At 41.4% G+C, this 68,168-nt stretch overlaps 7 protein-coding genes and 1 long non-coding RNA gene across 17 annotated transcripts in view; 2 read left to right on the top strand and 6 right to left on the bottom strand.

Moving 5' to 3' along the window:
- Nucleotides 1-750, bottom strand: part of dip2ba (disco-interacting protein 2 homolog Ba) — a 36,428-nt gene extending 35,678 nt beyond the window's left edge. For 2 of the 3 annotated variants that reach the window (XM_017430956.3, XM_017430955.3), the window contains exon 1: nt 452-749. In XM_017430956.3, the coding sequence (XP_017286445.1) occupies nt 452-536 (85 nt within the window). In that variant the 5' untranslated portion in view covers nt 537-749. Of the gene's footprint in view, nt 1-451 lie in introns of all 3 variants that reach the window. The other variant, XM_017430954.3, reaches the window with a different exon arrangement.
- A 2,265-nt stretch (nt 751-3,015) lies between these two features.
- On the bottom strand, nt 3,016-20,460 carry atf7a (activating transcription factor 7a). 2 transcript variants are annotated; one of them, XM_037977024.1, is made up of 12 exons: nt 20,429-20,460; nt 15,279-15,350; nt 12,346-12,440; nt 11,228-11,340; nt 10,650-10,814; nt 10,307-10,455; nt 8,794-8,887; nt 8,580-8,699; nt 7,427-7,576; nt 7,004-7,192; nt 6,519-6,624; nt 3,016-5,986 (listed from the first exon to the last, which is right to left on the bottom strand). In XM_037977024.1, exons 3-12 carry the CDS (start codon nt 12,392-12,394, stop codon nt 5,754-5,756), a joined length of 1,368 nt encoding a protein of 455 aa, XP_037832952.1. In that variant the 5' UTR covers nt 12,395-12,440; nt 15,279-15,350; nt 20,429-20,460; the 3' UTR covers nt 3,016-5,753. The 2 variants fall into 2 exon arrangements, with proteins under 2 accessions (XP_037832952.1, XP_017286465.2); XM_017430976.3 differs by lacking the exon at nt 20,429-20,460 and having other exon boundaries at nt 12,346-12,442; nt 15,279-15,368.
- A 2,333-nt stretch (nt 20,461-22,793) lies between these two features.
- On the bottom strand, nt 22,794-27,807 carry asb8 (ankyrin repeat and SOCS box containing 8). Its single transcript, XM_017430867.3, has 4 exons — nt 27,505-27,807; nt 26,207-26,383; nt 26,023-26,127; nt 22,794-25,188 (listed from the first exon to the last, which is right to left on the bottom strand). Exons 2-4 carry the CDS (start codon nt 26,333-26,335, stop codon nt 24,553-24,555), a joined length of 870 nt encoding a protein of 289 aa, XP_017286356.1. The 5' UTR covers nt 26,336-26,383; nt 27,505-27,807; the 3' UTR covers nt 22,794-24,552.
- A 1,037-nt stretch (nt 27,808-28,844) lies between these two features.
- Nucleotides 28,845-41,312, bottom strand: LOC108244608 (la-related protein 4). 2 transcript variants are annotated; one of them, XM_017430960.3, is made up of 17 exons: nt 40,758-41,312; nt 38,766-38,877; nt 38,408-38,566; nt 36,630-36,711; nt 36,407-36,543; nt 36,227-36,330; nt 36,027-36,137; nt 35,865-35,918; nt 35,549-35,752; nt 35,197-35,300; nt 34,939-34,980; nt 33,373-33,597; nt 32,584-32,638; nt 32,338-32,490; nt 32,112-32,251; nt 31,829-32,024; nt 28,845-31,519 (listed from the first exon to the last, which is right to left on the bottom strand). In XM_017430960.3, exons 1-17 carry the CDS (start codon nt 40,872-40,874, stop codon nt 31,124-31,126), a joined length of 2,391 nt encoding a protein of 796 aa, XP_017286449.1. In that variant the 5' UTR covers nt 40,875-41,312; the 3' UTR covers nt 28,845-31,123. The 2 variants fall into 2 exon arrangements, with proteins under 2 accessions (XP_017286449.1, XP_017286450.1); XM_017430961.3 differs by lacking the exon at nt 34,939-34,980 and having other exon boundaries at nt 40,758-41,311.
- Nucleotides 41,313-42,452: 1,140 nt separating this feature from the next.
- Nucleotides 42,453-52,568, bottom strand: LOC108244612 (ATP-dependent 6-phosphofructokinase, muscle type). Its single transcript, XM_017430969.3, has 22 exons — nt 52,378-52,568; nt 51,470-51,543; nt 51,275-51,352; nt 49,700-49,889; nt 49,409-49,574; nt 49,179-49,223; nt 48,577-48,685; nt 48,364-48,459; nt 48,195-48,287; nt 47,989-48,114; nt 47,823-47,887; nt 46,794-46,857; nt 46,532-46,678; nt 45,507-45,577; nt 45,343-45,430; nt 45,049-45,201; nt 44,804-44,968; nt 44,483-44,544; nt 43,855-43,966; nt 43,653-43,752; nt 42,919-43,024; nt 42,453-42,844 (listed from the first exon to the last, which is right to left on the bottom strand). The coding sequence occupies exons 1-22, from the start codon at nt 52,565-52,567 to the stop codon at nt 42,703-42,705; spliced, it is 2,442 nt and encodes an 813-aa protein (XP_017286458.2). The 5' UTR covers nt 52,568; the 3' UTR covers nt 42,453-42,702.
- LOC119617273 lies at nt 51,678-52,512 on the top strand. Its single transcript, XR_005233493.1, has 2 exons — nt 51,678-51,979; nt 52,356-52,512. It is a non-coding gene; the product is annotated as an uncharacterized LOC119617273 (long non-coding RNA).
- Nucleotides 52,569-53,508: 940 nt separating the features above from the next.
- Nucleotides 53,509-59,990, bottom strand: LOC108244564 (trophinin associated protein). 6 transcript variants are annotated; one of them, XM_037977194.1, is made up of 14 exons: nt 59,942-59,990; nt 59,463-59,532; nt 58,875-59,064; nt 58,301-58,790; nt 57,949-58,043; nt 57,726-57,777; nt 57,028-57,173; nt 56,883-56,937; nt 56,705-56,784; nt 56,549-56,620; nt 55,394-55,501; nt 54,982-55,279; nt 54,702-54,904; nt 53,509-53,763 (listed from the first exon to the last, which is right to left on the bottom strand). In XM_037977194.1, the coding sequence occupies exons 2-14, from the start codon at nt 59,522-59,524 to the stop codon at nt 53,698-53,700; spliced, it is 1,917 nt and encodes a 638-aa protein (XP_037833122.1). In that variant the 5' UTR covers nt 59,525-59,532; nt 59,942-59,990; the 3' UTR covers nt 53,509-53,697. The 6 variants fall into 6 exon arrangements, with proteins under 6 accessions (XP_037833122.1, XP_037833121.1, XP_037833119.1 ...); XM_037977193.1 differs by having other exon boundaries at nt 55,394-55,504; XM_037977191.1 differs by having other exon boundaries at nt 56,549-56,784.
- Nucleotides 59,991-62,230: 2,240 nt separating this feature from the next.
- LOC108244597 (DEF6 guanine nucleotide exchange factor) overlaps nt 62,231-68,168 on the top strand; it is a 15,272-nt gene continuing 9,334 nt past the window's right edge. Inside the window, exons 1-3 of the mRNA XM_017430937.3 lie at nt 62,231-62,413; nt 66,573-66,713; nt 66,797-66,982. Of these exons, the coding sequence (XP_017286426.1) occupies nt 62,318-62,413; nt 66,573-66,713; nt 66,797-66,982 (423 nt within the window). The 5' untranslated portion in view covers nt 62,231-62,317. The remainder of the gene's footprint in view (nt 62,414-66,572; nt 66,714-66,796; nt 66,983-68,168) is intronic.

A 68,168-nucleotide genomic window follows, 5' to 3' on the forward strand; every position in this document is an offset into this window, starting at 1 on the left:
CCGGGGGGTCAGAGGGAGAGAGGGGGAAGGAGGAATAAAGGTGAAACCTCACAGATGACAGAGACGGACCTCGCCGGTAGCCGAACCCCGGCGTTCAGATAACACACAATGAAAACGTGGCTTTCGGCGTGAAGATCGCAAAGGAAACGGGGAGATGTGTTGCCCGAATTAAACAAACAGATCAAGGGGAGAGGAGGAAATGGATGAAAATAGCCGCTCGGTAGCTCCAAGACCCACATCCTGCTTTAGCACCAAACACGCCTGAACCGACAGACGAATTCATTACAGGCGGAAAGTGGAGCAGGTGAATGAGGGAAAAGTGGTGCTCTAATGGAAGCCGGTAGGCCTGGAGAGCGAACAGACAATAGCTATCAAAAACAAACAAAACGTGCTAAAGCATCCCCCCCATCGTCAGCCCCATGATTAGCCCCACTCCCCTCCTTTTTTTTACCTTCAGACAGCTCCAGGTCCAACTCCGCCAACTGGTCTCTAACCTCCTTCGGCAGGGCGGACAAATCAACGCCGCGGTCCGCCATGGTTTCTCCGAGAAACACCAAAGCAGTCTAGCTGTTAAAAAAAGAGCTGCTTCGAAGTGATAAAAAAATGGTTAAAAAAAAAGAAAAATGAATAAAACTAAAAAAAAACACCCTCCTTCAGGAAACAAAACAAGCGCCGGAGTGGGAGACACGGCCCATCCGCACGGCTTGCCCTTCCGCCATAATGGGGAAAACTCGCCACCAACGGCAACGCGCGGTCACGTGACCGCCCTCACCTCGCCTGCCTCTCCGTGTTGCTTCACTTCACGCAGCATCCGAGCCGACGGTCGCTCCGGGAGAGGAAAGAAAAAACAACAAAAAACCCTGCTCCCTCTGCTGTTACAGCCGGAGAAACGCACTCCTTTCACAGGGGGAGGCGAGGGGGAGTCCGCAGGAAGCAGCGGCACAAAATACTCACTCCTGGACTGGGAGAAATTAACCCAAAATAATATGGGGTTCCATAAAATACAGCTTAACATTGCTCCAAAAGTAAGGAGTTTTGTGTTTGATTGGTTATTTCTTTGCTGTAGCAATACTTCTTGGCTATGAACTGTATACATTTGGAAAGCCTGTTTATTCACTCTTTATTTGTGCCACATTTGATAGGAAAATGCATTTCTGGGTGGAGCAGCAGAGTTAAATGTGTGCTGCACCCATTAAAATCTTCTCTGCCAGTTCCAAACAGCTTATTCTACTCTTTCTGTTGGTTTGTGTTGTTGTTTTTTTGTTTGTTTTTTTTGTTTTTGGACTGAATGAAAACAAGTCAATTTAACAACATATTTGTTTAACAATCAGGGCCTCAGTAGCATGTGGAAGAACCATATGCAGCCACAGGATGGGAGACGATCCCATCCTTCAACCAGCATTTGTAGCAAGTCGGACGACGCGGTTGTGTTAATTTTTCCAATAAGGAAAGTTGCCTCAGGGCTTAGTGCTAGGACTCATTCTGTTTGTTTGGTTTTTTTTTGACATCTTGGGCTTAGTACACACCACACACTCAGACACAACCTTCTGTGTCATGGCTAAATAATACTCCTATGTCTATTATTCTCACCAAATGCTGATTTGTCTCATTCTTTTGTCTTTGTCTTGACAAAGGTCAAACAAACTCATGAAACTCCACAGCTGACAGAAATAAGTTCAGCTCACACCCCTACAGAGTCACCGCGCCATGAAGACTAAGAGTAATACAGACTCATGTTTCTTCTTAACCACTGCATTCCTCTCAGGAACATCACCCATTACTGTCGGCTCTAAGTATACTGTAGTCTCAACCCACACCAGTTTCATATTCAGTTCCACAGTGATGGAATGAGCAGCTAAATTCTGTCTGAGAACACCTAACCATCACTAACGTCCCCCTCTGTGCCTGCTGTATTCTGCTGTTTAAATAAATGTAAATAAATACATTGAAATTTAAATAACGACTTGTCTATTGTTTCCTAATGTAATGGATCTTAAATTTCGTTCCTGGTTTGGAAAGTCTTTTGGATAAAACAAGTGATAATTGAGTCAATATAACATATGGTTAAAAAAATAACATACTGTCATTTTGCTGCCACTCCCACAGCATTTAAAACCCACTCACAAAAAAAATCTTATGCGCTTGTTGTTTCTGTAAGAAACAGCAACCGTGTTTTTAGAGGAAACCAACCTCAAAGCAGACTGAATAAAATATCCCAGATGTTGGCTGTTGTCACTTTCTGCATTCTGAGTTTTTGACGTTCAGACGAAAAAGAAAACCAGAAACAACGGTTCCTAAACATCCAGACTGAGTCCAAGCCCCTTAGAGGCTACGTTTAAATTATAACGTGAATATGAGTCTGAGATTACTCAGTCACTATGTCACGTTTCAAAATGAATCTTAAATTATTCAGCAATAAATTTAGCTGCCTCTGGATTTCTATTGCTTGAAAGCCAGGTGATAGCGTAATTTCAATTTCAACTCATTAATGTTTGGAGGCAACATGGCCGCCACAGCCAAGCAACCTTAGCAAGCACAACAGTGGCTATAACTCTGTTAATTTTACAGGAACTGAGCTAAAATCTGGTGTAGTGGCTGAGCATTGTCCCCAAACACGTACTTGAGAACTACACATTGTGTAATATTTTTTTCTTAAAACTTTGACAATAACTATTGGAGTTAACTGTCCGTCCGTTAGCAAAATATCTCATGAGCCAGGGGATGGATTTTAATCAAACTGTCAGAAAATAAGCACTTAATATTCATCTAAAACTAATTACTTAAAGAGTTAAATCAATTCAAGATGGTTGCCACAGATAATCAACCTAAGCAAACCCTTAAATGTCTGCAACTCGTCAACCTATTTTCCTCTAATTTGTAAACTCAATAAAGGAAACTGAGTGAAGTGTGTGAGTCCAAACAAAGGGCAAACACAAAATTAACATGTCCTCTGCATTTTAAAACCTAAAAACTGATACAGACGCTTCAGTCAGTCACAGACCAAACAGGGTGATGTTCATTAGGATGTAGTTTCTTTAATTTGACTTCAGCACTGTAAGTGTTCATGGTATTCCACTTGGACATGCATGGAAAAGTAAATATATTCATATAGTACAGGTATGTACAGTACAATGTATTCTCTGATACCATCAGTCTGACAATGGGAGTGTAAAAGACTATTAATATACTATCTGCAACTTACACGCTGTTGCATTTTTCCTTTAAAATGTTCCTTTTACAGGAACTCTAACAGGCCACAGACTGAAAAGGAGATTATAAATTGACCAATTTAAAAAAATAAGTTAGTTAAGAACAGTCAAAAGATGAACCAAATCCATCTTAAAAGGTTTAACAATGGGGATATTTTCTTTTAAAAGAGGTCCACATTTTTTTTGTAGAGAAGACCAAAGGATGTTTTTGTTAAAGAAATTAGTCTCTATATTCATCAGTACAAACAAAAGGGTTATTAGGAAGGGGGGGTGAAAAGAGGAAATGACAGAAAAAAGGTGCCCATCACACAAATTAAACAAAAAAAGAAAACATGAACGCTAAATATAGTTTTAATTTTCATTTTATATAAACAATCCATATGGGACTGTTGGCTAAATATAGTGCCAACAAGTAAAATAAAATGCCAGGGTCACCATTGGGACTGTAGGACGAGAGGTTCAGTCAGAGGTTAAAATCTTTAAAGTAAATGGCAAATTCCCAACCACGAATACAGTACAAACACTAAAACCTGTTGTAAATAAAGTTCGGATGTTTTTCCATATATCTCAGAAAAAAAAAAAAACCAAAAAAAAAACCAAGAAGACAGGAGAGTGGCAAACGTTTGAACAGAAAAATAAACTATAAACCCTCGTTAGTTTAGTGCATACAGACAAGTAGTTATAATAACAGACAACATTTTGCTTTTGAAATATTGTATCCTGCGAATACACAATCATATTAGACAAAACGAGAACAGAAATGCTCAAACAAGAAAAAAAAACAAAACAAAAAACAGACAATTTGCTTCGGTGTTTATGCAAAAATATATATTGATATCTGGTAAAAACCTCTTTGTCTAAAGAACTGGAGCCTTTCAGAAACGATCGGAGGTCCGCTCGTAAAGCTTTCGCTGCCGAACGTGTGTTTGCCACGACTCTCCACCAGATGACAGACAAGTTCTGCAACAAGTCTGCTCCCAGTGAAGCAACAGGATCGATTAAAACAGGATATATAAAAAGTGCTGAGCGAGGAATAGGCCGTTGGTAATCTGATGAAATAAACAAATAAGGAAAAATAAATAGGTTTCCTCAATAGGTTGTAGTTTTTGTTGTTTTTTTTTCAAATCAGCTCATCCTTTTCTTTGTTTTTAAAACATCAGTGGGAAAATCTGAGGCACAAATGTGATCTTAAGGCAAAAATGATCAGACGTGGTGCGAGAGAGAGAGAGAGAAAGAGAGAGAGAGAGAGAGAGACAAAGTGCAAGAAAAGAAGCACTGATATACTGTGGATTCAGTCACTGTAACCCCTGCTTCACAAAACAACAGTCGGGCTGTTTATTTCTTGTCCCAGAAAAAGTACCAGGAGGTCTTTGGAGATTCACAGATCTTTTTTCTTTTTTTATCATTATGGCTTACTTTAAGGGTTTGGTAAAGAGCAAAAAGGACCAAAAGGGTTCATCACACTTCCACCGAGCAGCAAGGACGTTCAGCCATCCTGAGAGGTGTGAAAATAGCAGTTACATGAAGTCCTGGACCCACACACAGAAACAGCCATGAGAGGATTTATATATATTTAAAAAAAAACAAAAAACTTACAAACCAGTTTGATAGCTTGCCTGTTTTTTTTTTTTTGTTTGTTTTTTTAGAAACACGTGAAGGACGCCAAAGGCTCTATATCCTTCATGTTAGACAGCAATTTAACCAATTTAAAGCTACTATCAAATGATTTTTATAATCTGTAGACTAATTTGAGATGATTTGTCAATTAATAAATAAAAGAAAGCTGCAAATGCTTTTTTAGAATGTGTCCCCAATCAGAAAAAAAAAGTCAAATTCAGCAAATCTGAAGCGGGCAAACAACTATGTTTTGTTTTACATAATTAATCAATTTGCACAAATTAATACGTTTGACCGTAAAGAGGTGTATATGAAGCATGGTTAGTGGGTTCGTGTTGAGATCACGTCAAAGTGGAACCGTTTGCCAAACGTTTCGTGAATTACGGAGATCTGAAGATCACCTGTTCCATCTGAAGAGGACCAGGGATGTGCGATGATTGGTGTGCGAGTGTCGGCGTGGCTCGAGAGTTTAGGAACGCAAGGCACTACTCCCCGCTGAAAACAGTGTAAAGCCCTGTGTGTTGTATCCGGTTTGATCAAGGATGTTTCTGTAAGAACTGTGTGTCTGAAACTGTGCTGAAAAGTCCATCACGGCAGATTACTCGATGCAGTCCGTTACAGTCTGGTGAGGAGTTGTATTGACTGAGGGAGATGAGGGATGAGCAGGAAGACCGAAGGTAGGAGGGAGATTGGAGTCCAGCCCCTGTAGTTTATGGCAAAGTGAACAGGAAGCTCTCTCAAAAGTCTCAGTCCGTTACCAGAAGGCTGCTGCTGAGCTCCAGGCCACAGCGTCATGGCTCCGCAGGAGGATTAAAAACGGGTAAGGATGGAGAAGATGTGAAACGTGGACTTGTAGGTTGTGGATGGTGGGAGTCTTTCTTTCCCCTGTGGGATGAGCCAAGTCTGGGCCAGCGGTGGTGCTGCTCATCATCTGGCAGCAGACTGAGACTGTGCAGCCATGATAATGTGAGAGGGTCCGCTCTCAGCTCGCTGCTGCTGGCCCATCCCCGCCAGAACAGACATGGCCATGGCCTCAGCCGCGGCCCGGGAGCTCAGGCCGTTGTGCCCTGTGGAGGGGCTCGGCGCCAAAGAACTGTGCTGGATCACGGGGGCTGGGGAACCTGTGGGCTCTGACGTGTCTTTCAAACTCTCGTCTGCAGCTACAGGAAAAAAGAAAAGTACAGATTTAAAAGCTGGCAAATAAATGCAACTTTGATTGCTGCAAAATGAAATAATGAATTTATAGCTGATAGGGTGTTTGCTGTGCATATTTACAAACTGCTTGTATTTTTCACCTGACTGACGTGTTATATTGTACGTGGCTCGATGATAATTTGTCTTAAATAATATCTACTACCAGTGCAGCTTGTGTCAAACTGGCCAGCAAATAAAACTGAGAACAGAGATTATGCCGTTTTTTTCTTTCAGCTGCTCCCTTCTGTAGGGGTGAGGGAGCCTTTAGGAAAGATTTGACATTTACATTCAGAGCAGATGCCCTTCGTGACGCAACCTGAGCTCGAACCTGCAGCCTCAGGATTACAAGACCGTGGCACTGACCACCGAGCTACCGCGGCCCCACTGAAAACAACGACGTGACCTTCTGATTTACGACTTCGCTTTTAATTCAAATCAAGCTCCAATTAGCACCATGTGAGTAACAGGACCGACTGAACCTGTGGCTTGAGGTCTTACCTAAGTAGGCGGTTTTCTTTTGTAGGGTCGTTACAGGACAGTCCTTGTGGGCCAGCAGCAGCTGCTTTAAATGAGCCACCTCATTTCGCAGCAGAGACACCTCGTTCTAAAGAGAGGGAAAAGGAAACTATAGTGTAGTTCACACTTCATTTATTGGTCATACTGTACAAACATGATTAGATTTTAATATCATTTTTTTCTTTTCCCTTGATGGGTTTTGAATGAATTTCAACTATGAAATGATCTTTATACTGTTTTGATCCCAAAACATTTAAAGTTCAAAACCTAACACAATAAAGGGTTGAAATAAGTCATGCTGACTTCAAAGTTTCAAGTCTTGCAACACAACACATTAATAAATCCACCCAGTATTTCCTTTCACCAACATCGTTCATCTGGAATAAATCTCGCAAAGTTCCAAAACTAGTTGGAGACTTGTACGCTGCGCGTTTCGTCCCCGTCCACCCACTCTAAAACCCACTCACCGACAGCGAGACGTTCAGAGAGCTGAGCTCCTCGGCCTTCTTCTCCAGAGAGTTGACCCACAGTTTGCGTTTCTGTCTGCAGCGCGACGCCGCCGCCCTGTTCCTCTCCAGGAAGCGCTGCCTTCTCTCATCTGGGTCATCGTCTACCGTCCGCCGCCGACGCCCACCTGTAGGCTGCGCTGGAGATACCTTGAGGGAGAGAATGGCAAGAAGTCAAAAGGAAACAGACAGACAGGCGAGGGAAACGGAAGAGAGACAAGAAAGAAAAGGGAAGTTTGAGTCACAGTTTCATTCTTTAAAGCCAACAAAACATCTTAGCACATGAAGCACAACCTAAATTTTCGGCAACTTGAAAAGGTTATCCGTTCACTCCAGTTTTTTAAAATTTTTTACTCAATGAGAGAGTCAGGTAAAAAGAAGCACCTGAGGTTGTGCAGGTGACGGAGCGTCTGGATGCTGGACGAGCAGCTGACTCTGCTCTGCCCTCTGAGGTACCATGGGGCTGTTGCCCATGGCCACAACCCCCAAACTCTGTCCCGACGGGCTCTGCTGGGACAGGGCGGCCTTCAGACGCTGCAGGAGTACAATTACACGGGCCGCATCAATAACAAGTTCAGGAAGTGGTATTCACAAGTCAAAGTGCCAACAGAAACAAAGCGTAAAGGAGGCTGCTTCATTACTGTGGAGCAGATCAAAGCCAAGAAGCCGAGCCGAAGGTTGTTCATTCCTGTTCTCCCCTCCAGCTGAAGCAAGAATAGCTTGAAGTAAACGCTGATTTAAGCTCATTTTTTTTTTCTTAAACCAAGTTGCTCATCACTGGTGAATTGTGTGATAAAAACGTATTTATAGTTGAAAAGCCTGAATTATGTAAGGAGTGAATTTAAAAAAAGCCCCCCCCCCCCCGCCTGCAGCATATTCATGTGACATCCTGATCTACCTCAACCTCTTTGTACTGAGTTTGGTTCTCGAGGCGTTGCATCATCTGGGGCAAGTTTTCAGATCAGGCTGCTTTGGGATTCTTCTTTTTTTTCCAGATGAAGATAATGATTTCAAAGTGATATGCATTCATTCAAGGAAAGCTAGGTCTTTCATTTTGCACGTTTCCATGACAAAAAAAAAAAAAAAAAAAAAAAAGAGTATCTGAACTGAAACCTCGCTGAAACTTGGCTGAATGGAAGGATATTTTAGTTGTGGACAAGGCTTCTTGCTTAAAATAAAAAAGTTAAAAAAAGCAAAGGCACTCTGTGGAGCTTGTGAAAATATTTTTAAAATTCTAACTTTTTAATCACTGATGAACAAAGGTGTCAAGCACATGGTAGCACCGACTTTAATGACTTGGATCTTTATCAGGGACAAAAGTGACAAAAATATATGTAAATTGGGACATCTTTGAGCCTGTGTGCGCCTCTCGGTGTCCAGATTTCAGTAAAACTTGAGTTGCTGAGCACAAGGGTTAAACAAACAAGTTACTGCAGCAGAAAGTCATATGATGAACAAGCTCAGCCTGGAGGGTGAAGATGGAGAGAAGAACAGATAAAAAAAAGGGATAAAAATAGAGAGCTAATCTAACACTGACCATTTTGGCCTCTGAGTGGATGCTGTAGCCGGAGGGGGAGTTGGAGCCGCTGCTGCTGCCTCCCAAAGGGGGACCAGGGATGCCAGGAATGTTGGGTACCATACACATGGGTCGGGCCAGCTGGAGACCATATAGACATGACGCATAAATACATAAGAATTAAAACCCAACCAACTTCTCGACTGTAAAGTTACCAGACAGCAGACTGCCTTACATTAATAACAGACGGTATATGTACGGGCCCAGGGAGCACCGGCACCGGCTGACCAGAGGGAAGCATCATCATCGGGTAATGGCTGGTTGGTGAACTAAACCGAGGCCGAACAGGAGATTAGTTATGTTTCTATAAAACAACATTCACACATACAGGAAAATATTTTTTGCTGAAGGCTTTGAGCCACCCTTCGTTTCTTCCTGGTATGCAGTGAGTTCTTAAAATGTTTTGCAAAACTGGAGAAGTGGAGGAGAAAAGAAGAACTAGCAGATATAAATAACCATCTATAGTAGAAAAACAGTATCTTAAAAGGATGTCCTGAAGAAATAAGAGAAAACAAGAAAAAGACCTAACAGATAGATCATGTTTTTAGTTGATCGATCTATCATATGCCAAGCATTCTGGGGTATCTTTGACTTCTTTTTTTTTTTTGTTGTAAAATTAACTAAGAAAAGGGAACAAAGTGTGTGTTTGCGAAAGGCTGCTTGTAACAAAAATACCAAAAGTTATGGTTTAAAAAGATCGTCTCAGGTCTTTGGTTATATATAGTTAGAAAACTATACAAGGCTTTTTTATGCATGAAGTCAGCGTTATGTCGCTGAAAACTATTTATCTGAAAATACTCGCGAAGAAGAGCTGAACAGAAAATGAATGTTAAAACAATAACAAGAAAAAGTTCCCAAACTACTAAAACGACTTTAATTAATTACAAGAAAGCCTGGCTTGTTGGAAACAAAACAGAAAGGGAATTAGGGGACTTTTACAGTGATTATGAATATATTTATACTTCACACCTAAAAATTCTCAATATTTATAACTGATGTCAATTTATGGAAAAGAAATACATCAATATGTCTTATTTCCAAATATCTAAATACATGTTTCAAATAAAAATAGCACTGTACAATCTTATTTTTTATAGTTCGTAAATGAAAATTTCTTTTATAAGTTCTAGTAAAGTGCATTTTTATGGTTAATTTTTATTGCTACTGTAAACATATGTTGGATATGACTTGCAGATTTTTATTCTTCACTGTGTTGTCTATAGCTTTGATGCTAAACTAATGCAATTTTCCCCATTAGGAGACAAATAAAGGATTCTTTTAATCTAATATTTTCTACAAATGAGCAAAACAATTAATGCATTTAAAGTTTTGCAGCTCCAAAGATACATGATGGCATCCTTGTGCCATATTGTATCAGTGTCTAGAAAGCAGGAATAAAAAAAAAAAACACTAAAATGACAAAACAAGAATGATGTAACTGTATGGTGTTTGTTCTGGTTGACGTATGTTTATTAACAGCTTTACATGTCTTTACAAAAACATACAAATACAATTTCTAAGCCAAAATAATGTGATTTTTAACTTTTCAACCAGCTGCCGAACAGCAACTGTTTTGTTTTGCTTCAGTTTTTTTTTTTGTTTGTTTCTAACGGTACAGGAAAGAAATAATAAATTAAAGGAGGCATGTTGAGGTCAGCAGAGGTCAAAAGCCGGATGATATTACTCACCCCAAAGTGCGATTTGAAGGCGGTGCCTGCGTGATGACAGAGGTGGGCGATGGCATGGTGGGATGAAGAGCGTCGAAGCCCAAGTGTAGTGGGAGAGAACCGGGACGCACGATTGTTGGGGTGGGGGCTGAGTTCCTTGGTGGTGTGTCCTGGGAGAGAAGCAACAAAAGGAATGAAAAACGCACGTCACATTTCTGAGTCATTTTGAATAAAAAAAACAAAAAAGAAAAACAAGTTTTCCATTTCTGACGCTGAAGTCACAAGTGACAATTTAGAGCAATTCAATGCTGCACCCACCCACTCTGTACACCCGTGTAACCCGTCCTCTTTTCATGTGTACTACCTTTCCTTTCATCACAGGCTCATTGTTGCTGTCTGATTTCCCAGATATGGATTCAGGACTGCCTGGTGGCGAGGAGTCCACCTCCACAGGTTCCTCCTTCTTCACCTTCACGTCTGACGGCGTCTGCAGGCTCATGTCCAAAGCCACAGAGTTGGCTGCAGGAAGCTGAGAAGTCACAAAGATAAATAGAATTAGGTTCTCATGGCCAAAAGACAAAAAAAAAAAAAGGAAGTTAGAAATCATTACACAGACCTACCAGTCACAGCTGGTAGCACCAGAAACATATTTTTAGCGCAATAAAACACAGAAGCATCTGAATAAAAGCCTCTTGACAAACTGCAACAACTGAAATTCTAATGATGCATAACAAAGTGTGCAAGGCAGGAATTTCAAGCTGTAATTTTTTGACTAAATCAGCATTTCAGGTAAAAAAAAAAAAAAAAAAGGGAACTAAAAAAAAACGTGTTTTTTTTTACTAAAGGAAATTCTGCAGAAAACTTCCCTGGCTTCTGAGCACAATAAACCACGCAGACATGGACATGCACACAGCGGATAAAGTCGTCATCTGGTTTTCTTACAGCGCTCTTGGCTCTCTTATCGTCGTCATCTTGTTCGAAAGAGCTGGCCAACTCGTTGAACAGACCAACTTCCTCGCAGTTCTTAAGGAAACGGGTGGGGGTAGGTGTTTGATCTGGGAAAAAGGTCACAATAAAGAAAGAAGTGACTATTAAAAGCCACACTGCCGCACTTAATTCACACTTAGCATTTAGTTTAAAAGCACACTGCACATCCAGGCGTAGAGCAAACTGTTAAAAGTTCATGACTGTGCAAAACTTTTTCTGTTAACTCACATAATACACTGATAGAATATATCATGCAGTAAGTTATATTGATTTTTAACCAAACTATACTTTTTCTTCATATGGACAGTATTATTATTGCTGCTGTTTTAACAATGTTAACACTCCACGGCATTCCTTGTTTTTGTATTTTCTAATCATCTTGCTGCTATTTTTGAGACGCTTTTAAGTACAAGGACGCTGCTATGACAACCAATTTCCCTCTGGAATTGATAGAGTCATCATTTATAAATCTAAAAGTCTCGAGCCATGCCTCATTTCTTTATATTCCGCTTCCACAGAGCCAGGGATTTTATTAATGGGATTTTCAAAGTAATCTTAAGCAAACGTTCTCAGGAGAGCTGTTAAAATTTTGGATGAAAAAAACCTCAATGGGAGCTGTGTATACATGGTCATTTTTAGGTGAATTGTTTGTTTGTTAGGCCACTTCACAATGACCTGATAATCATTCAAGCATAAAACAAGCAGCCAGCTGAAAGACTCAGTATTTTGTCAACACATAACAATCAACTTAGCAAAAACAATCCATTTAAAAATTGTAAAAATTGGATCTTTGTTACCAGTACCAGTGGTCAGGTACAAGGACTAGACTAAAAAATTAGAGGGGAAAAAAAGCAGCTATAGTCAAAAATAAAAATAAAAGGCTCTTGAAAAATCTTCAGAAAGCAAAAAAAAAAAACCCTTTTGCTTAAAACCACTTTAAAGTATTCCAAATCTGAAGTTTTAGAAGCAAAATATAAAGAATAAAGTGGTGGCTTGAATGCGTTTGCTCAGCAGAAGCAGTGTAGAGTACACAAAGCTGAATGTGAATGCTGGGAGCGGCCGTTCAACGTTACCTGCGATGATAACAGAGTCGGTCCTGGGAGGGCCAAACTTCAGCGTCATCTCATGCTTGTGTTTGTGTACCGCCAAGTGGTCCTCGTTGGTAAACCTCTGGAGCAAAGCGAACAAGGCGAAACGAGACAAGAAGTTGATAAGCATTAGCTGAAAGACAACTGTGTCCTGGTGACTTGAGCAGACAGACCACTTTACTGTAACCCAGATATCCTATTGCAATAATCACAGGCAGATGTAGCTCACCACTTTACAGCCCATACAGTAAAAACTATGTGACAACCCACAAAAAAAACTGTGGTATACAATTTCGGCCTTGTGTAGGGCTCATTATAGCCAGAGGATGTGGGCTCAAATAACCTCATACCAACCAAAACTTTCCTGAAAAAATAAAAGGATGATTGTGGATGAGATTACTGAAACGATTTTAATGGCACGGAGAATGTAGAGGAACGAGGAGTGGAGCTGATCTCAAATGTACGACAAATCATCAGCAGTCGTATAGGTTTGAGTTCAACCCGTCTCCTTGTTTTGTTACTTCCTATCAGGTATCGCATCGGAGGCTTACAGGTGGTCTGGCACCGACGCAAATCAGACAGAACAGCCGTCCTCTGAGACACGGAACGTCTTCTCCTGAGAAGTGGCGATGTGATTCACTCAGAGACGTAGGAGGAATAATCTCGGCTCTGGGCAACAACCGATTCACTATTCGCCGCAGCCTATTTTGGGGCGCCGCGTTACAGTTGCGAGTTCAGTCAGGGGAGTGAAGTGGAACCACAGTCGAGTGTCAGAAGCCGTATTTTTAGCCTGACCAGAACGCATCACCGATACATCTACATATCCCGTCTATCTCTTCCCTGTGAACAAGACGACTAGATCTTGTGGAGGAAACTATTCCCTGACTAATCTCCCTGAGATAATACCAGCTAGGACTGCCGTCAACATGCAAGAAATAGTGAGCATCATATTTACAGAAGGGGGGTGGGGTGGGGTTTGCTGCTGTTGTTGTTGACGTTAACTTGGTCAAAGGAAAACCCTGAGCAAAGCCAGAAGTCAATCATCCTTGTTCTATTATGGGCACGATTCAGATTTTCCCGGTAGACAACTGTTGCTCGTAAAGGGCAGCAGTAAAACTGCATCTGGACGCTAAGACCTTGTAATGTTAGGGATGTCCTGTATCTAACACAAATAAGTAAATAAATAAATGTGATCATAGTGATATTATTTAGGGCCTGACAGCAAAACGGCTACTCACTAAACCTCGACGCTTTTGGGACCAACCTGAGCATTTTATAAATTTTAAACTAAATGTTATTTTTATGCCAAACAAGATGAAAACTTTCTCTTTTTTTAAAAAAAACTTTTAAATACAATAACATAATGAGTATTAAAACAAAACAAAAAAAACAAATAAAAGGCCTAGCAATGCTTGAAGGAACAAATATCGCCTGCCACCTTTCATGCTAGAGTTTTAAATGAAGATCTTATTGATGAAAAATGATCGAGTTTCTGCGAACTTTATAAATGGTTTGCAATACTGTGAGATCTGTTAGCGCTCCAAGTACGTGTTGTGAATGACACCCAGCTCCTACAGCACCAAATTTAACTCGCTATCTGAGAAATTGATTGACAGCCTTTTTGTATTTGCTATGACTGCTTAGCTGCGACGACCATCTTGAATTGCTCCAAAAGTTAATTAGTTGCAGATGTACATTCGTTGATTACTTTGATGGTTTAATTAATATATGTTCACTGGTTCGTGAGATACTTTGCTAAAACTACAAGAAAACAAACACACATAGATGCAGCTAAAAACATTAAGGCCTTCACCTTCGACATGTGCTTTACTTTACTTTACTTTATTTAAAGTAGTGGATTACAAGCTACAATGTAAGAAGTCTCACACCGAAGTTGAGCAATACGAAGCTAAGAAAGATTTGAATTTCTCAGCTAAGTCAAAGTACTACAAACTAAGATGATGTTGCGATACTACAAAACACCCCCAGATGTTTAACACCATAACACAACCTCAGACGTGTTTAGTTTGACACTCAAACAGGACCGCAGCTGCGGACCTCCACCGTCATCAGTGTCACTTTGCCTCGAAAAGCTGTTGTTTAAACTGTGTACTGAATAAATAATCCTGTGAATTACACATGCAATCCATTTACATCAAAGAAATGTGCCCAACAAGACATAAAAAAGTCTCTCGGTAGCCGCAATGATGGGAAAAAGAAAGAACAAAGGCCTCGTTTATCCCTCAAAAAAGCATGTAGGATCGCTTTTAATGACTCTTGTTCACGCCACAATTATGCACAGCAGATCACTCCTAGCTAAGTATTTTAAAAAGTATATATTAGTTGAATGTTCTATAACCACATGAACACTTTCATTAAACTTTAGATATTCCACAACAGACTATTATATCCCCAAACAAGACTATCAGACAACTAAATGAGATCTGATATGATATTTGCAGCTGGATAATCGAGTCCGAGAGCTTGTGTTTCACAATTTCTTCTTCCTTTATTTGTATGATATCGAGCCGAGCCCCGGCAGTACACCAACTAAGAAGCATGTGAGTGTACTACCGGCGCTCCGCTGAGTCACCGCCGCGGCTCAAACCTGTGCCTGCAGGCGCTCGGCGGTGACAGGTTGAAACAATAACTGCACTCTGATTACTCACTGGAGCTTTCAGTGTGAGTCACAGCTAAAGGAGACAGCCTCGTCTCACAGGAGCCTGCAAGGTAGAGCATGACTCGTGTGATGCTCGTTAGAAATTGCATAAATCACAGATGGTCTGCTTACGTCAGCAGTGAGAAGGTATAACGGGGGAAAAGGACAAAATTTCCAAACCATCAGCTGCCGTGCACCTTTCCTTAAGTTGTCAGCTTGTATAAAAAAAAAACCCAGGTGAAGGTGGGAAAAGACTTACCTGTCCACAGCCGGGAGCGTTGCACACAAATGGTTTGTCGTCCCCCATTTTTGCAAAGAGTCTGCAGTGTAACTGTGGAAGAGGAGAAGAGGAGAACATTGTTGCCTGTGGCTTTTCTGGATCTCTAAACAGACAAATCCCGATGAAAAAAAAAAAAGAAAGAAAGAAAGAAAACAGGGATGCTGCGGCTTGTAGTCTGAGCAGGAAGCCAAACGCTGTTTAAAAATAACCCTGGCACCGGAGGAAAACATGCACAGAGGCAGCGAGAAGAAGTTTCCCTGGTGATACTTCCTTCACGCAGAGGGGCTTCTGGTTGGCCAATGAGAAGGACAGCTAACATTTACACTAACACATCTCCCTCTCCTGCCACATTTAACCCATTTATGCTCACTCCTCGCCACTCGTTCTCTTTTTACCACTCCCTCTCTTTACCTCTGCAACACCTTCCCCCCTCCCTTCCTACATTCAGAGTTTCCTGCCATTTCTCGCTCTTCATCTCCTCCATGCTAACTTTTGCGTTTATGGTGACAGTCAAGAGAGGAATTACAGAAAAAAATAATATAAATACATTGTCAAACAACAGGTTTACTCAATAATGGCAGAAACAGTCTTTTCATAATTCAGTGTGAGAACTGGTGCTTTCAGGAAATGGTGGCATTGCTTCTGAGTGAAAAAAGAAGAAATAGGTCAAAGTGTTAAATGCTCATTTGACTCAACTGTAACAGTAAATATGTTTACTGCAGATTACGCTGGAAACTTTATAAACACCTCAACAACACACTTTTTTTTTTTTTTTTTAAATTCTTACAAAGTAATAACCGGACGTACATCTGCAACTAATTACATTTTTGAGTCAGTCTAATTCAAGATAACCACCACAGCCAGCTGACCTTGGGAAACACAAAAATGGCTATACGCAGCCAATTTTTCAGATAAAAAGCTAAAAAATTGGTGTGGCGGTGGCTGAGCAATGTCTCCAGTCCATTCTCTGAGCACTACACATTGTGCAACATCACTGGCTGCCTGTTAGCAAAATATCTCATGAACTACTAATCAACCTTAGCTTTCTCGAGGTTTGACCAAAACAGCTACAACTTCATTATTTCTCAACATAAGAGGACCATCTTAGTCTAAAACTTTGGCACAAAAGGCAGCGGGTGATAAGCATTCCTTCAAAGAGTCCTACGCCTTGAAATATCACTAGTTTGAGATCAATGTAAAACAGTGTTTTTCCATATTAGATAACTTGAAGGAAGTGTTTTTACCACTCTTTGTGTGTGTGTGTGTCTGTGGTTACAGCTTGAATAACTTTAAAGGCATCAAAAATAGACACAGAACAGAGTTGTTGGACTATTAACGCCACAGGAAACACCCATAGAGCTCCAAATGCTCCTTCATCCCTCTCTTCTTCTGAGTGAATGCTCTTGTAAAGAGTTAAATACGCACCCCCCCACCCCCACCCAAACTCCACCCTGCACTGCTCTGCACTCTGAGCAGCTGGACAAAACTCCTCGTGAAGACAAGCTGGAGAAGTTAAGAAAAATGACTCACAACCATTAATTCATGGGGACTAGCCTGGGAAGGGTACGTGGGGCGGCGACAGACATGAATGTTTTAGCATTCTCAGCTGGCGCAAGGTGACGTCTGGCAGCTATTACGCAATGCTGACAGCGCAGCAAGCACCTTGATGTTTACTAAAAAAAAAAAAAAGGAACAAAAGCTACTAGAAAAGCGACTAGAACACCTTTTAGGATTTTAATTTAAAAGCAGCTTTGGTATTATACTTAAAGAGTTGCTTTAAAAGCTCAACACATCCAGATTATTGCACAAACTAAGCAGCAAGAATCTTAAAAATGTGATTAATGTAACAGCACTGAGATACTGACCACAAAACCCCCTTTTTGTACTTATTATATGGGGTTAAGCGTGAGCCCTAACAATATTGAGTGGGATAGATTATTCATTATTTTGGCGAGGCATAAATGTCTGAAAGGTTTCCCAGTGTTGAAGTCAGTGCATTTTCCTTCTTCACCCCTCCATGTCTCCCTTCGCTGAGGACGACTGCCCTTGAGCCAACACATGATTACTGAAGCTTTGTGCTGGAATATGACGCTCCCATGACGCCGGGCTTATAACGGGCCTTACCGCTGTTTCCTTCTGGGTCTGCATCACATTTGCAGGCAAAAAGTTGGAAGAAGAAAAAAAAAAAAGCCAACGAAGCACAGCAGACCTCCTACACGACAGCAACAGGTCAGCGCCAGCGCCTTTGCAAATTGTCTCCAAGTCGCTGGGTGTATTTGTGCAGAGACGTGCCGGCAAACGAGATACTCCATCTAACTCGTTATACCAAGGGTGTGGACTGACACATCTGGCATTAGGAGTGGGAGCACATTTCAGAGTTTACATCTTCCTAAAGACATGTTAGACATTTACTTGGCTGGCTGGCACGAGCATAAAATGGGGGAATTTGATTTTGTGGAAAAGACCATAAATACGAGAGAACATGGATGGAAAATACCTTCAGTTTTCAAAAGCTGCCACCACTAACGTTTCGAAAAGATTTAAAGGTACTCATTGCAAAGTCATGACGGCCGGTGAAATAAAATCATAAAGTAAGAAATAAAGAAAACAAAAAGTCTGATTATTTTAATATATTGGTATGTATTTATGCACAGATTTGTTGAGTAAAATATGCAGATAAAAAAAAAAAACTGGTTAGGTTGAAAAGGTAAAGCCGTGTGTGTCTGAAATTGCGGCGCCGCGCCGCACCGCCGTGGTTGATTCCCGGTATTTATTCTTGATGCTCGTTTTACTCGTTCTTTCTCTTTTCTTTCCGGTTTAGCTGCAGATTCACTTTTATAACTCAAATTAAATGTCTTCTTCTTCGAGATTCTCTGCTCACCACCCATATTTATTTACCTACACAGACTATGACCAGCCTAATGCAAGTCAATCACCTGTCTCAAGTCTCCACGCGGCCTTCAGCAGATTCAACCAAGTGCTTTGTTTACATTGAGTGTGTACCCTCATTTCAAAATTGCATACCAATATATTTGGAAAACTACTGGAGTGAAGTCTTTCAAACTGTACCGTTTCAGGATAAACTTCTGATTTCATAGTTTGCATTGAGGACTTTTACGCTTTATGACAAAACAACTGATCTGGAGGTAGATCTCCAAACAATGCACTACTGTCAGGAACAAAAAAGGTGCGTTTCTGCAAATTTGCATCTTTCCAAATGTCTCGCTGAGAGGACACTGGGTGTCATCTGAAAACCTACAATGTAAAGGTTCACCGCACCGTGAGAAACAACAAATCGGCCCATTGGTTACAGCACATCGCTGATGTTCATCACAGGCGCCGATATCAGCTCCACCTGTTTTCGCCTCCTTTTCATCCGCGGTGTCACGGAAGCGGGTGAAAGTACCCCAATTCCTCTCCCGCTCCTGCCATTGAGCCACCGTTAACTTGGATTTCTCCGACTCAGCAGGTGTGTGTGTGTGTGAGGGGAGGGGAACAAGTCCTGGCTATAACCAGCGACAGCCATCCAGTGTTTAATGCAGCCTGCTAGGAAACTGACTAAACAAACTGTATTAATAGCTCGCGCCGCAGCCGTGACGCTGGAATCTGAGGCTTGAATTGCCAGAGGACAGGGAAGACCCCCCACCACCACCCCCACAAAAGAGAAACCGTGAAGGTGGGGAGAGAAGGAATGACTTGTGAAAGAAAGTAAAGCAAAGATATCCGTTGCAGGTGAAGTCTGCGATTACGCTTGTGGTTGAGTGAGTGCAGCTGCCAAAATGTATTTATGTAAGCAAAGTGAACGCAAGATTTAGTAAGTGGAACAAATGAAATCCAATATCCACGTACGCATAACGGGTCAACAGACAATCTAAGTCGACGCCAAGCTAGAAGGACAATACAGGACGGATTCTCTTCACGTTGTGCCAAATCGCAACAAAAAAAAGACAGTTTTTTTGTAGTTTTGCTTGAAAATATTTAATGTTTCGAGCTATTACCTGTCCTGCTATGTTTTCAGAAAGCTACCTTACCTCACTATGAAATGTACGCTGCGTACAAGCTCAGGTGTATGTACTGTAGTTTCTGAGAATGGGTCAATAGGTTTAGCTGGGCAAAACATGCTGCAGTTTTATCTGCTGCAACACTTCTCCAAGTGATGGAATGAGGTACAACTGTGCCAAAAACATGTCCTGCATTCCTGGAGGAGGTGTTGACATGCATGGGGACGCGGATAGACCGACGTCCAGGAGTTCAAGTTGCAGAATACTATGTTATCACGACCTACTGAGGCTCTGAGTTTGGGTTCTTCTTCAGGACCAAAACTCCCCCCCATTATTAAATTATATTCCGTGGCGCAGCGCCTAAAGAGTGCATTTTTTTAACGTACATCCGAGGCTTGCAGCGTCAAACTGTTTTTTTTTCCCAAAAAAAAGCTTCCCTCTTCTTACAGTCCAGACAAAGCTTGTCTGGCTTTAAAAGAAGAAAAAAAAGTTAGTTTCTTTTAGCCTCCATTACCTTCTGGCTGCGGACTTGGCCCAGCCTTTTCCCGTAACAGGACCGCCTGTGCTCGACGGCAATTGGCCCAAAGCACGTCACTCTCACGCACACACAGCTTTGGACCCTGTCGATAACAGCAGCCAGCCGAACCTTATTGGTTAAAACCGCGAAATCAACTTTTTTTTTTTTTTTGGTATCCTCGCAGAAAAAAAAAGTAGTAGCTTAGCCGCTGTTGCTAACGTTAACAACAGGCCGAGCGCGCGCTGAAAGTAACAACAACGCTGCCGACAGTTTCCCTGCTGACAACAAGACACACGTTAATTTACCGACAATTTAGTGTATTTTTAGTGACATTAATGTGTTTAGTGAAAAGCACAACAACAGCGGAGTTGGGGGGAGGGTGGGGGGAGAAGGAAAAACGCGAACAGTTAGTTGGTTGGCGGAATGACACTTGAGTGCAAACCGAGACAGACGAGTCAGTGAGTCCGAATGAAAACCACCTGACAATCCCACGAACTTAACAGCACGGGGCGCCGAAAAGGGCGGCCCGAAACGAGAATCTGCGAGAGTTTAAACAAGTCGACATGCCCTATTTTTTAATTTAAAAGTTAGCAAAATGTTTACAAACTCACCCTCGCGCCCCTCTCTCTGACTCCCCTCTCCTCCTCTCTCTCTCTCTCTCTCTCTTGGAATTTGACACTCCCCTCCGGACTGGGGGGAGTTATCGCGAGATTTCGCGAGACTTCGGCAGCGAGACGCTTTAGAATCGGCTTCCATGAGGAGAAGCGTCGAGCTTTAAACCAATAAAATTTACGTTTTTGTCGTCTTTAAGTGTGGGTTTTTAAAACGATCAGCAAGTCTGGTTTCAGCAAATTTATAAAGACTTTTATTAATCGCCCAAATGTTTTGATTTCTTTGCAAAAGTTTGTTAAAAAAATACTACTCTTATTCCTAAAAAAGTTGGGATGTGTAAAATGTAAATAAAAACAGAAGGCAGCAACTTGCACATCTCATAAACTAATATTTTAATCACAACTGAACATAGGAAACATCAAATGTTGCAACCAATAAACTGCCCGTTTTTAGGTAAGAATAAGGTGATTTAGGATTTTTATGGCAGCAACACATCTTTAAAAAGTTGGGACTAAGAATAATGTTATTCAAGGGAAATTGGGATGTGGCATCATCTACAGTTCATAATATTGTCAAAAACGTTTAAAGAATCTGGAGAAATCTCTGAGCTCAAAGGACGAGGCTGAAAGTCAATATTTGATGTGATCTTCGGCAGCTGATTCTGAACACTTCCACAAATCACTGTCTGTAAACACAGTCTGTCACGTCATTTTCAAAGCTCTTTCACGCAAAGAAGAAGCCACATGTGAACACCATCCAGAAACACTGCCATCTTCTCTGGACCAAAGCTCCTTTAAAGTGACGGAGACATAGTGGAAAACCGTTCTGTCGTCGGATGAATCAAAATTTGAAATTCTTTTTGGAAACCACAGATGCTACGTCGTCTATATTAAAAAGGAGAGGAGGCCATCGGGCTGTTATCAGCACACAGTTCAAAAACCTGCCTCTCTGATGGTATGGGGGTGCATTAGTGTCTATTGCATGAGCAGCTCACACATCTGGAATCCATTAATGCAGAAAGAAAAAAAGTGTATACAGATTTAGGACCAATATATGCTCCCATCAAGCAAAAAAATCAACAAAGACCAAGAAGTAATATATTTCATAGAGGTAAACCTGTCCTAACATTTTTGAGATGTGCTGTTGCCATAAAATTTAAAATTATCTTGATTTTTTTTTTTAAATAAATAGCTAAAAATTGTGATGTTTACTGTTCCAAAGCAATATTAATAAAACATTCTGTTTTTAATTTACAGTTTACACAGCGTCCCAATATTTATCAAGACTGGGGTTGTAATTAAAATATACTTATTCTGCCATGGGTGTGATTAGATGACAGTGCCTTATGCCCAACCATTGATGTGTTTTTAAGGACATTTAACATCATCTTTGTGCAGTTTTGAAAATGACATTATTTTAGCTTTTCAAGCTTATGCTTTTATTATTTTATTTTTAAACTTTAGCTTCTACAAAAAGAAAAAAAAATCCTGTTGCTCACTATATACTATAAATAGATGAGTTAATGTCATTTTTTTCTCAACAAAAATGACTGAGATATTCTGACAATGTTGCATTTTTCTCTGAAGAAACCTCAGAAATACTTTATCTAGACTCAAATATTATAGTCTTATTAAAGTATGCATTTAGTGAATGATGTTAAATTGCTGAATACAAGAAGAAAATATGTACCGTCAGTTTCTTTGACCTGAACTCCAAGTCGAGACGACTCGTAGTCCTATTTAGTTGAAGCACTTGGCTGCTGAGTGGCTACGTAAACTATAACCTATATACTGTACAGCTAAATCCTGTTTCCTTCCTGGTATTTTCACCTCATCATTCTGCTCTGAAAGAACTTGACAGAAGGATATGAAACATTTATGCAGAGCCTATAGAAACAATCAGCCAAAGCGTGACAAATCATCACGCTAATTTCACTTAAACAGGCGGGATGTGTGGAATAAAAGTCAGCTGATGTAATCCATAAGAAATGTTGCTTGAAAATGCAAATTCCCCCCCCCCAAAGTACAAATTAAATTGAATATTCACTGACTGAATTTAAAGACATGTTAGTGCGACCCCTAGTGGATCATTTCAGGTTTAAATATGATCTGAATAGCTTTTGTATTTAAACAGAAGCACGAAATAAGCTACTAATATAAATGTTTAGCCAGCTACTTCATAGAAATTTTAGTCCACCTTTTTGCATTTTTTTAAATCAACATCTCCACATGATTATTTAAAAAAAAAAGTTCTGATATGTCAGTAACCCTGCAGCCAGGTCTTGAAATTTAAAGAAATTTGCCGAACGATGCAACATTTTTGTGTTTGAAGGCAAAAAGAGAAAGAGAATAATAATAATAAAAGTAGATTATTATAAAAGCATTTACTTCCAGCACATTGGCAAAGAAATAAAGCACCTTTGCAGGCATACACAAGACATGATATTAGGGTTCTTTTTTTTTGTTTGTTTTTTATACATCAGCAGAGCAGGCAAACAAAATGAAGCACAGAAATGGTCGGATATTTGACATTTCTCTAACACGCCGTTTGCAAATTCATTTAGTGGCTTTCTCAAAACTTGGACACAACTTAGTTATCATGCCATGTCATGGTTACAACATTTAAACATACTTAAAACAAAGTGATTTTCTTCTTCCAACGAGTGAGCACCCATGAAAATCTAAAGTTACAACCTGAATCCTCCATTATCACAAAACAACAACAAAAAAAACATAACTAAAGCCATATTCTGTGGCAACTAGAACTGCACTCCTCAGTGAGATGAAGCCCGAATAAATAATGAATCATACAAGAACGCAGATATGTTGAGATCATCTTTGTTAGCGTTGAACATTTTCAAAAGACTACCTGGCACATTTACTGAAACCAAACCTTTTCACCATCCCTCAGTGGCTCCTAAACAAAACGATCCCATCTGGCACGAATTATTCTCCTTTTTTTTTAAAAAGAAAAACCTCCTTTTCCTCCTGGTAGATATGGCTGAGAGGCAGATGGCTACGATTATAACTATTTTCACCAACGTGTTCCTTGGAAGAACTGCAGCCCCGGTATTAGCCCTCGTTCATAACCCGAATGTTTCACATCACACCGCAATTCCTCCGTCGAAACTACACTCAGTATTTAAACTCGTTTTCTTCCGAGTTTACACAGCGTAACACATTTTATTTCGCTCATTTTAAATATATTACTTACAAACCTAATTGAACTCAAATTTGCTTCTGCAAACCAAATGGTATCGTAATGATGAACTTCCTTAAAACTTTTTAAATTAGTGGTGGCTTTTCGTGGACAAATCTGTAACGGTCTGGTTATTTGACACAACTTATAAAAACGGTAGTATCTAACTGGGCTGCTCCCGAATGTCTTGTGACTTTTAAACTTCCTCGTGTGAGTCGCAGAAGCATACAGTGTTGTCGCTTGATATTTGAACGTGCTCGGAACGGAATAAAAAAAATTTGTGCAGCACCTTTTTTTCCAAAAATAGCCACAAAGTCAGTGTGGGCGTCTCCAACCCACCAGAGGCTAAATTTAGTGATAGAATGGTCCAAATCTGCATATTTCAAAGGTGTTCCATTAAATTAGGTTGGTACAAAACAACAAAATGATGTGCACGGCCAAGAATACAGTTGTATAACTCGTCCACACAAAAGCAATTCTGTTTTTTTTGTTTTTTTTTTAAGCTGGCCTCTCAAAATGCAGCCGCACGGCTCACCGACCGCTTGGTTGCAAACACTCAGAGTTCTGTTGGACTGCAATGGAAAATTTACACATTTTCTCACAATTCTGAGTCACCCAGCTAGCCTCCCAGTAGCCGCAGCTCAGTGAGATACCACCCTGCGTTTCTTTGTGCTACGACGCTCCGTTTAAAAAGACGAGAAGTTCTGCTGTTCAAAATGTGCTGGTAGAGTCCGAATAAACTGAGCTTAAGTTACTGCTCGTCCAGGTGTTCTCGTTCAGCTACAAAATAATAAAAAGACACGCGGCATTTTACCCATCTTTCTCAGTACTGTATCAATCTGTATCAGCTTGCCTATAAATGCAGTGTGACGAGCTGTCTAATTACCAGCCGGTGAGGTCTGAGAACGCCTAGATGGTGTCATTATCAGTCTCTCAACAGTAGATAGTCTTTGACGGTCTCCGGTAGAGGAAGCTCTTTTACAGCGGTGGGAAGGAACTGCACGCCGAGACTCTGCCGTATGGCACAGCGTGCCAGAGAGCGCAGCGTCGGAGCCTGAGTCACCATGTTGGTCAGCCTCGCCAGCAGCTGGGGGTCTTTACTCAGCTCTTTGGGAAGGGTGCCGTCGGCGCGCCGTATCTCAAACCGCCCCGCTGCTCGACACAGCAGCTCCAAGCACTCCTCCTCCTGTTCGGTACCCAGGCCCCGGGCCAGCAGGGCCACCAGTCGGGATATAGGGGTCTGACCTTTCAGGTTTGTCACGTGGACCTGCGCACCGTAGTCTAATAGGACTTTGACGCTCTCCAGGTTGCCCTTCATCGCTGCCCAGCTCAGAGGCGTGTCATTGTTGTAGTCCCGGGCATTGGGACAGGCGCCGCTCTCCAGCAGGGCCCTCACACACTCAGGGTTGTCTTTGAAGGCAGCCCAGTGAAGCGGCGTGTCCTTGTTGCCATCCAGGGCGTTCGGCAGGGCCCCGTACTCCAACAGCAGCTCCACGCAGCTCTCGTCCTTCTCAGCGGCGTAATGCAGCGCGGTGCGGTTGTAACCATCCAAAGCATTCACCTAACGGAGGAAGAGCATACACTGAGCGACCACCTTCAAAGGGAAAATACAACTTTTAGGTCACAACTGGTGTTCAATTTTAGAGCATTTAGGTTCTGATTCACCAAAAACAAACCCCTGTTTGAGTTGGAATACACATCAGGTTCAGAAATAACAATTTGTATAAAGTTTGAGATGATTCAATCTTGAAAAAAAAAACAAAAATACATATTTATGCTCAAGACTTCATATATAAAAAAAATCTATGAAAACCTGTTTACAGTGATTTGATTTCTGCAAAGAAGTGTTCATTTTGAATTTATTGCTTCACTTTTGAAAGTTGTGAGCCCTACAAAAAAAAAGATAAAATTGAGTCAGATATGAATAAAAGGTAACTGAGATTTGTTTGTTTTTTTATACATGGCTGCCTGGCTGAATGAAGGTCAGTCTCAAATTGATTAATACAACATTTTTTTTTAAATGTTACAAAGAAGTCTGTTATGATCAAGAAAATAAGAAAACTGACTGTTTTGCCAATTTCCAAAATTACAACTTTTCACATTCTGATGTGTTTCTGTGTAAATGCAAAAGGAAAACCAAACTAAAAAGCACAACTACAAACCAAAATATTTGCGTCTTCTGTCTCTTGTCCTGTTTTGCCATGATGCTTTGGCTTTATTTTTGACAGAATTTTAGACCCAACAATCCCCCCCACACACACTTCTCAGGCGTCTTTAGTTAAAGGAAAGATTAATACAAACAGATTTGTCCATATTTGGGCTGACTTTTCATCTCTCGGAGTCAAAAAATGAGCCTAAATCTTCCTGGTCTGATGCAGAAACATTACCAACGTACCTCTGCACCCTTCTCAAGCAGCAGCTCCACACAGTCAGCATCAGCAACCATACAGGCACAGTGAAGCGGTTTGAGCGTGCCGTGCATCCGGTTCACATCAGCCCCCTTTGAAATGCAGAGATGACGACAGAGGTTTTACTGACGGCGCCTGACGCACACCGTTCGCTTTCGGGAGCTGACATACCTTTCGAATGAGATCCTCCACGTTGTCGTGTGGAAACGAACGGATGGCTGCGATGGTGCGGATGAGCCGCTCGGACAAGGAGTATTTACTTTGAATGCTCTGCATGATGTACCACATAGTAGAGCTCATGTGTAACAGAGGACCATGGCACCCAGGCAGGGGTGACACTGCAGCACGCTACAGCACATTTTTCAAAAAAATAAAAGGGTTAGACACAACAGGTTCAGAGAAAAAGTACAAGAACTTATTTAATATGATGCTGTGGTTTTTCCTTGACAAACTTGTGGCAGAATTAAGCATTACAAGTTTAACATTTTCTCAGACATAGGCATTCTGTTCACCACCTTTTACCAATGTTTTGTTTTATTTTGACATGTTATGCACATTTATTAAACACATAATAACACCAGAAGTTAGGTTAGTTGATCCGGCTTGATTATTGTTTATTGTTTTAATCGTGAGCTTCTTATTTTTGTTTTCCCTTTAAATTTCACGTAATGCAAATGTACGCTGGCTGTAAGAAGCAAAACACAACAGCATACGAGGAAACAAAACTGTAAGATGAACTAGTCAGTTTCCTGACACGTCAGGTTTTTATTGTGCTTTCCGAAATGTTTCATTGTTTCTCAACAAGCGTTTCATTTCTGTTTTGATCGCTGTGCTTTCTGTGAATGCTGTGTTGTGTTTGTTGTTGTTTTTGCCTCTACTAAAATGCTTAGTTTCAGAGAAAAAGGAAATAAACTGTATTATTGAAATTAACATTTACATTTCAATTAATTAAAATTGGAAGCAAGAAACAAAAGACTATTAACATTCGCCTATATACATTGTTTTTGTTTTGATTTTAATACTTTACTAGCAATATTGTTCAGGTACTTATGTTCCCAAAACAGTTCCTACTTTGGACAATCAGCAGCATCAGTCTGTAAAGATCAGATGCTGCTGATACTAAACTGAAAGCAAAATACTAAACAGACAATGTATATAACAAATCTGTGACAACAAGTCAACTCACACTGCAACACAGTTCACACTAAGAAGTTACTGTAAAGTTTACAGCTTGTAAATATTGTGCGAAAAGGCGCTGGAGGCCGGTTTATGGAGTAAACAAAGCCTATATCTTATAGCATCCAGTTAGCTAGCTGCGAGCTGGCATTAGCATCGAAATACAAAGAACAATCGACAGCTGCAGTCGTAAAAAATCAAATGACACTGCCTCCAAACACCTGTCAGCTCGAATCGAAAGCCCCTTTTGCATAAAAGATAAATAAAACACAAATGTTTGTCAGAAAACGTACCGTTTAAAGTCCACAGCTCTGGGGATCTGGCAGGTCTGGGCAGCTAGCTGCTCAGTTTAACATAAACACGAAACGTCACTCAGCCACGCCTTCGGTCAGCGTCGAGCTGTCAACCGAGAGGCTGTCGGCAGATGTTTCGGTCGGAGCCGCGGATTGTTCTCCGTTTCAGACGAAAAATCAGCGTGTGCCGGGTCCGAGAGCACCGTCCGTGCTCATAGTCCCAATATAGGCATGTATGGCGGCGGCGGCTCGGGCAACCACCGGCAGGGCATTCCAGGAATACCTTCGAGTCGAGCGACACGGAGCAGCCGTCAGGTGTTGTACTTAATGATGTGACCAGGTTATGTTGCGACCCCGGGAGGCCCAGCTGCTCAGTCGACCGCATCCAGACCTCACCGCCTTTGTAAAAATAAAATAACTTCCTCTAAAAACGAGAGACAGCAAGCTCAATTTGTGGCTGCTAAAAACATGACCATAAACATGAACAGCCAGACTGTTGACTGATATTTTATTTTTTACAATGATGCCATATTTAATCTTGGGAAAATGTGTCTTGCACTCTTGAGAATTAGACATTTTAGTGGAAAAGATGCAAAATATAAAAACAATTGAAATGTAAATTAAAACATTCCATTTGTCAGCACATTTCATGTAAATGTTCCACTTATAAGACAACTTTAATAATAACAAATACACAAATGTTTCTGTCAATATTAAAAGATAAAACAGCTTGGCAAGTGAAATGATAAACTTGCCTAAATTATTCAGGTAGTTTTCATCACATGGGTAAAAAAAGCTCGATCAAACTTTGAAATATCTTTAGTATTTGAGCAATAATTAAAACAGAAATAGTATTTTCAGCTAAAATGCAGTGAATGCTAAGTGCTGAATGACTGCTGAAGTTTGCTGAAGCTGAAGAAGTGGAACCTTAGCTAAAACGCTTAAAAAAAGCTAACAAAAAGCAGCAAAAAAGTTGAACTGTGGCTAAAAGCAGCATAAGACAAAAGCACAACATGGTTGAAGCAGATTTCAAAAGAGAATGTTTTTAAAGGTACTGAAAAGATCTCAATTTCTTTTTTTTTTTTTTGGGGGGGGGGGGNCCAAATAACAGTAAATGTTTTGAAAAGTATCAGTATTACGAAACCCAAAAGTCACAGCATCCTGAATGAGCTGAATGTTTTGATGTATGAATGGCTGAAAGAGCTCAAAGTATGCAACAAACATAAGGAAAAATAAAAAAAACAAGAAAACCGTGTGAATCCTGAAATCGGCCTTTGCAGAATAAACTGAATATTTCAGTGTGGTGTGAACACATGCATAAGAAACGTGACACTGAAAAGCCAAATCAAAATAATTTATTTTTGGTGACATTTCATACAGTTCTAAGATTGTGTCTCAAACACTTGGTTGATCCATTTCTACATTTCCTGTTGCCACCCCGACCCAAATTAACAGAAAATAAACCCAAACAAATATTGGAGGGGGCAGGGGGGAGGAAAAAGCAATTTCTGTAGATATTTGCAAGCCTGTCAGCATCAACCATATGCTTCTAAAATTATTTCACATTACTCATGAGTACGATTCTTTTTTTCTTTTTTTTTTTAAAAACAAGTTAGTGCATTTATTTAATGATACTAAAATCACTAGCTGCTCATACTCAATGAAAAAAAAAAAAAAAAAAAAAAAAAGCCCCAGTGATTGGATCCTCGTTTACTGCATTATCAAACCCAAAGGAAAATGCATCAAGTATTTTCTCTCAGCTGACGTCTCCATCAGTGTATAAATGTCATATGCGTGATTTGAGTTTGCCAATGCGATTTCACACAACTTTGGGGAAACCAGCCGACCAAGAATTGGGAGAAAAGCGTTGTGCATTAGAATTAAAATAAATAAATTTTTAAAAAGCAACACATAAAGCGAGTCAAACTTCAAATTCTAAGTCAACCTGTTTTTCAAAAAACAAACAAACAAACAAAAAAAATGATAAGGAAAATAAAAAGAAACAAACCAGAAAACTCACCCTAAAAAGCACAAAAACAATCTGATGAATACCTGCAGTCAAAAGCGGCCCTCTGAAAAAATTTAGTACTAGAACAATTACATTCTCCCACACGTTTCTAGTGAAGGGTTATTACAATATAGCATAGGCAACTACACCTCTACAGCTTCTCAAAAATCCAGTTTCAATGAGTTTCCCAAACACTAAATTATTTAGCAGACCTCAATAAAAATCAAAACTTTATCCTAGAACTCTATGATCGCGGACAGCTGGCACATAGCATGAGAAAATTTACTAATTCTCTTTATACCCACCAATTGGCTGCCGGATATTTGAAGCTATCATCCTTAACTAACAGCACACCTCAGTCTATTATTATTATTATTATTTTGAAGTTATGTCTCTGTTATGAACAATTCACAGATATAAGCTTAACCTGGATATCCTGTGATGATGCAGAAAAGCCAAACCTCACCTGAAACACCAGGCACACGGAACAGTCACATACGTTTCTTTTTACCCCGCCGGGAGAAGAGTCTCCGCCCCCCTCCCCCCCCCACGATCCAAACATGTAAACAGAGAACCTGAATGATTATCAACATATGACAAAGTTCTGAATCCGTTGCAATAGGTAGACCCAATACAGCTCTGATAAACGGAGATAAAAACTCAACATGAAAAAAAGAAAACAAAAACAAAAAACAAACTTTGGACCGGGCTAGCAAGGTTCGCCGTGGCCCGACGGGCCAATGAGCGCCCCAAAGAGCATTTCGGCTTCAAAACATAACCACACGGGTGACTGTGGCGTTGGCCAAACGGTTTCCCGCGTCCCATCGCAAGCCAGAGTCCACACGCCGCCACGGATCACGTTTCATTAATATACATTAGAAGACCACGCCGTCTATTTCCAGGACAGTGACTCGACCTCTGCTGTAGAAATCAAAATGATCGGTTTCATTATGTCGGCGCAACAGCACGCTGCAGCACTTGAATCATTTTTGCCGAACAATCAATATAAACACAGACATCAGTCAACCCTTCAGTCATACTTTGCAAACCTAAGCAAACGAGGAAAAAGAACTGATGTCTCATTGCGTGTTAGTGATATCTTTGTATATGTACATGACATATATGCATGTTCTTTTTGTCTTAGTGCATATTGTTCTTGCAGACCAACATCTATTTAAAAAAAAAAAAAAAAAAAAAGGTAGAGGGCCTTTACGTGGCCCAGCATTCCACCTTTCCCTCGTTGAGCATAAATGAACAGCCTCCAGGAAAATCGCACTTTAATTTTCTTTTCTTTCTTTTTTCTTTGTTTTTTTTTGTAAGTATAATACTGGAGGGCAGAACAAAAAAATCTTTTGTTTCGTTTTCAAACTGCTCATCAAAGTTCTTCAGGTGTCACTCTGCCCTTGAGTCCTGGGTGTCACAGTCCTTTTAAAAGCCTTTCTTTGGACAAGTTCCAGGAAGGAAGGTGGCTACCATAATGTTGTTGCTTTTATCTTATTCATTTTTATATAATTATATATATATCCATGTATATATATTTATATATTTATTCATACAACATCTTTTTTTTTTTGTATTTGTGTCAAGTGTTTTTTTTTTTTGTTGTTTTTTTTACTTTGGCGATACAGGTGGGATGTTCTGCTCTTTGCCGGTGTGCCTGTAGCCTCCCTGCGGGGAGCTGCGGCGGTTCGGCAGTGGGCGCCGCTGCTCCCGAAACTTGAGGCCCCCCGTGCCCCTGGGGCCGTTGCTGCGGTAGTAGCCTCCTTGAGAGTCACGTTCACGTGGCGGCCGGCTCTCCTTCAGCTCCCACCCTCCCTCTCTGTCGTGACCCTTCTCTTGCTTGTCGGTGGGACCGCTGCTGGAGCCCGGCTCCTCGCCCTTGTTCACGCGCAGCTCGCGGAGCGGCTGGCCGGACGCTGTGCTGGAGGAAGATGGAGCGGGGGATGCAGGGGGAGGGTCCTTGGGTGGCCGCTGGCACACTTCGGCATAGCTGAGTTTTCGGGGCTCCTGAGAAGAGGGGACAGAGAGTCACATGTTTAAAACTTGTAACACTGGGTGACAGATTAGCTTTACTGAGCCAAAACCTCAGATCTCATAATCTTGATGCTCACTGGGGTAGGAGTGAAACTTCTGGGCTTATGGTGGGAAAGTGTAGACAGAAAATAAACAGCAAAGAAAGAGATGGATGTGAGAAAAGAATAGAAGAAAGCCAAAGCCAGTCGGTTCACTGCCTAAATTCCCTCTATGCGCAGAAGTTGTCATCATAGGTAAGACGACTATGCTCGCGTGTTGTCTGCTAAAAAGTGAGGTGTGTACCTGTGTAGGGGTGGTGATGGTGACTGCAGCAGGGGCTGGCGTGCTGGGTGCGGAGACAGCAGAGGGTTGAGGTCGTGAGCTTTGCACAGGCTGCGAGGAAGAGGAGGAAGTGACGGTGGCTTGAACCGGTGTACGTGGAGCCGTTTTCGAAGCAGGCGGCTCTGCCCGCTCAGCCCTCTTCTCCGGGAAAGCGACACTGTCAGGACAAAAGTTTCAGGCGTTAGGATTAAATCATCAACACAAACTTAAACAATAAAACCTGCAGTTATTAAGCACATCATACCGGGAGGACAGATGTCCGAGTGGTTGAGTAACGGGTTTCGCGGCTGTCGGGGCAGGACCTGAGACAGCCGCAGCCTCCTCTGTGGCTGAGGCCTGGCCTGAACCTGGACTCACAGTGGTTTCTTTATTGGTTTGTTCCGTCTATAAAAACGCAAGAAATCAAACAGATTACACCTCGGAGGACCTGCCATCAACAGTACAGTCAACGATCAGTTAACCTCTCTTACCTTGTACAAACCGCGTACAACATCCGACATTCGGTTCTCAAGCACCGGCTCCCCCTGCGTGCTGACCACACAGCCAGGAAGAGGGGGGAAGTTGGTGGCAGCCAGGTCAAACTTGGGTGGGGAAACCTTCACCTCAGCTAAAGGTACAGTTCTCTGCAAACAAATAAGACACACGGAGCCAACACATCAATATTAAGATAGAGCACTTACTATGTACACCAATATTAATGGCAACGAGTCGTTTACCGTGAGCCGCTCATCCTCTCGCCTCCTCCGTGTTCCTCTGTAGGTTGTGCTCCGTCTGAAACGCACATGAAGAATCTGTCAATGACTTGAAGGAAGTGCGTTTACCTGCAGCGTATTGGCACAAACACTGCTATTCAGCAGAAGGAAACTTTTTTTTGAAGGGTCTATTTGACTGGTGGGACCGCCGCAAAGAGCAACACCACTGAATGCTGGGAAATGAATATGATCCCAGGCTTTTATCAGAGTAACTAGTCAGATTGTGGTCATTTTTATATTTAAATAACCTCAGGCTCAAATACAAAAAAGCAAAATTTTCACTAAAGAAACCACCTTTTTTTTATTTTTGCACAAGAAACACAAACATGCTTTGTGATGTGTCATTAAAAGTTAAGCTTCTCAAAACAGAAGTACTTTAAGACAAAGTTTTAGTGACTTTTCTGTCAAAGACAGATAAAGCCCTCAACCTGAACCAACAGCTGATTGTTTCTTTTTGCGTTATTTTGCTTCTCTTATTTCTCACATTTACAGTTTTTAATAAATTCAGTTAACCCTTTAAAGTAGTTAGTCGGCAACAACTAACAGCCAAATCTCAACAATCCTATTTAATCTTTTGTCCCCTTCTGAGCCTTATTTTTAACTTTCTACGACCATTCTGCACGCACTTTAACACAGATCCATATTGTTTTTATAGGAAAGTTGTTTCTGTTAACACCAGACTGCAACCAGTTTGAGTTTGGAGACATCGAGCCACCGTCACCCAAAACGTTAAAGAATTAAGTTTAAATCTACCTTCCACGTCCAGCTGTGCCAGTGTCATCACTCGGATCCAAAGACGAGGAAGAGGAGGAGAGCTGTGAAAACGCCGAGCTCAGGTCAGCGGTTGTTTGGACCGCGTTAGCGGCGGCTATGAGTGACGGCTGCGGGCTGCGCAGTCCAGTCAGACTCTCCAACGGGACCGGTGTTACAGACGCAGGCGACACCTCGGCTGATCTCACCTGGGGCTTCACGTGGTTTCTGTTGCAACAAAGAAAAAAAAATTGAAAGTGAGCAACAGCGTTGGCTTGAAGCGCTCACGACACGTACGGGCAATCAGCGGTTCCTTGTAAACAGGGAGGGGGAGAAAGTCACAGGGGGGAAGATGGTTCTACTTTCTTGCAAGTTCATTTATAAGAAAACTTCCTGACTTCTTTAAAAGAAAAAGTCTTTAATTTCAAAACTGATTCCCTGATTTCTTCACTGAATGAGGATAGTCACCAGAAACGTGATGCATTTACTATAATTTAGAGAAAAAAAACTGTTTTGTAATGTAGAATAAGTTATGACAGGGCACTTAAACTGCTCTCACTATTGTAAAATGTTGGAAAACATTCAGTAGCTTTTATTTCCAAAACAACCATTTAATGACTTCATGCTAACTTACTGTATTAAACGGCAAACAGTGATTCATTGCACACAACATATAGAAAACAGCAACATGCAAATGATTTCAATGATCCTCAATGGAGGAACGAAACAATTTGAGTTTTCTGGACAAATCAAAACTACATGCTGCATTAATAAACTAAATGTAGACATGCAGGTGGATTTTGGACTCAGTGGTGCTCATGACTGGTTGAAGCAATGAAAGACTGCAACAAATCAAAGTCAACAAGCAGAGATAACACCAGGTAAGAACTGGTCAGGCTTTACAAATCTAACTTTTTTTTGTCTTCATTTCAGTCTTTGACCCTCAGATCTCATAATCTGAACGCTCACTGGGAAGGGAGTGAAGCAGCCGACTTTGACAAGAAAGAGCAGAGAGGTGGAAAAGAGAGGAGGGAAAGAGAGAGAGAAGCAAAGCCAGTTACTTCCTCCCGTTATCCCTCTATGCGCATCGTGATCTCATCATCGGGTCGCAGATATCTCTTTGTCAGATTCTCCCAGACTATACGAACAAGCTGCCATCTTGATTTAAAGAGAAGTGACCCAACAACCAGCTCTTAACCCTGATTAAGCTGATAAAAAAAACAATGATAACAACATAAAACAAAATGAGAGATAAGCGGAGATGGAGGTAAACAGTTAAGGTGATGTATGCATTAATATCAATGCAAAGAGGATGTGTTTGGAGCTAAGAGCCCGTAACTACTGAAAACAAAAATCAAACTGCAGGTGGCGTTTATCAAATGACATGACAAACCCAGACTATTCATTAAAAAGGCACCACACATCCTCGCATCAATGGAAAGGATTAACATAAATAAATCTGACTGTCAGCGGGCGTGGCCCAAGCTATGGATTTAGTCATTTGGCTGCAGCAGTATGGTAAAACATGAGGGTAGCGATGAAGCTTATTATACAGTGTAATGGTGGTACCTGAAGGCATTTATTACATTCTTTCTTGAATAGAGAGGGACACTGTGGGGACAGTAAGAAAACCTGAGGTGAAGAGCAGTTCCCTGGTGAGGTTACATTATCTTTAGACAACACTGCATTGCAGATGATCCGATGTTCACAGTTTAACTTGGCATGCAAACACTGACAAGTGGTAAATACGCCACAGTTTCCAGTACGTATATGAGAAGGGCAAGCTCAGATTTGAGGAGAAAGAAATAAAATATGTAAGATGCTTACCGGTTTCTGTTGAATGGGCGAGCTATATTAAGAGCAGTGGAGCTTGTTTTGTAGTGTCCCGCAGAGCCGAATCCATTCACAAAGCTGCTGTTCTGAAATGGTGCCTGCTCAGAGAGAAAAGGTAGCATTTTTACCAAATCCTAACCATTTCTGCAGCTACTGCTGCTGTCCTAATTATGTCAAAATGAGAGCTTTAAGTCATGCCCTCTATATGTAAATATGTAAATATCTACATCTAAAACCACGAACAGCGAACACGAAGAGAAAAAGACGAACGAGTTGTTAAAAACACCAGGTTGTGTGAGAACAAATAGTCGAATGTCCCTCATCAGAGGTGCAAGTAAATTCTCACCAGAGGAGTTTCGAAGTAGGGTGTGGGTGTCCAGGTGGGAGGGACAATGCCATAAACTGGGTACTGCTGCTGGGGGTACACGTGCTGCATGTAAAGCGGAGAGCTGTACTGGGACTGGTTCTGGTTCTGCTGGGTGTACAGGCTGCTGTCCATACTGCGATAACCATTCTTTGCAAAAAACGTGTTGATGGCCTTTATCCTGGCCTGTCGGCAAACAAACGAGGAGGGGAAAACATAAGAAAATGACCCAAACCCTTTACCAAAAAAAATAAATAAATAAAAACCTTTTGTAAAGCAACTGTTCATTTTTACACACCATGATGGGTTTTCCCTGAAATGTCTTTACTTCCTCTCTTAAGTACTTATACGCCTGGAAGAGAACAGCAGAGAGTCATATTGTGACACGCTCCACTGAATTTTAAAATTAAAACTCAACACAATGATTAAAAAAAAAAAGGTGAAGTTTGAGCAGCAGCACCTGCTGAGCATCGGTGTCCGACTGAAATGTGATGTACCAGTTGTTGTTGTGCGCAAACTCAACACTTATCACCTTCGGACAGTTGTCGTTTTTGAACAATGACTCAACTTCCTGTGAACCCAAAAACAAATTCTCACTTTAAGTGAACTTCGACTTTAATTCAATGCTTTCCAGTAAGTGTCTGAACAGCTTGGCTTTACCTCAACGGGTGTGGTTTCTGGGACTTCTCTCAAGATGATAATACATCTCTTGTGATTGGGTCGTACCTTCTCCCCCTTCTCATCCACTTGTACCATAGGAGAGGCTACAGAGTCACACAAGAATATATATTTAGACACATTTAACCTGAATGGACGCATCGTCCTCAAGCTTCGACTTACATCTCAACACATCCAGGATGAGGTCCATGTCAGTGGTCAGGACCTTGATGCCCTCCATGCTGGCTATAGTCCAAATAGGGACAAACTGATCGCTGTCCATCTGGGACATGAGGTACAAATCCTTGGAGAGGTTTTCTCTGAAGTGCACGAGAACAGAATTAGCCTCACGTTGACTCACGACGCAAGAATCCACTTTTGAAATCGTTGCGTGCTGCGCTCTTACCTAGAAAAATAAAATTCAAGCTCTTTTTTCAGAGACTCTCGTAGACTCTCGGAGGACATTTGTTGTTCTTCGGTTTTAGAATCTGTTGAGCAGAAATATAAAAATGTTTAAACACAATCAAGCAATAAACAAATGGTTTGACGATTGGCCACAAACAGTCACAATCTGAACATCAATTCGCTGCAGTAGAGCAATCGATTACACAACTAGTTTAGATGCAAACATGTCATTTATGTTAACATTAAAAGCAAATTATTTTTTACTGCTCGTGTTTTTTTTTGTGAAGTTCTGCAAAGAAGCAGCAGTTTGTATGTTTTCTGCTTTGGCTTCCAGACCTAAAATAATTGTTTGCTTGATGCTATTCTGTTTACAAACGTCACATCACTTCCAGTATCTGTTGCACCATTACGCTTTTTGTTCTTAATCATGATGGGTAAACTTCTGCTCAGAATAGCAACCGTTTAACAGAAGTTTATCCACCAATGAACTTGATATTTGACACAAACCTCAACGAGGCAGATCTGCCGCTGTACAACTTGTTTTTAAAAGGTGTGAGCATTTATTACAGCTCTTATTTAAAATGTAATAAGCAATAGTTTTTCTGTGTAGCATTTAGAAAAACACTTAATGAGTTGTGTTACCTTTAATAAAGATGTAAGCATGTGTTGTAACTGGGTGGGTTTTATTTAGCTTTATTGTATATAGTTTTATTGGCAGAAATGGCTCTTTTGACTGTAAAAGTTGCAGACCACTGAGCTGTGAGCTTCCATACATTTCAATGTAGTTTAATCCTTGAATGTGAGCTAAAGCATGTAAAGGCTATAATTCAGACCAGTGATTGGATCGATGTTGTCATTCCTGCAATTTATTATGTCCCAGAAAAGGTTCCCAGGTAAGACACATTTACCCGGATGTCAAACTCATTCTTGCACAAGCAGGTGCAAACAAGCAGGTGCAAACAAGCAGGTGCAAACTCGCGCCTGACTGAGGGAAACCAGACGCACGATATCAGGCCGGTGGTTTTTACCTTCCACGCCTGGCTGGAGAGCTCATTTCTGCTGGGAATGTGGGTATTCATCGCATCACAGAACGGTCAAAGTTCCTTTGAGTTGAACTTTGACTGCTGCCCGCACACAAGCTCACCCAGCTTATGCTTTGCTGCAAAAACCGTCGTCGCACGGCACAACTCAATAAAAATAGGTTTTAGGAAGCTGTAGTGTGACAACAGTGTTAAATTAAAAACAGTGTCAAATTATTTTATGAGTTGAATGCAATAGTGGTGGTGCTTTAGTCAACCAGTTCCTTCCCAACACCCTCCTTGTATGTAAAGGAGAAGGTAAACATGTTGAAAAACCTACAAGTTTTAACAAACAAAGGAGGGACTAGGCTTACCGTTCTACAGAAGGGAAAAGTTTAGGTTCTCTCAGATGACATTAAACTGCCGCATGGGTTAGGTGTGCCCAAACAATCTGTGTGCGAACCACGTTTCACAAAGCTACAAGACAAACTTAACTTGGAGGTCAAACACGAGACTAGGAGCTGATCAGTTGTTCTTGATCAACAGATGGTACACGCTCAGAACGCCGCAACGGCAAAACTCACAGGACGGCGTTGCCTTTAAACCACGGAGGTTGTTTGACACTCAAGGGCATCTCAATGCACGTGACATTTTATATCCCCATCCGATCCTTATCACTTTCTAATGCATTAAGAGCAGCGCAATCTCCTGCGCAGCAGCCATGTGTGGAGATGACGGCATGCGAGGCGACAGGACTGACCTGAGCTCCCCGTCGTGGACTCGGCGGGGGAAAAGCCCAACTCTTGAGGGTCCATTCCATTTACTGCTATCTCAGCTGTTGCTGTGGAGCTGCTGTCACCCAAGGCGGTGTATCCCACAGTGTACTGCTTGCACCCAGCTGACGAAGGCTCTGAGTAACCTGTCCACAAGGTGCACAAACTTTTGATTCAGAAAGAGCAGCAGATAGTTGAAACTATGCGCCTTGTCAATTAAAACAGCTAAAAAAGAAACTATGACTGAAGCTTATAAGAACACAAACGTTGGCTCAAACCATGCATTCAAACACTGGAAGTGCTTTAATTTGCAATTCTGGACACAGAAAGGTTTGGCATACTCACTGATGTCCGATGGAGGCCAATGAGGACTGCTGGGAACAGCCTCGCTGGGGGCCACGGGGATCTCCTGCCACACCTTGGCATTTGGGTTCAAACCAGCACCCTTTGAGGTGACCTTCAAAAGAAAAGAGAGGGAAAATAAAATAAAACTGCAGCATCAGGTGATCAGGTTCCAACTCCTGTCTACATTTAAAGTCGGCTGGTGTTTGTATTCTAGGCATATCATGTATTTTAATCACACACAAAGGATAAAAAGAAGGGAAAGAAACGCAGCCTGTTATCAAAGTTCGACGCCAGAAGGATATCGTGTTTTTAGTGTTTTGTTTACAGAAAGGTTTGACGTCATAGCAGCTACCAGACTGGCAGCGTACATTATCCTGTAAAAAAAGAGCTTTTAGCCACAAAGGCAAAACCATCAGAATAGACACAAACAAAAACTAGAATCTGGATTAAATAAATGGAGGAAACAAAATGAAAATATTAAGTTTAAAAACAGGTAAATGTGACAATTTGATCAAACTTTAAATATTTATCTGTGATCAGCGGGAAACAAAAATAACAAAAAAATTAACACAACCCTGCAAAAAAAGAAAAAGAAAACAGAACCAGGCCACACACAGCATTGCCTTATACAAATTCAGCTTTCACAATGTTCGCTTTCAACATCAACACTGTAACGCGTGGATGTGGAAACTAACCGTTTCATTGACAAATCTACAAGATTGTACAGTTTTGTTGGCAGGTTTTATTTAACTGTAATTTACTTCAATTTAAAAGAATTTTAGATACAGAAAATTCAAAAAATTATGTTTTATTTACCAAACAATGATGCTGTTGCCATTAGGCGACATGCAGGCAGAGAAACAAAGCGCAGAAGGCCTGACTGCAAAATAAAAATCTGTTGTATGAACACATTCAAGCTTAGTAAAAATGATTAAACAAATGACCATGCCTTGCAAATGTTTCCAGAACAGAAATAAATAACTAGTTTGACTATTTAAAATCAACATCACAGAGCTATGTTTGTTCGTGCACGATCCACCTATGTAGTAGTTGTTCTTTTAGCTTGTGGAAGTAGGTTTTGTTGTCTGATGAAGTCTTTGCCCACAGAGAAGTGAATGACAGCTCTACACCAACTTCTTAAATTGTAAACTATCACTTTTAGTGGCTTCCCATTTTGGCATTGCCACCTGCTAACAAGATCCTGCAGTCTTTTTGTTGTTGTTGTTGTTGCTGCTGCTGCTGAAGCAGCTCTCTGCACCCGAGAAATGGATGCACACCCAACCAATCCGGCCTCGGTCTGTCATTCAAAACAGGCAAGGACATTTCGTGTGCAACTTGACACACGGTTACAAAGAAAGCGTGCTGGTGTGTCACAGGCCGAATGGGGGTGGGGGTGGTGGGGAGGCCGAGTGTCAGCTGACCGCGCTCCGCAGCAAAGGCCAGGTATTTCCAACGCATGTCGCTGCGCCAAGCTAGGGTTAGCTCCCCCCCCCCCCCCCATATCGCCATTTAGCCAAACACACACAACACCATAGTGAATGAATGTCTACCTTTCAGCCAGCACACCGGAGTGCGGACCAGGCACTAATAAATACAAATAACCGAGTGAGAGGCTTTCTGCTCCGACCCTGTAATTCTATAGCTGCGTCAAAACTTTAACTTCCAGGCTAATGATTACTCAGCAAACTACTTAATAAGCGTGCCTGATGTGGTGGCTACGCTAGAGTTAGCGGTGGCTAATGATCAGTGCGTAAATTCACTCGCTTTGAGATGGCTGCAGTTTAAAGTCTGTTGCCACAACACCGACCCAGAAAGTCGAAATTAGACTAAATATGACCCAGTGTGGCATTCGCTGTCTTCGGGTTAATTTTAGCTCTTGTCTGATAAATACTACTCATCCCGCAGAGAGGGGGGTGTACTGAGCAAATGGGTCTCCGGTGAGCAGGAGTCGCTTAGCCACTTAGCTAACTAGCTAAATGAGGCCTCACTCACCATGCCGCTCGAGCCTCCCTCGCCCCCCAGCGGAGCCTCGTCCTTCCCACCGCTCTTCGGTCCGGGATCAGCCTCCTCCTGCAGCAGCGGCGGCTCTCCGCTCTGGTCTGAACTCATCAGCCGCTCCTGACTCACTTCCACCCCGTCTCGTTCTCCCGGCCCCACCGCCACCACCTCCTCCCCCCGCCTCCTCCTCTGTCACAAACGCCGGGTAGTGTTCAAGCAGTCAAAGTCGGCTTCGTCTCCTGGTCTCAGCACACCTCGAAGTAGCTCCCAACCGACTAGCGCGTGCTATGAATCAACGTCGCGGGGGCTAACGGCAGCTAGCTCAATGAATCGAGCTCGCGCGCTACGATGCTAACGGCACAAGTGACGCGAAAACCATGACTCGTCTCGAAGCGCAGTCCCCGCTGGCGTTTAAGCAAATATTACACCACGGACCGGCTTCGTCAGACGCATTCCTAACCGGGCGACCGGAGCGGACACTGGGGACATGCAGCTTTCCTCGGCGCAGGCACACAGTCCGCCAACGTCCCGGCTGCCACCGCGCGTTCTCGGTGACCTTTGAGGAAACCGTTTCCGCTTCCGCTTCCTGTAGTTTTTCAACGCTTGTGTCACTGGGCACCTGCTCCAACTATTTTATGACTTTTAACCCTGTTTAAATTAACCAAACAAGTTCAGTGTTGCTCCATCATTTTTTTGGGGATGCTTTAATTATTACGAACTGTGCAAAAGTTTTAAACTTTATTTCTTTTATATGTTATTGAAAGAACCAGGCTTGTTTTGTAATACTTTTAGTGATCTTGATTATTATTTCCACAAGCTTTCTGTTGAATTAAAAAAAAAAAAACCTCAGGAGTTTGAAGTTTGGCTTCTTTTTTTTGTTTAAAACTAATTTTCTGTCCAGTTCTTGTACCAGACAAAGACAGCATGTTGTGTAATTTGTGCAAAAGAAGAAATGTGAAGTCTAAAAATATATCTACAGCAGACGAAAAGCATCTGTAAGTCATGTCTTTAGGAAAAATGAAAGAGAAATACAAAAAAGGTATGGTAGTTGGGGTCGGGACCTCGCTTTGGGCTGTGAAACAAGTGAAGGGTCTTGAAACCATCATCAAAAATAAAATTAAATTAAAAGAAGAATTGTTCTATGATATGAAAACAGTCATAAACTGATATAAAATACAATAATAGTTTGTGCCATAATAATGTTTGTACACTTAAATCAGAGGTAGATGAGGCTGCAAGTTTCTGCTGCTGCCATTTTGTGGGACAGAAGTCTAAAAGTTTGGGAACCACTGCTAAAGACAGCAAGGACAATGTAAAAATAAACATTTTCTCCAATTTTTGTGTATTTTAAAATCTTTAAAAGCTGTGTTAAACTTGTTCAATCAGACCCATCTTTGAGCTGATTTATATCTATCCCACTAACATGACCCGTTTGTGTCTCCAACGCTGGTTTAGTTCTTGAGTTTAGGAGCCTTTTATGCCTGAATAAAACACAAACAAAACAAACAAATAATAATAATTCTTCTAAAATTCCCATGGCTCCTGTAAAATATGATCTCTTGTGTGGCAAAAAAAAAGAAATTACTTGTTTTAAATGTACAATGCCTTACACCAATGCTACATTTTTTTTAGTTAATTCCTGTTTGAACTTTACTATTTTCAAATACAAAAATATGCTTATGTGCCATCTGTCATTCAAGTTCTGGTTTATTGTTTATTAACAGTTTTAAATGCAATTTGTCAATTCAGTACTTTTAAACATCTTTAGTTTCATCTCAGCTTTTCACTTTCTTGAAAACTTGTTCTGTAACATTTTAGAAAAACAGAATTTCAGAGAAAGCACACATTCAGGACAGGAAGGAGACAGCAGCTCTCTTATTATAAACAGGAAACGGAGGAGAAAGCACCTCCTCTGTTCGCTCATGTGCTCCAGCTGAGTCTACTTCCTGACGGGGACCCTCTTGTTGATGATGTGCTCCATGTCGGCGCGTTCAGACGTGTCCAGTTTGATGTCGTACTTGGCCAGGATCTTCATGATGGGCCTGATCTTCAGCCACCACTGTGCCTTTGGGATCCGGTGCCTGCAGTAAAAACAGACGAGGGGGGTTATTGTTGCAGCTGATGCTGTAGTTGGTGCAGTCGGGGAACATCTTACTCAAAGTCTGTGTCTGCCTTCAGGTCCACCAGAGGCTGGAAGGTGAGCGACCTCTTCTTCATGCCCAGGACACAGGCGGAGTCCGGCGTGTTTGCAAAGATACGACCTGAGTGACCAGCAAACAGTTAATCTGTTGTGTAATTCTTATCTACTGTACTAACAGAACACAATGCTGCAAAGTAGATTATGTGGGAGTACAAAGCAACATACAGTCGAGTCACAACTGGGTACAAATGCCTTAAAATTAGACTAACAGTGTGCCTGCTGTTGGCTTTATGTGCTTACCTGCCAGAACATTACAACCACCAGCTAATAGTTAAGAAAATCACTCTGACCTGCCAAAACACAAGACATCTGAAGGCGAACTGTGTTATCTGACCCCAAGATGGCAGCACACCCTTTCTTATCCTGTGAGTTATGAGCTGGAACCACTATGGATTATTTTTCCACCACATTCCACAGATTCTTGACCTTAAGGACATTATTTTAGAAGCCTGAACACAGGCCTCTTTGTCATGTTCTGCAAGCTATTTTCTGAGTAATTTCTAGGATCAAAGTCACTTGGACATTTGATCATGTTTTCCTGCTTTCAGCTCACTGACTACGCAGTGGTTAAACAATGGTTCACATTGTTTAAACCTGCTTCCTTAAAACAAGAAAAAAAGCCTGTTTTTACCAGTTCTTAATTCTGTTGTTCATCAGCGAATGAAGAGTTTGGTTTTAGGTGCACATACCGTGCCTGTGACACTCCTTGAGCTTCTCAGTCAACCACAGAATAGACTTGGCGCCCATCTTTGTCCCAAAGTTTCTGTCGAAGGGTGTTGGCGTGCCACCCTGCAGTCAGATGACGACAATTACAATGCAGTATTTAAAAAAAAAAACAGGAAAATAAATAAATAAAGTGTGCCGCTTGTATTCTAGATGCTTCTTTCTCACTTGTTGCATGTGTCCGAGGACGTTCTTACGGCAGTCGAAGACTCCTCTGCCTTCCTCGGAGTACAGGTTGAAGATGAAGTCAGTGCTGTAGTTAGAACTGCAGTTTTCATTCCTTTTTGGAGACGGAGGAAAGGAACATTATTCAAACGTGTTTTTCTGCTGTTCTACGAAAGGAAAAAAAAACTTCAGAGAACATGTGACTTCATGTGAGTTACAGTTATTTTTGTAGTTTTGATTTGAAGTGCAGGAGCCATGAATAATGGGATTTTTATTTTTAACCAGTGATGGTAAAACTTAAACCAGGGGAGCAAAATTCAGTTCATAATTTGATCTGGTAAACAGGTTAAACTAAATCAGTACTTTCAGCTAAAATTGTCTACTCTAAATGAAAATGGACACAGACATGTGTCTTCTAAAAACAGAATGAGTGAAAAGCTTTAATTTATAAGTCAAAAGGTAAAATAAATTCACTAACATATTTGAAACCCTAATTAAAACATGAGCATGAGCCACAACGTGCGTGTGTGTCAGTGCTTTGGAGAAGTCCAGAAAAATGCTGTTTTGAGCTTTAATATTCCTGCTGTTTCTGCTGCAACTGTCTTGTTTTCTTCACCTGAGCAAAACCCACCTGAGAACCAAGCCTCTCTTCACCGTCGTCTTCATCTTCTCTAGGAGATGCTGTACGTTCATCTGCACTCCAAATTTCAGGGAACACAAAAAAAACAAACAACAGGATTGCTCATGCTGCAGAATCTTTCACATATCAAAACTGGAGAAAATGCAAGAGATAATCCAGCACACTGGCCCTTTTTTCTTATTCAAAACTAATCTATGGTGCACATCTTTCTCTGATGATAGTTTCAGGAATGCTGAGGACTGTTTGGCTTTTCTTTTATGTCTTTTAAACTGATGTATGTTGTGATCTAAACCTGAAAGGCTCTAATCCCACCTCCAGATCCCTGATGGTGAACTTGTCCTCAAAGATGTAAGCAGCATCGGCCCCGGCAGCCAGACCGGCCATGGTGGCCAAGTAGCCGCAGTATCCTCCCATCGTCTCGACAATGAAGACGCGGCGCTTCGTCCCGGCTGCAGACTGCTTGATTCTGTCGCAGGTCTGCAGAGAAACAAAAGAAAACGTGTTAAACTGTTTACTTTTCATTGCATTAGAGTGTTTTGTCCTACTTGACCACTGACGGAGGTGATCGTGTTGAGAGCAGTGTCAGCGCCGATGCTGAAGTCGGAGCCGGGAACATTGTTGGAGACGGTGGCAGGGATGACCACCATGGGAATGCACATCTCCTCGTAATTCTCTCTGGCCTGAACCAGCTCCAGACCTCCAACGTAGGCCTGCAGCAGGACAGGAGAGGAAGGTTAGTGTGTTGATTTGCTTCCTGCTTAACTTACTGTTACACCACAGAGCCAGAGAGACAGAGCAACCAACCTTTACAAGACAGCTGATGTTTTGTTTTTTGTTGTGTTTTTCTTTACCTCAAATCCTCCAATGATCACCAAAGCGTGGATGTTGAACTTGGCTAAGTTCTGGCTGACTTCATCTAACAGTTTTCCTGGAAGAGTTCTTAAAGGAAACATAGACTTACATTTAGCTCGGTAGATATGTTGCCAAATATTTGAAAATTAAACACTTTTTTCACCTCTTGGTTCCCAACATTGAACCTCCTTTTCCAATCCAGCCGCTCACTGTGTTCCAGTTGATGGGTTCAATCTGTTAAGATTCATTTGTCATTACTACAACCTCAGAGTTTTTGTTTAGTTTAGTAAATTAAAGCATTTGAGGACTATTTGGGAAGACAATGACAGCTACAGGAATGCACAGAAGTTTGTGAGGTCAGTGAAAGTGACCAATGATGTGGCTGAGAGAGGTGTGAAAATGATGACTGACTTTGCGACTCAGATCACAACTGACCCAGAGCGGAGAAGCTGCGTACTAGAAGTTGTGGAGTACCACAGGAACAAATTTGACAGTTTCAAGAAAGCCACATTGAACAAGTGACAATACACGTATTAGTGACAGTTTCTTACACAATATTTGTATCATATGAATGTCATTCTTTCCAAGCATCAATAATATGTATGTGCATCAAAATTAGTTCAAATTTACACAGGTCTTTATGTGTTTTATACCCTATGCAAGAAAAATTTATTAGCTATCATTTGGTACCACTTTCAATGCTATAGCATCAATCTCTGGGAAGCTACAATGAAAACAAGGACATACTTTTGCAGTGTTTTTGAAAAACGCCAACAATAAAACTACATGGCTCTTGAGGCAGGCATAGCTGAGGTCCAAGATCAAAGTAACTGGTATATTTAGTTAATTTAGACCTTGGAGAATGGGAATAATATCAGTTTGAATAAGTTTAATGAAACAGTTATTTTTTGAACAGGCCCAAATGTTTTGTTTTATGTCAGTTAAATATCACAAAATATTATTATTACAGACATGAATGTTTTAATATGAATTATATAAAGGCCGAGCATTCTTTGGAGGAATATATATCGCCCGCCCCCTGTCACACCACAGTTTTAAACAAAGATCAGCTTTTCTTGATGAATAAATCACAGAACTGCAGCCAGTTTGAGCAAACCTTGAAAATAAAGTCATGCACAATCCCATATGAGAGTCCCAGACCTTCATAAAAGTGGGCAGTGAGCGTACCTGTCCGTGAGCCAGACCATCAAACCCATCATGGACAGCAAACATGTTGTGACCCTGGATGATTCCCATCCTGACCGTCGCACGGACCGCAGCGTTCATACCGGCACAGGGAGCGCCGATGTTCATAACAGCCATGTTGATGTTGCTCTGTGGTTAAAGGAAACCACCGAAGGGTCAGATCATAGACATATTTCATATTTTCCTTCTGGATTATTATAACAGCTGTGGTCAGAGTCTGGCGACAAAGGGAGGGGATGCTCACCTTAACGTCAGGGGGATTTATGTGAGCCAGCAGCTTGTACGTGTTCCAGTTATTCTCAAAGCTCCTGCAAATCCAGTCAGTTTGAGTGAGGAACATTGTGAGAACAACAAGAGCAGCTGAAACATCTTTGTTCTAACTTAGATTATTACTGGGAGGTAATATTAAGAAACAACAGTTTTTCATGGCACCTTGAAAGGATCAAAGCTCTGAGCTGAGATTCAGGTTAATTAATCCACAAATCAGGGGTGGAAACTGAAAAAGTGTCGGCTTTTATAGTTAGATATGGATATTTATATTGGAGCACTATATGGTTGGTTGACCTCTGTTTTTAGTTGTATTATGATGATTTAAAAAACATCATACGTATAAGATGAAGCCAAACCTCTTAAAACTTTAAAAACCACTCATCAAGTCTTTAAATAAGTCCTGGAGCCAGTGCAGTGAGGTTAACACTGGTGTTTTGTGTTCATTTTTTGTTGTTGTTTTGGTTGAACAATGAGTAGCAGCATTTCATACCAGCTGTAAATGACAAAAAAACAACTGATCTATGTACATACACAAAAATACAAGCTCAAGTAGGAGATGAAATTACATTAAATCTGTTTCCCTTTTTATCCAGAAGCAGTTAAATACTTGAATAATATTGATTAAAATAAAAGGCAAAAAGGGTTGATGTCAACAAATAATGCCAAAGCAAGGTTTAAAGTCAAAATATTGGGCGCCGTGTAGAGCTCACAGTATGTGTTGGGGACGATGCTCAGCCACAGTCACGTCAATTTTCAGCTCAGTATCCTGAAAACTGGCTGAGTTGCGGCCATTTCTGTGTTTGCTAAGGTCGCTCAGCTGTGGCAGCCATCTTTAATGGGTTGACTTCAAAAGCTAAATAGCTGCAGGTGTACATCCAGAGGTTGTTTACTGAGAGCTTTATTCCAATACACCAACTAATTCATGACATATTTAATACTAACACAAACAGGACAGGATGCTTATATTACAAATCAGGGGGGCACTTCAGATGACGATACGTACTTTCCTCTGAGCTTGATGGCTTCGTCAAATTTACCCTGAGCCATGGCAGCAGTCACATCTTTGGTCTGTGAGAAGAAGAATGTGTGAGGAGCACTGAGGAAACCCCTTTTTGTAAAGACCACGAATAATGCAGCGCGCTCTGAATGGGGAACAGAATCTGACGCACCACTTGCACACACTCCATGAGCGGCAGCCGGACGGCCTGGTTCCCGGACAGGCTGACCACACAGGCGGGAGTCTCCGGAGTGGCCTCCAGCAGCGCCATCACCGCCTCCACGCCCATCCTGCTGCCCTGGATGACACAAACACTTGGCTCACCAGCTTTGCGCGAGAACAGGTGGAGCTGCGAGTTCTGCACATGCTGATAGTCACCAGGATCCTGTCGAAGGCCGAGGGTGTTCCTCCTCGTTGTACGTGCCCGAGAACGGTGGTGCGGGTATCAAAGCTGAGCCTGTCGGTGACCAGCTGAGGAACAAATTAAACCCCAGTTAATATTTAGCAACTTACCCAAGTAAAACTTATTCCAGAAGCAGAAGCTTGCCTTTTTGATCTGATCAGAGGTGATGGGTTTGCCGTCACTGGACATCGCACCCTCGGCTACAATAACCACATTCAGACGACAGCCTCTGGCTCTTTGCTGGAATATTTTTCAAAATGCAGTCAGCAAAAAGATGTGAGTGTGTGTTTATAGATCCCAATCAGAAGCTACGAGGAGAACGCATGAATGCCACCGTCTGCAAATAAACAAACTCACATCTGTCAGCCTCCTGCACAAGTGATCCTCCCAGCCTTCATCTGGGGGCATCTCGGGAATGAAAACCCAGTCAGCACCACAGGCCAGAGCCGTCACCAGGGCCAGGTACCTGCAGCAACGCAATGAAAACACACCGATAAACAAGCAGCAACTGAACTAAGTGAGCATTTGTGTTCATGGAAGTAGTGCCTCTGCTTCAACGCCATGTCAGCAACAATGGCTTACCATGGCAACAAGGTGTAACAAACAAACATAGCTTATTTAAAACATGCTAAATATCTCATCAACCATTGGACAGATTTAAATGAAACTCAAAAAGTAATCATTGGGTGTGCAACAGATTCATTTTTGGAGATGACTCAATTCAAATGGCTGCCACAACTAATTGACCTTAAATACAAAAAAAAAGACTATAATTCAGTCAGTTATACAGATGCTGAGCTAAAATCTGGTGTGGTACTAGCTTAGAGTCATCCCCAACACATGCTCTGTGCATGATCTATGTAACAGGTGATAGTTTATACTTTGTACAACACTTTGGTTGAATAGGTTATTTTTAAGAAGTGTTACAGAAATGAACAGATCAAGCACAAAGTACTGACCCACAGTGTCGGCCCATCACCTCCAGTATGAAAGTCCTCTGGTGGCTGCAAAATACAAAACCTCATCACTTCCAGATGTTGATAGTTTCTTTACAGCCACAGCAAACTGTTAGGATAAATATATACAGTAATTTTCTCACTATGTCCAAAGAAAACAAATACGAGAGCTTAACTGCCACACAGATGCTGCAACAATCTGATCTGACTTAGTTCGGAGAATGACCTCTGACCTCTGCGCAGTTGTAGTGATGGCGTCCAGCACCTCAATGATGCGGTGCAGGGCGGAGTCAGTGCCGATGGTCATGTCAGTGCCACAGAAATCATTATCGATGGAGCCGACCATGCCAACAATGTTCAAGTGGGACGATTTCTTGGCTTCCTCTTGTGTAATCTTACCTGCACAGAAAAGGAAACGTTATATGCTTTTTTATTAAAGGAACATTTGTATATAAACCTATAAAACTAGTCATGAATTGAGGAGGCTGAAAGCTTTCACAGATTTGTGCTTCTTGTTTCTTTACCGGCTCGGACCAGGTCAACCAACAGGCCGCTCCACTCAGTCCTGAACTCGTTGGCTCCGGTCAAACTGCCGTCACCTCCGATCACGCACAGGTTGGTGATCCCGAGGTTCACCAGGTTACAGGCCGCCTTAGTACGGCCCTCCCTGGTTCTGAAGTCCTTGCAGCGAGCGCTGCCGATGACAGTGCCTCCCTGTTACACGCAGAGAGGAGAACCTGTTTACTGACACACTGACATTTTCCGGCTCCGAAGAAAGACGTCTGGCGCAGATTTCAGCCATCAGTGTGTACAGCAACTCATTAGGAAGTCATAAATTCACTGCAAGTGATGTCACATCTTCCAAGGGCAGAGGCAACATATCACGTCCACTCATTGGCTCATTCATTCCAGGAGACTTTTTTTAGACACCAGAGATGAGAGAAATGTTAACCACGGACTTCACCATCCTTCAGTCATTTGGCTGAGTCGGCTGTCGTCAATCAGAATACGAGTATCGTGTTATAAGAACCTCTGATCCCTGTGAAAATCTCAAAGCTTCTGGAGGAGAAGTTCACGATTTAAAGGTCAGTTTGGATCATGAAAAAAAAGGAAAAGTACATCTCAGCAAGAATAAAACAGAGTTTATTCATGTCAGCCACACTGTTCATTCACTCAGTACAAGTGTACCTAAAAGTAACACTGATTAATGTACTTATTTAGAAGATGGACAAACCTTTTACACTACATTCCTACAAAAATAAAAGATTTTACGAGTGGGTCGATGACTGCATGGGTCCTTCTGGCTGGAAAACAAGCCCAAACCATCAGCCGTCCACCTCTGTGTTTTGTTTTTTACAAAGCACATCACAGCGCATCACGTTGATCTGGTCTCTCCGAAGCACATTGTCCCAGAAGTTCTGTGTTTTGTAACTCAGCTCGTGTTTCACTATTATCGAATGCCACCAAAAGGTGAAAGTGGGCAATCATGTTTTTGCCTGTGTCTGTGCGTCTGTTACCGACATATCACATAAACCACTGGACTAATTTGAATGAAATTTTCAGAAAACATTCATCGAACAGACATCTACAACTGGTTAACCAGTCCAACTCAAGATGGCTGCCACAGCTAAACAACATTAGCCAACACCAAAATGGCTGTAACTCAATCAATTCTACACACACTGAACTAAAAATTTAAAGTGAGTCATTCACATGACGTATTAAGTGACATCTTTCAATATCACAAGAGATGTCATTTAAAAAGTTTGACCAAAACAGTAATAACTTTTGTCAAATTTCATCATAAGATCAAATCAGTCTAAAACTCTGACGTGAAAGGCAGCGGGGGATATGCATTCCTTCAAGGAATGCTTGGTCTTTAATTAAAAAACTGTTTTGTACAGAATTATTTTAGGTTTAATTTGAAGATATCGAGGGCTGGATGGAGAGGACTTTAGAACCCTTTTTGGTCATCTTTTTACTTTGAATGGAGTAGTCTGGTTCTTTAAAGCAATGTTCCTTTTATTTTTTTTTTATGTTTGCTTGTTTGGTTTCCTCCTGATGCAAGTGTTTGGTGAGTCTGAGCGTGTTAAACTTACCAGCTGGAGCATCATGGACACACTCTCCCACGTGGCAGGACGAATGTTGTCACCTCCGTCCACCAGGCCCTGGTAGCCCTGCAGCACAGACACACATTTCTTTCACAGTGCACACCGTTCATCTGCTGCTGATCACGTCTCGCTTGTGATCAATACGATGAACTTGTGTGTGGTCATCTGCAGGCAGCCCAGTACCTCGTGAACAAAGTAGACCTTGGCTCCGGTGTAGAGCCCAACTCTGACCGTGGCCCTCACAGCAGCGTTCATACCTGAGAGTCACAAACATCTTCATTTACACACAATACGGCACTAATTTATCTTCTTCTGTCAGATATACAATCTCACACCTATGTTGACCTTCAAGCAGCATGGGCACAAGATCAGACAGAAATAGCCACATAGAAAAAAAGAACAGGAGTAGGGTTTAGGGGGGGGCTCCGAAGCCACGTGAGAGTTTATGTTGTGACAAGCGGGCTTTTGGCAGCTCTTGTTTCACCAGACAGCAGCTGTGGTCGGGTGGGTGTTTCTCTCCTCCATACCAGATACCAGAAAAAGGTCAGCGCCACTAAAATTAGCCCCAAAGAGGAAAAATTGGCGGGGGGAGATGCTCAAGAGCCACAAGACACACACCGACACAAAGGTTTGGAGTTGAATACTGGACAGGAATCTAACGAAACTGATGCTTCATGTTCAGCCTCGAGCAGAGTGGGTAAAAGCAAAACTTTACATTCATGTGAAACATCTTAAGTAACAAAACATAATGTTAATCTGCAATTTGTCTTTTGGATCTATGAAACATTAACATTTGAAAATTACACATCAAATGTTGAGGGTGCAGAGATTCCAATATATAGTCTTTTTGCAGCCAAACGTTTATCGTATACCAGCCAGTTTTCACTTGTTTTACTCTTAAATATATGAAGAAAAAGCACCTTTTGATCCTAATATGTTCAAACTTTAACACAGTTGAGTTCTATAATACAAACCTTTCCAGCTGGTTGGGATTCAGGGCTGTAGAAATGTGCAGTGCAGGAACTTTATCCTCCACTGGGACTCATTTAGTTTTTTTTTAATAAAACAGCAGCGCCTCATTCTCTGCTTACCTTGGGCGTCTCCTCCTGACGTCAGCACGGCGATGGACCGTCCGAGGCCCATCTTCGTCGGGTCCATGGTTGGATGGAGATCCTTGGACATGTTCAGGGGAGCCGGGTGTCCTTGATGTGAGGGAGGAGAAAGAACGGAGAGCTCTTTCTTCACTCTCTGCTTCTCGGGAGTGTCACGAGGGGAAAGCATAGGCTTTACGGACCAACTGCGCCTATTCTTGACCCCTCCAACACTCGCTGCTAAACTAAATATAACAGTAGCCGCCAGTGGACAGTTAAGACCCAGAGAAACACAAAGCACGCTGTAATAATGCATCAGGACACGGTTTGAATGTGGGAAAGAAGACATTCTCTTAGTTTATCCATTAAAACTGCACTGATGAGTGACTGCAGCTGGACAAACCCAAACGCAATTAATCAAGACATCACTAAAACAAACCATTTTCAGAAGCTGGTTAAAAAGACGAGCTGGGGAACACATCAAAACCTGCACAAAACTCCTGAAAAAGACCCGTGTCATACTATATTACATAGCCTGTACATACCTGTAACAAGACATTTAAATATTGATACTTTGAAGTCTGTATATCACTCTATTATATACTATTTAATTACTGCTTAAGCACTTCTGGCTTTGTACTTGTGCCACGTTAAACAATAATAAATCTAATCTTCAAAAACCAGGAAGACTGTGGAGGAAATGGGGCCAAGAATTACAAAGGTCTGAATTTATAAACATCTAAAGATCATCTTTAAATAGTGAACTGTATCTACAGACCTTTAGAAGTTATGAAGCCAAGAAATTTAATACCTCTCCTATTTCAGAAGATGTCCTTCAAGCGAAGATACTTTGTTCTAATACACCTTTAAGATTCTCAAACACTTTGGGAAAATGTTCTTTAAACTCATGACCCGTTTAAAGAACCCGGGTCTTTTTTCGAGAAGAACATGGGTTCTGCTCTCCCTCAAAAGTCAGCAATTATGTTCAAAAACCATTTCAGGTTTTACGGCACGTTCAAATGTTCTGCACTCAGGTACGAACTCCAGAGTTGATTTGTGGGAGGAAGCTTTAAGGGCCGATCAGGTGTCAGGTACTGAAATAAAGAGTAAGAAATCACAAGTAGCCCCACATAAAACAAATACATTTATTAATACTGAAGACACTGTACATTATTTAAACAGACAGCTTATTAAAAAGTAGAAACACTTTTCTAATATGGTTTATTCATTCTATAACTATAAAAAAACCTTTAGGAACTCAAAAACAAACACACAGACATAATGGGGGACAGTGTTGAGCATCAGATCCTGTAGTGCAGGTTATCTCTTGTGCATTGGAGAGTTGTGTGAAGCTGGAGGAAGATCCAAGCCAATTGGAACAAATCTCTGCAAAACAGAAAAGATAAAAAGGTTTATTTTAATGTGGCATGTTTTCGCAAGAACATGGATGATAGATGTTTTTGTTCAGTTGCATTTTAATCCAAGAAAGACTACATTACGTGTGCATTTTAAGTGTAAATTGATAGATTTGTACTCAATATACAAAAAACAGGAAATCATAATGATAAACTATTGAACGGTTCTGATTAAATTGCTTTTTAATCAGCTGAGCCATGTAGACGGACCCTAATCCATCAAAAATTATGACTGATTTTGAAGATTTGACAACAATAATTTGCCAAATAAATAGTGCATTAATTATTTTTATTCAAGATAAAAGTGAAGAAAAGCTGAAAAAGGTTTAAATCTGTTTGATTTCTTTTCTCTAAAATAAAATAAAAAAAGGTTTGAGACATGTAAGGCATGAAAACTAACTAATAAATCAGTACTTCTGCTTTATAGTAAAGACCTCTGGATCTGTAAGGATTTCATGATAAAAACACAAGCAGTAATACAGTCAGTACCGAGTCAAAGTTTTCTTCAGGATCACCCGACACGCATACCTTTGTGTTCTGCAGAAGTAACAGTAATAACCCTGCTCTGCGGTTCACATTTTAGTTTTATGAATCATTTTAACAGCAGATTAGGAAAAAACAAGGAGCAGCTGATTGTTCACCCAAATTACTCATTTATTCTTTTACCTCTTCTGAAAAGAGTGAAAGTTCAGTTAATTATAATAAAATTAAACAAATTGAACTAGCATTCCCTGAAGGAATGCTGCCTTGCACGCCGAAGTTTTAAACAAAGATTTTGTACGATCTGTCAGCGCTCGGTGAACGTGTTCGGAATGATGGCGGTCGTAAAGAGGCGATTACACGATCGCTCGCCAATGGTGACAGCAGACGGTCAGACTGGATTGGCCTAAGGTCGGGGCGTGTACTCACAGTGGACTCTTCAAAGTGCAAAAAGGAGGCGAGCGGGTTCCCGCAGCGAGGCCGAGGGGGGAGGAACCCGGGCGCAGCGGTGACGGACTTGGAGGTGTAGGTCGACACCTCATCGTCCAAACGCAGCTCCTCCAGGGGGGGGAAACGCTTGCGCAGCATCAACACAGCAGAACTCAGAGAGCTCGTTTTCTGGGTGGTGAGGTCTGTAACAGAAGAAGAAGAAGCTCAGAAACACAACAGGCCGTGGATTATCATGAGATGCGTCCACTGTCGACGGTACCTCTGCGCAGACGCAGAACAGAATGGCTGCTGTGATGAGCGGACTCAGACTCAGAAGATGTTTCATTTTGAGCTCCTGACAAGTTTCTCTGGTCGGTCGAAACTGGACCAAGCTGGTTCTGCTGAGCTGAGACTTTCGGATCAAAATATGGGGCTCTGATCAACTTTTTACTGGTTGAGAAGAAGATGACAGACTCTCTTGGCTGCGCTGGTAACGAAGTCTTCTGCTCCTCCTCCTCGTTGTCGTCTTCACTCTTGATTCTGCTCGATTCTACCGGTTCTTTACTGGATAAATTCTTCTGAAGAAGTGAAAAAAAGGGAAACAAAAACAAAACAGAGTGACCTCACAGTTCATTTTATAAATATCGAATGCTGAACATGAATCGTTGTTCGTCTTGAATGTCACGTCATACGGCTGAGGCTTGATCTGGGAACTGCTCCGTTTGTGTTCGGGGGTCTGTGTCTGACTCGGCTGTGCTCTGCTCATCTTCTGGATCGTCAAATAATCTCTGGACAACCTCCTGCTAACAGAACACCGGGAGATAAATTGTGACTCAACAGCACAATATATGTTATGTACAACGATGCCGTTTCTACACCTTCAAGTTTCTGGTTTACAAAGATAAGAGCAGTTTATTATCACTCTATTAAAAGCCTGTTTACACAAGATTTACAGTCTAACGTTCCTACAAGATTAACACCCTATTAAAGTATTTTGGAATTTCTACAATCCTGTTAATTGTTGACAGACAGATCATCAAATATATGACAATCAAGACATTAGCAGAATCCATTTTTGCAGGTTTATTTTGCACAGTAGATGAACTACTGTAGCCATATTTAAATTGAGTTTGCCATGAATCATTTTAAAGCATAAAATAATCTACTGACATCTGGAGCTTTTGCAGCATATGAACATGTTTAAGTGACAATCCTTGAGGTAATGCATGTCACCCACCATCTTCCATGCCCTAGTTTTAAATTAAGATCATCTTATGATGAGAAGGGACAGAGTTGCAGACATTTAGCTCAAACCTTATAAAAAGTATAGTTATAAATGAAACTATCGTTTCATGAGGGAATGCATATTGCCCGTTGCATTGCCTGATAAAGTTTTAAGATCTCATGCGATCTGTTAGCGCTCAGTGTGTGTTGTGAGTGACTCTCAGCTACTACCACACCAAATTTCAGTTCAATATCTATAAAACTGGCTGGTTAAAGTCATCTTTCTGTTATGAAGTTGGATCTTTAGACTGACTTCCATTCGGAGCCTTAAAAGGTCGTTTGAGGAACAACATTTTAGTTTTCAATGGCTTCATTTTACAGCAGCAGTGGTGTCGTTTCTCTCCTCCATTTTCACTTTAATCTCCCATCATTAATTATTCCTATTCTACACCAAAATGAAGCCGTTTTACAAGCTTCTTTTAAACTGTTTAGAGAAGTTTAGATGTGATATCAAAAGCAAAACTCCAAAAAAGGTTTAATTTGTTTCCCTTCCCAAATAAACCTTATTTCTGCAAGCCACAACTGCTACAAACGTTTTGCACACAAGCTCGACTCCGTCTCACCTCCTGACGCGACTGAAGGTTGGCTTTGCAGCTCCTGTGTCCAGGCGTGCCGTATGGCGTCTGGTACCATTTCTGAAAACGGAAGCAGCAGGACGACATTAGGCGGCGGCTGCACAAGACCCAAAGTGCCGAAAGGATGAAAGCGGATGTACAGACCACAGCAGACATGGGCTGATGTTTGGTGTTGCGAACTCTCTGGGGGGTCCATTTCATCAGCGGAGTCTCTTTGAGGGCCGCTGCTCAGGAGAAAGCAGCCAACATCACATCAGGGTAAAAAGAGGACAGACAGATAAGGCTGCCTTAGGTGCTTTAGGATAACAATCCTACATCTTACCCACTGAACCACCAGCTGCCTCTGCATTCCTTTTCTTTACAGGCACTCTTTGAGCCTAGCAAACATGTTAAAAAACTTCATCAGGAATGAATACAACAGGAATGAAGAGAAGCAGAAGTTGCATCAAAATTCAACGCTCTCATACGGTGTAGATTGAAGTTCCTCTTTTGGACGGACAGACTGAATCTCTGAACGCGGCACCCAGAGGCCCTCCTGCCTTCACGCCCTCGTTCTGAAGAATGCTCTGCAGAGCGGCGGAGTCTGGTGAGAACTGGACCAGCCTCACTGGTCCTGTAAGAGAGCACATTCAGCCGACATGAACAGGGTAAAGTCTCGGATGAAGAGCAGCCTCCATCTTGGCCACCTCACACGCTCAGAGCTAAGATGCCAATAAATGCAGTCCATTTACAAAACAAATGAATAAAACCACTGTACGCTGTTAAAGACATGTTTTTCAAACTGTCTTACATGTATTGCTTCCTAGAATGCAAAAACATTCTGACTTTGCTAAGCTTCAAAAATTGACAGCTTACCTTGACAACAAGTGTTTAATGATAGTAAATGATGTAAGAAGTTAGAAGAAAAGACTCATTAACGACTGAAAGGCAAAGCAAACTAACGCTACTGTTCTGTTTGCAGTGAAAGGGAAGCTAAAGTTAGTACTGATGATCTAAATTTATGATAAGATAAAGTAGGAAATGGGCAAAAAGACAAAGAAGCTACTGAGCAATAAGCAAAAGGCCTCTGGAAGTAATTTAAATCACAAAAACTATTAAAATACGTTTACTGAATTCTTATATTTAATTTAAAATTATGCATTGTACTCTCTGCTGCAACGCAGACCTGCTGTGGGTTCAGCTTTTCGTTGACTCTTCATGACTGACACTCGCTGAGGCTGCAGACAAGACGATACATAACAGATTCATTTAATTTCATTCTTTCTTTGTTCACTAAAGAACACAAAAAAATCAGACAGATTTCCAAATTAAATTAAAATAAAGTACAAAAACAAACAAACAAAAAAAAATATTCTAAAACTAAACCTTTCTAATAAAAACCAACTCACGAAGTTGTTGTAAGGTTTGGATTGTGGAGTTACTCCTTCGTTTCTGAGGACACGGAGCAAAGCTGCGTGGTCTGGCTGGAAGTTCTCCTCTTTGTCTGAAAATGAGCAATCCACACCAAAAACAAAACCCCACATTGTACAGGGGTTAAGATGAAAAAATAAGTCAGAGAAATTCATCAAAAGATTAAAAAAGGAAAAGCAACTAAAGATACAACTGATCAGATTCATCCACCTTCAGTGATAAATCTGACAGCATCAATATTAGACAGTTCAGGTATTGCAGCAATGAGAAACTAAAACATTAATAGATTAGCAAAGATTGTGTGGAAAGGCAACATATTTAAAGCCTTACCATTTAAAGCTTTTGAAGAACTGCCCGGTGTGGTCAATAAACCAGCATCTGATGACTTTGAGGGTTCTTTGAGACTGAGCAGGTTCAGGTTATTCAAAGCAGCTTCAGCACCAGAAACAGGCTGAGCAGAGCGTGCAGAACTACCTCCATTCTGCACCAATTTACCAGGAACTGAAGACAGGGCATTGTTGAAAGTGGCTGAAGTCTTCAGTGGGTTGGATGACCCCGACTGTCCCGACAGCTGAGATGCATTTTCAGTGGCTTTTCCTTGACACTTCCCCACACCTCTGGCTGAATTCCCTTTGCTGTTTAACACAACTTGAGGTTTACTTGGTTTTTCATTGCATGCGCTGGTTTCAGGTTGGTTAGCGTGAGTTTTTGAGTGCGGAGCAGTTAAAGGTTTGTGAATCTCAACTGCTCTTTTTGCGCGGTTGGACCGAGAGAGGTTGAACGGTACAGACCGAGTGGACTGCCTTTTCTTAGTTTTACCCTGCAGGAAAGTGATACAAAGCATAAGAATAACGTAACAAAATAAAATTATCTGAAATCTGCAAACTAGGACAGAGGCACATACAGCTAAAGGTTTCTCCTCCCACTTGATGTGGGACTGCTTGAATTCAGAGGAAGTCTGCAGACGAAGGGTCTTCGCGAGGACTGGAAGCCTGCTTATACCTGGCTGAAGAGGCGGTTTTTGAACACATTCTGCTGCTTTGTTGGAAAGGTGGGTTGAAGGGGTACGTTTCTTGTTTTGTTCATTGTTCATTCTGTGGAAAAACAATCAGATGTAAAATAGTAAGAGTGACGAAGTGTTTTTTCCTACTACTGTTCTAAGCTATACCTTGGACAAAGTAAAGACCATCTATATCAGGGGTAGGCAATCCTGCTCCTCGAGTGCCACTATGCTGCATGTTTTACTTGTTTCTCTGCTCCAAAAAACCTGATTTGAGTCAATAGGTGATTAACAGACTTCTGTAGAACATGAAGAGGTGATTAAACCACTGAATCAGGTGTCACCCCTCACATCAGTTGTGATGTGAGGGGTGCAAAAAACAACACTTTGAGGCTCAGTTTGAGCTTTCAGAACATCCAAACTGATTAGATAGAAATCCAACAGGAAACACATTTCAAAACACCCACAAACATGACATTTTGACTGACTTGCCTTTGAAAATTACTGCGGATCTTGTTCTGAGTTTGCTGTCGAAGGACTGAAGAAGAATCCATGTTGATGACTAGAGAGGAAGAAAAATAAGTTTACAGGAGGCCAGGGGTGTTTACATGAGCAGCGAATGGCACAAAACATGAAGTCTCGGCTGAACACAGGGTTAACAAAGCACGATGATAGACAAAAATATTCCGAACTACATGAGAGGAGGTAATAAACAGCACAAACCAAAAAAAAACAAGCAGAAAGGTTAGCTTTACTCTCAACAACAAAAGGCTGCATTATTGCACACGCTACACAACCGAAAGCTAACGTCACTTTTTCTGCAAACTTTAAGAGAACTACAACAGTCTAATTACTACTTTCTGAAAAGCCAGTCCCATATTTCACAGACAGTTAGTGCCTTACTGCAGTTTGTTTAGTTTTACCGGGCGTTTTGTGCAGATTTAAAGAGCCTTCGTATTGTTGCTTCTTACCCTGAAACAAGCCTGTGGACTTCCTGGTCTCTCAACAGTTTGTAAAAAGCTCGCTACGTCATTGGCCAAATAAGTGGCCAAATCAACCAATGAATGCGCAGGGGCACTTGCGTGCAGCCAATGAGCGACGGATTTTCACAAACAACTCCATGGTAACGACGCGAAAGTTGTTTTACCACGTGACAACGTGACCGTTTTTTTTTTGCCGCGACTTGGATATTTTTTCCAATGGGGGCATTTAAATATATAATATTCTATTCTATTCTATTCTATTTTAAATATACACTGTAAAACATAGATTGAAACATAAAGATTCCCAGTTTTGTCTTTTTATGTAATCTCTGTTGTCTTAAGTAAAAAATGCCACATAAATATTGTATTTTATGATATAAACCTAAAGGCCTTGAAGTTTTTTTTTAATATGACTCCTGGAGGGAATATTTCCTGTGTGCTGCCTGAAGGTTAGTAGCAACTTTCACAGTTTGCAACCTTTGGAGAACCTTTGGAGAACCTTAGGGGAGCGTTTTTTTGAAGTTCATACAATGTGTAACCTTAAGGGGACGTTCCCTAAAGGATACTGTTATTATTACAGTGTTATTTTAACTACATATCTCCAAAGGAAAATCAGTTGTGTGGGGATGAGGGCCAATTTGTACAGCCAGTCATTACTTTCTGAGAGTTTCATTAAAACCCATCAAGTGATGTGTTAAATATTTTGCTAACAAACAAACAGGGTTGGCTCCAACAGTGAATGCCAAGATTTTGAGACGTTGCGCAATGTGTTGCAATCGAAGTATGTGTTGGGGACGATGGTTAGCTACTACCACATCACATTTTAGCTCAGTTAGGCCTTAGATTGATGTTATGTCTAACCTTAAAATACTTGATTCAAATCAGGCATTTGAACATGGTTGGAACTGAACATTTCCCACCAACAGTGTGATTGGTTTTGTGATTTGTATTCTGACCCATTCTACAGTAAGTTTATCTTTGTTTTCTGTTTAAGTTTGGGGAAAAAAAATACCTGTCCTCATTTAGCAGTGCAATTCATTTAACACAATGTGGTAAACGCTGTTGCTTCCTTTTTGTCTTGCAGCCACTCTTTGTTGTTCTCAGCTGGAATGAATAGGGACTAGCTGTGTTTCCTCTTCTTTATCGTAACTTCCAAGATATTTCTCTGAAAGCTGCACGGTTTGTGATTTCGTGGTTTTCCCTCCCAGATTTGTCATGTTGGTCACAGCTGCTCAGCAGAAACGGTGACGTGATGTAAGTTGCGTTTGTCCCATGCGTGCACGGTTTGACTGGGATCTGACAAAGTTTCTGTCACGGGAGTTTTCCTCACTTCTCTTTCCAGCCACAGGATATAAGCAGCATTTTAGAGTTTGTTTTGAAGTGTTTACCATTTAAAAAAACAGAACCAGTTCAAAAGTGGTGCATTGTTTTAATTGTGGGACAAGGAGAACACCCTCCCATAAACACTTTGAGAAATTTTGCATCTGATCAGTAAAATTGCCTTGTATCAAAGTGAAACAATTCTGGAACATCATTGGTGGAGAAATGAACAGATTTCTGTCTGTTAATTAAAAAAAACAATCCCTTATATCTGTCACTTGGAATAACTGATCCTATTATCAGTGATAAATATAAAAGAAAGCTTTACAGAATGCTAGAAAATGCCTCCTCATGAACTGGACACAATGTTATACTTAACTACATTTCTCTTGATTATTTGGCATGCCTTTAATGCACTTTAAAGACAATGTTTTTGTTAAAACATGGAAAGCTTTTTTGTTATATCTTGGTATTAATAACTCCACAATACTTACAAGAGATTTTGTATTATAGCACTATCAATGTATACAGTCTTAAAATGTACAATACTCATTCTAAGTGCCCTTTTTCCTTTAAAAAAAAATCATGTAGTTAACAAGTGGCTGTGACTCCTGAATGTGTTTATGTTTATGGGCCAAGTTTACTTTGTTTGCTGTTGTTGTTGTCTGTACCAAAAAATGAGACAAGGAGAACACCCTCCCCATAAACACTTTGCAATATGAATGAGAAATTTTGCATCTGATCAATAAAAGTGCCAAAGATATGTATGTAACTGCAACATCTTTACTATAGTGTTTCGTTGTACTATTTTTTCGAGGATGGAAATACTTTCTTCCACTGGAAGAGAGGACCAGAGCCTTCCCTTTTCCTGTGGATGGCTGCTGAAGTCCAGCAGGTGTCGCTGCCAATGAGCTGCTGAAGTCTCGTGCCTCCCCAGCAGCTGCAGCACAGCGCCTGTCCGCCTGTCACTCAGGGGACCCGTGTCAACAGCAGAGGGAAGAAGACACGTAGAAGAGGAAATCAGAAAATAACGCTGCAGCAGACATGGACCTGCGGTCTGAGCTGCTCAAGTCCATCTGGTACGGTTTCACAGCCCTGGATCTGGAGAAAAGTGGGAAGGTGTCCAAATCTCAGCTGAAGGTGAGTGAAGGGGTCCTCTGCTTGGGAAATGGGACAGGAGGAAACGTTTTCTCCTCATGTCAGGATGGACACTTTGACTTGTGCTGCCTCATTTCCTACTTCAGCTCGACTTAGGAGATAAAAAAAAGCTTTTCAGGTGCTTAAAGCGCTGAACAAATCCAACCGAACATTTTGTTGTTTAATCAGTGTATGTTTGAGCGTGTGCTCCAGGAAATGAGGCTGCACTCTGTCTTCTTCTCATCATCTACATTTCCTGTGTCAAGCAATTTTTTTTTTCTTTCTTTTTTTTTTGTAAATCTTCGAAATTCAAAAACTAGGAACAATTTTGTTCCTTATATTTTGATAAATGCTTACGCTGCTGAAAGAAAGCACAATATGCACCTCTGTCTGCCAGGGGTTGTGAGAGTAACAGTTTGCTCTCAGTTTTGTAGATGAATGGGACCCTTCATCTCCAAGCTGTGCTCACACTGGGCCCTAACGTGCCATCTTGTAGTGCAAAGAGACCTCTGGCACTGGAGAGCAGCCTGTTGAATAGAGTACGCTCCCAGCATGTACGTCAAAAAGAACATTGTTACACCGAGAGCAAGGACAAAGTGGAAACATGCTGGGGACTGTTGTGTCTTGCTCCCAGCACCTCAATAAGGCCACTGTATTTTCACTGTTGTGCCATCTATTGCAGCTCAGACTCCATTTCCAGCCACCTCCACCTCGAGTCAGCCTCATGACCGGGCTTATCCCCCCCACACCCCGCCAATCACCACTCCCTGTGAGAGCACAGGCGCCACGTTCTGTTTGAGGCACTCAACAGGCAGGCTGTTTGTGCGCTGTGGCCTCAAAAGGTGGCAGATGTTTTAGAGCACTGGAGATTGGAGGCAGGATGTGGTTATGGCTCAGCACACACAGAAACTCGGTGTCTGTCAGCAGCAGACAGCTCAAGATGTTGCGCTGTCTTTGTGACAGGAAGGTGGAAAAGTAGTAATGCTACTCGAAGCTCACGCGCCCTTTATTCACTTTTAAACTCTTTAATCGTAGTGACTGTATTTGTACGAGCCTAAAGTGTTGATTCTGCATTTAATTCACTTCTCATCAGCAGTGACAATGTCTAAAGGGCTTATGAAAGTGTTAAAATCTTGCTGTCTGTTTTACATTTTACATAACTTAATTGCAAAATGTTAAATAGGAGGAAAGCAGCGAAGCAGAGACATGACATCACTGCTAAATTCAATTCCTGTGCCCCCGTTCTGCTCACGACTACAGGAAATACTGCTGATTAAAACACATACACCAAAACTGCACCTCTAAGGGAAGTTATTAAGCATGCACACAACATCTTATAATGCGCAACATGCCTTCTTCCACAACAGAAACTGTACGTTATTCTCTATACAGCTGCATGACATGTTATTTTCTCACAATTTTAAGCAGAACAGTGTATTGTGAAACATAAAAATGTCACGTAAGAGTTAGTAACCCTTGTCCTTGTGGCCCCCACTGTCCTGCATGTTTTAGCTGCTTCCCTGCTTCAACACACCAGACTGAAATAAACGAGTCATTGACAGGCTCCTGCAAAAGCACGTAATTCAGTTGTTTGAACCAGGTGTGTTAGAGCAGGGACACATCTAAAACATGCAGGACAGTGGGCCTCTGGTTGATACTAAATGAGGCCCTCTGAGAACCTACATCAAACCTTTGACTTGTGCCATGATCCTGGGTTCTTTGTGTGAATTTGAAATTGTTTTTGTCACGTTGTTCCTTGTGTTTTTCTTTTTAGACTTCCTTGTTGTTGTTCATTTGTTTTGTTGTTTTTTTATTCCTTGTGTTTAGTTCGTTTTCCTGTGTCCCTATGCGATCATTCAGTATTTTCTTTCCTCCGTCAGCCTTGTCCCTCAGTCCTGCCCCTCTGTTAAACATTCACACCTGCTTCCCATATTCATTAGTCTCAGCTGCCTCCACTTGTCTCACCACCCCTGGTCTATTTCTATTTACTGAACAAAATTATAAATGCAGCACTTTTGTTTTTGCTCCCATTTTTCATGAGCTGTGTTAGTTGGGTCTTCTTCTTACCTGAGATAATCCATCTACCTCGCAGGTGTGGCGTATCGAGATGCTGATCAGACAGCATGATTATTACACAGACGGGCCTTAGGTTGGCCACAATAGTTTGTTGTTGTAACTGACTTGATTGAGCAAATGCTCACATTCGACGGTGTATGGCCCGTTGGAGAGGTGTTCACGGATGAATCCCGGTTTTCACTGTACAGAGCAGGTGGCGTCGTGTGAGTGCGCGGTTTGCTGATGTCAACGTTGTGAATCCAGTGGCCCAGGGTGTCGGTGGGGTTATGGTCTGGTGCATTTTATTGGTGGCAGTTTGAATGCACATAGATACTGTGACAATCCACGACCATCACCTCACGTTGCTCCATTATGCAAGGATCTGTACACAATTCCCAGAAGCTGAAAACGTCCCAGTTCTTGCGTGGCCAGCTTATTCACCGAACCTGACACCCACTGAGCAAGTTCGGGATCCTCTGGATCGGCGTATATGACAGCGTGGTCCAGTTCTTGACTATATCCAGCAACTTTGCGCAGCCATTGAAGAGGAGTAGACCAACGTTCCACAGACCACAATCAACCACCATGAGGCAAATGGTGGTCACACCAGATACTGACTGGTTTTCTGACCCCCTCCCAATACAGTAGAAGAGTGGCCTTTTATTGTGGCTAGCCTAAGGCTCACCTGTGCAGTAATCCTGCTGTCTAATCAGCCTCTTGATTTAACACACCTATGAGGTGGATGGAGAAGAACTCGCTAATGTAGATCTACACAAAGTTGTGAACAATATTTGAGAGAAAAAGGCCTGTTGTGTACATAGAAAAAGTCTTGTATCTTTGAGTTCAGCTCATGAAAAATGGGAGCAAAAACAAAAGTGTTATATTTATATTTTTGTTCAGCATACTTACATTCTTTAGTTTGCTGTTTCTCATCAGCCTGTCATTCTGTTTGCCTCCCTATTGGCTCCCTTTGTTGTTCTTGTTGTTTAGCTGCTACATTGGCCTTTTATGCCTTTATTCATTAAAAGATTTCTTTTCATTAAGTGCTCACGCAAGTCTGCATCCTTTGGTCCTGTTATTACAATCCTGACAGTTTGTTTTGGTTGCAGAATTTTATAGAGCACGCAATTTTTTTTTGTTTTGTTTTCTAAAACTAAAGTTTGAAACTAAAAACAGAATGACTTGTAAGCCAAAGTAAGAACGCAGCAACCCACAAGCCAACGTTTCTGACGTCTTCCTCCAATCTCAGCATCGTCATCATCAGAGAAAAAAACAAAAGTGTGGATGGAGTCAAATAGAGCCCTGCTTCGAGAGTCGAGGCTCACAGAACTGAAAGCTTTCTGCAGGAGGAATGGGCAAAAATATCCCAAACAAGAACCGAAAGACAACACGTTTCCCAGTCATGACACTGGTCAAAGGGAGGCGTTGTTTTTAATTTAACATGCAAACTGCACCAACCGTATAATGACATAACTTTCCTCTTTTATTTAGAAGTTGCAAAACCTGTAAATATTCAAAAGCATCTCATCTTTAAATGAATATTGTTTTGCTAACCTGAGAGTTGTTTTGTGGTTTTGCTGTAATAGAAATGTTGACTGAGCACTTCCAAACCTTGGTAATATAATCAGAAGCGACATCTTGACATTTGATAAGGTGCAAAAAAAGATTCATGTGGCACCAAACCGCTTAGGATTTGGATTACCACCAGTTACATTGTGACATTGTTAGAATAGTTTGCAAACTGTGTTAAATTGAACTCCCTGACCAGCCCTGGCTTGTTTAAGCTGTAGCTGACGACTAAAAGGAGTGAAAATGTGTCATATTTCTGCTTTCTACTCTGCATCTGTAAGAGTTTTGTCTTCTTGCATTACTCAAAATATTAGTCAAGCATTATCTTCTTAAAAATCTCCAGTTTCCTGCTGACTATAGTGACACAACAGTTTTTTATTTAGTTATTTTCATCACAGTAATGTTTGTGGACACAGAAACAGCTGAAAATCAAAACTTCAGTTCCCTAAAGATCTAAATGTTCACTTTTTGTTTCAGTATGATTCCTCTCTACTTCACTTTTAAAAAAAAATCCGTCTTGTTCTGTGTGATGTTTCAGGTTTTGTCCCACAACCTTTGCACAGTCCTGAGCATCCCACACGACCCGGTCGCTTTAGAGGAGCACTTCAGGGATGACGACGATGGCCCAGTTTCCAGCCAGGGTTACATGCCTTACCTCAACAAATACATCCTGGATAAGGTGAATGACAGCGAGAATTCATGTTTCATTACAATCCAAGTGGAGCTCGGTTGCTTTTAATCCCTGCGTATGTGTTGCTTCAGGTTGTGGAGGGGTCTTTTAATAAAGAAAACGTAGACGAGCTCTGTTGGACTCTCACGGCAAAGAAGAACTACCAACCAGATAGAAACAGCACCTCAGTTCTGCCAGATCGGGACGCTTTTCGACTCTGGTGCCTTTTTAATTTTCTGTCTGAAGACAAGTACCCTTTGGTTATGGTTCCTGACGAGGTGGGTTCAACCAGTAAATATGTAAACACTGTTCAGTCACAGTTGTGTGAATGTTGAGCACTCACACTGTTGGTTTTCCTGTTCGTAGTTTCTTCCGTATGTTTCTCAGCGTCTAACAGCTTCAGCCGAGTTTCAGCTATTTTAACCGTTTAGGTACCAAAATGTTCAGGAGAGGAGTGCTATGACTTTTGGTATTTGTAACTTTAATACTTCTCAAAATATTTACCTCTACTTGACATTTAGCTCCTATTAGCTTTTAGCTACTGTTTTACTTACTTTAGCATTTAGCTGTGGTTTGGTTAATTTTTGCTTTTAGCTACAGTTTAGCTAATTATGAGTTTTGGCTTCTGTTTTGCTACTTTTAGCTTATATCTATTGTTTTATCACTGTTTGGTTGGTTTCAGCTCTTAGAAACTTTTTAGATCATTTTAGCTTTTAGTTCTCCTGGTTTTAGCTTTTAGCCACTCTTTTATGCTGGTTTTAGCTTTTAGCTACCGTATGATAAATCTTTGCTTTTAGTCATTGTTTTGCTGATTTTAATTATTAGCTATGTTTTGCTAATTTTAGTTTTTAGCTGCTGTTTCACTCGTTTCAACTTTTTGTCACTTTTCTGCTCATTGTAGCTTTTAGCTACTGTTATGCTTGTTTTGTTTGCTTTAACTTTAACAATTCAGATTCAGCTCCTGCGTTCACTCAGTATTTTTTTTTTTACAAAAAATGCAGACTTTTCCAGCTGATTTAGATTTTGCATCTTGTCTCCAGCTTCAGTCACATTTTTCGAGATGTTTTGCTCCAGCGTTGACTGTAATTCTGAGGCTCCAGTCAGTAATCTGTGGCCTAAAAATAGAACTGGATGTTGAACTGAGCTCAGCGGCTGAAAGTTTATTTCTTTCCACCATGGAACACGGCGCTCTTTTCATGCAGCAGTGTAGGCTTCTTTCTCACTTGCAAACACTGGTTTCGGTTTCCTGTTGTGCTGTACTTTTTTTTTTCTTTTTTTTACAGCCCCTGCCAAAAGAAAACCGCAAATTTCAAGGACAGTATTTTTTTTTACTCTCATAGTTTAAGAGAATGCCATCCAGTTTTATTTTGGTGTGTTTTTCTTGCACCAAGCACTTCACCACCGCTCATTCCACCACTCTGTGATGGAATGAGCGCTGCAGCGTTATTAGGCAGGGAGGTTTAG

This window comes from Kryptolebias marmoratus, linkage group LG8 (assembly GCF_001649575.2).
Source record: "Kryptolebias marmoratus isolate JLee-2015 linkage group LG8, ASM164957v2, whole genome shotgun sequence".
NCBI classification, from domain to species: Eukaryota; Metazoa; Chordata; class Actinopteri; order Cyprinodontiformes; family Rivulidae; genus Kryptolebias; species Kryptolebias marmoratus.

Bases quoted from the DNA above. Each gene is read 5' to 3' on its own strand.
- atf7a (XM_017430976.3), bottom strand. From the start codon at position 15,326: ATGGGGGACGACAAACCATTTGTGTGCAACGCTCCCGGCTGTGGACAG. The intron at 10,456-10,649 runs GTAGTACACATG...CTTCTCTCCCAG, and splicing joins AGCCTGTGATGAAAGGAAAG to GACACACCACCAAGGAACTC. The intron at 7,577-8,579 runs GTCAGTGTTAGA...GTACTCCTGCAG, and splicing joins TCCACTCAGAGGCCAAAATG to CGTCTGAAGGCCGCCCTGTC.
- asb8 (XM_017430867.3), bottom strand. From the start codon at position 26,335: ATGAGCTCTACTATGTGGTACATCATGCAGAGCATTCAAAGTAAATAC. The intron at 26,128-26,206 runs GTATGTCAGCTC...TGCATTTCAAAG, and splicing joins TGGAGGATCTCATTCGAAAG to GGGGCTGATGTGAACCGGAT. The intron at 25,189-26,022 runs GTACGTTGGTAA...TTCCTCCGTTAG, and splicing joins TGCTTGAGAAGGGTGCAGAG to GTGAATGCTTTGGATGGTTA.
- LOC108244608 (XM_017430960.3), bottom strand. From the start codon at position 40,874: ATGAGTTCAGACCAGAGCGGAGAGCCGCCGCTGCTGCAGGAGGAGGCT. The intron at 35,753-35,864 runs GTGTGTAAAAAT...GTTTGCCGACAG, and splicing joins TTCAGGGAAAACCCATCATG to GCCAGGATAAAGGCCATCAA. The intron at 32,639-33,372 runs GTAGATTTAAAC...TGTGCGTTTCAG, and splicing joins GGCACAGCTGGACGTGGAAG to ACGGAGCACAACCTACAGAG.
- LOC108244564 (XM_037977189.1), bottom strand. From the start codon at position 59,524: ATGGATTCTTCTTCAGTCCTTCGACAGCAAACTCAGAACAAGATCCGC. The intron at 54,905-54,981 runs GTACCGTCGACA...CTTCTGTTACAG, and splicing joins TGTTCTGCGTCTGCGCAGAG to ACCTCACCACCCAGAAAACG. The intron at 53,764-54,701 runs GTGAGTACACGC...TCTGTTTTGCAG, and splicing joins TGCACTTTGAAGAGTCCACT to AGATTTGTTCCAATTGGCTT.
- LOC108244612 (XM_017430969.3), bottom strand. From the start codon at position 52,567: ATGCTTTCCCCTCGTGACACTCCCGAGAAGCAGAGAGTGAAGAAAGAG. The intron at 48,115-48,194 runs GTGACTATCAGC...TGTGTCATCCAG, and splicing joins CGGCCTTCGACAGGATCCTG to GGCAGCAGGATGGGCGTGGA. The intron at 46,679-46,793 runs GTGAGCATCCCC...CTTTAACCACAG, and splicing joins TAAATCCCCCTGACGTTAAG to AGCAACATCAACATGGCTGT.